Source organism: Tachyglossus aculeatus, chromosome X1, assembly GCF_015852505.1.
Source record: "Tachyglossus aculeatus isolate mTacAcu1 chromosome X1, mTacAcu1.pri, whole genome shotgun sequence".
NCBI classification, from domain to species: Eukaryota; Metazoa; Chordata; class Mammalia; order Monotremata; family Tachyglossidae; genus Tachyglossus; species Tachyglossus aculeatus.
This window is the reverse complement of record NC_052101.1, coordinates 54,388,206-54,449,153: the sequence shown is the minus strand read 5'-3', so window position 1 is coordinate 54,449,153 and position 60,948 is coordinate 54,388,206. Positions and strand designations below refer to the sequence as shown.

The 60,948-nt window shown below is 46.5% G+C and overlaps 3 protein-coding genes across 4 annotated transcripts in view; 1 reads left to right on the top strand and 2 right to left on the bottom strand.

Annotated features, from left to right (window-relative positions):
* The first annotated feature begins 216 nt into the window (after positions 1 to 216).
* MRPS25 (mitochondrial ribosomal protein S25) lies at positions 217 to 7,131 on the top strand. The gene is made up of 4 exons (XM_038739881.1): positions 217 to 414; positions 1,919 to 2,025; positions 6,116 to 6,203; positions 6,706 to 7,131. The coding sequence occupies exons 1-4, from the start codon at positions 281 to 283 to the stop codon at positions 6,896 to 6,898; spliced, it is 522 nt and encodes a 173-aa protein (XP_038595809.1). The 5' UTR covers positions 217 to 280; the 3' UTR covers positions 6,899 to 7,131.
* Positions 7,132 to 10,327: 3,196 nt separating this feature from the next.
* On the bottom strand, positions 10,328 to 36,448 carry RBSN (rabenosyn, RAB effector). 2 transcript variants are annotated; one of them, XM_038772116.1, is made up of 12 exons: positions 36,300 to 36,448; positions 34,187 to 34,486; positions 26,585 to 26,725; positions 24,265 to 24,365; positions 23,480 to 23,525; positions 23,225 to 23,386; positions 22,368 to 22,609; positions 19,816 to 19,886; positions 15,960 to 16,046; positions 14,722 to 14,824; positions 14,098 to 14,202; positions 10,328 to 13,747 (listed from the first exon to the last, which is right to left on the bottom strand). In XM_038772116.1, exons 2-12 carry the CDS (start codon positions 34,332 to 34,334, stop codon positions 12,659 to 12,661), a joined length of 2,295 nt encoding a protein of 764 aa, XP_038628044.1. In that variant the 5' UTR covers positions 34,335 to 34,486; positions 36,300 to 36,448; the 3' UTR covers positions 10,328 to 12,658. The 2 variants fall into 2 exon arrangements, with proteins under 2 accessions (XP_038628044.1, XP_038628045.1); XM_038772117.1 differs by having other exon boundaries at positions 36,327 to 36,448.
* A 21,853-nt stretch (positions 36,449 to 58,301) lies between these two features.
* Positions 58,302 to 60,948, bottom strand: part of TRH (thyrotropin releasing hormone) — an 8,401-nt gene continuing 5,754 nt past the window's right edge. The window contains exon 3 of the mRNA XM_038772800.1: positions 58,302 to 60,695. Within this exon, the coding sequence (XP_038628728.1) occupies positions 60,001 to 60,695 (695 nt within the window). The 3' untranslated portion in view covers positions 58,302 to 60,000. The remainder of the gene's footprint in view (positions 60,696 to 60,948) is intronic.

The window sequence follows — 60,948 nt, the reverse complement described above, 5'->3', positions numbered from 1 at the left end:
ACCTCATCTGGAAAATGGGGATTTAGACCGTGAGCCCCACGTGGGACCCCCCCGAGGACCTTGTAGCTGCCCCAGCGCTTAGAACGGCGCTTGGCCCACGGCGCGCGCGCGCGGACGAATGCCATGGTGACGCAGGAGGGCGGCCCGGCGGCCGGACTCCGTTTCCCAAGCTGCTCTGCGGCGGGCCCGCACAGCCTTCTGGGAGCGGGAGGCTGGCTGGCGAGCCGCTCGCCCCGTGGCCAGTCCGGCGGCCCCGTGGCCTTGCCCGCTTGCCGCCGAGATGCCGATGAAAGGCCGGTTCCCCTTCCGGCGGACCCTGCAGTACTTGAGCCAGGGCGACATCGTCTTCAAGAACGCGGTCAAGGTCATGACGGTGAACTACAACACGCAAGGGGCGCTGAGCGACGGGGCCAGGTCAGCGCCGCGCTTCTCCCTCCTCCCACCCGGTGCCCGAGATGCCCCCGCGGGGCTTAGGCCGCCTCCCACTTCTTCTCACCCCCTTACGATGTTCCGACCTGGAGCGTGCCCGGCCGCCCCTGGGCTCCTACCGGCTCGTCACACCAGCCGCCCTCCCTCGTGGCCCCGGAGAAGGCCCATGAGGGCGGAAGGAAAATGGACAAGCTCCCCGGGATTCTTTTGGTCCCTCCTCCCGGAATAATAATAATAATAATAATTATGGTGGTATTTGTTAAGCGCTTACTATGTGCAAAGGGAGGCTACAAGGTGATCAGGTGATCAAGGCCCTACTGAGAGCTCATCTCCTCCAGGAGGCCTTCCCAGACTGAGCCCCTTCCTTCCTCTCCCCCTCGTCCCCCTCTCCATCCCCCCATCTTACCTCCTTCCCTTCCCCGCAGCACCTGTATCTATGTATATAGCTTTGTACATATTTATTACTCTATTTATTTTACTTGTACCTATCTATTCTATTTATTTTATTTTGTTAGTATGTTTGGTTTTGTTCTCTGTCTCCCCCTTCTAGACTGTGAGCCCACTGTTGGGTAGGGACTGTCTCTGTATGTTGCCAGCTTATACTTCCCAAGCGCTTAGTACAATGCTCTGCACACACTAAGCGCTCAATAAATACGATTGATTGATTGATCAGGTTGTCCCACGGGGGGCGCACAGTCTTCATCCCCATTTTACAGATGAGGTCACTGAGGCACAGAGAAGTGAAGTGACTTGCCCAAAGTCACACAGCTGACAAGCGGCAGAGCCGGGTCCCCAGGAAGGAAAGGGAAAGACGTGCTGTTTCCTCACAGCACCATCGAGGGGAAACGCGACGTGCTGTTTCCTCACAGCACCATCGAGGGGAAACGCCGAAATCTTGAGGCCCGGCATCCAAGCGAGCCAAGGTCAATGCTCTTTCCCGAGCTTGCACTGCAGCAGATTGGTAGTAGAGCCAAAAATAGAAGCCGGGGTTTCCTGACTGGTGGTCTAGGGTTCTGTCCACTAGGCTGACCGGCCTTATGAGGCTCCTGATGTTAGCTCCAGGGCTGATTAGGAACTCGGGCCTGGGAGTCAGGAGGACCAGGGTTCTAATCCCGGCTCCGTCATTTGTCCGCTGTTATTATTAATGGTATTTATTGAGCGCTCACTGTGCGCAAATCACCGTACCAAGCGCTCGGGAGAGTCCAGTATGCTGTGTGATCTCGGATGAGTCACTCAACTCCTCTGGGCCTCAGTTGCCTCGCCTGTGAAATGGGAATTAAGACTGTGAGCCCCTTGCGGGACACAGACTGTTTCCTTCCGGATCAGCTCGTATCTTCCCCAGCGCTTAATACAGGGCCTGGTACGTAGTAAGCGCCTAACAAATAGCTTAAGTTTTCAATTGCTCAGAAACCCGGCCTCCAGAGGTCTGCAGGATACGGCTTTTGTCATTACCGAGGTGACAACTTGTTGGATTTTAATTCTTTTGCAGGAAATTTGTGTTTTTCAACATTCCTCAGATTCAGTATAAAAACCCCTGGGTGCAAATCATGATGTTTAAGAACATGACCCCATCACCGTTCCTTCGTTTTTACTTAGGTGAGTAAGGATATTTGCCCATATGTGGGTTCCTGTACTGGACAATAATGAGTCACTCGATTAATCGGTGGTATCGATTGAGCACTTATTGTGTGCAGAATGCTGCACTGAGCGCTTGGGAATGTTCCATAGGGTCGGTAGATGCAGTGCCTACCCACGAGGAGCGTACAGCTCACAGGGGGAAGATAGGTATTAAAGTAATTTACACATAGGGGAAATAGTAGAGTGTAAGGAGACATAGGTCATTGCTGAGGGACTGGAGTGAATATCATAGTTGATCCGGAGGGAAGGATGGGTAGGGAAAACGAGAGCATCATCAGGGAAGCCTCTTGGAAGAAATGGGATTTTGGGAGGGTTTTGAAGGTGGAGAGGGAGTTCCCGGCCAGAGGGAGAACTGGGCAAGGGGTCGGCAGCGACTAGGTGGCATCAGAGGAGCCGAGGAGTGGGCTGGGTTGGAGTAGGAAATTGGCAAGGTGAGGTGGGAGGGAGAGAGCTGATTGAGCACCTTAAAGCCTGTGGTAAGAAGTTTCTGTTGGATGCGGAGGTGGATGGTCAGCCATTGGAAGTTTTTGAGTAGTGGGAAGATGTGGACTGAATGGTTTTTCAGGAAAATATCCTGGGCAGCAGAGCGAATTGTGGACTGGAGAGGGGAGTGGGAGGAGGATGGTGCAGGAGTCAAGAAGGGACAGGAGAAGTGCCTGGATCGGCTTGGTAGCAGTTTGAATGGAGAGGAAAGGGTGGATTCTAGAGATGTTTTGAAGGTAGAAACGTTAGGATTTTGTGGCAGATCGAATGTAGGGGTCAAGTGAGAGAGATGAGCCCAGCGTAATGCCAAGGTTACGAGATTGTGAGACAGGGAGGGTGGCGGTGGTATCTACAATGATGAGGAAGAAGAGGTTTGGGTGGGAAGATGAGCAGTTCTGTTTTGGACGTGTTTAGTTTGAGGTGTTGGCGGGACAATCAAGTAGAGATGTCCTGAAGGCAGGAGGAAATGTGAGACTGGAGAAGGAGAGAGGTCAGGCCTGCAGAGGGTAGACTGGGGAATCGTCTGTGTGGACGATTGGATGATTGGACTGTGTGGACGTCTGTAAGTGATCACTATGTGTGCCATGCACTGTCCTAAGCACTGGGGTAGATACAAGATAATCAGGGCAAACAGGGTTTCGGTCTCACACGGGCTTCACAGTCTAAGTAATGTGAGCTCTCTTGGGCCCTGCTGTGGTCTCCCTGGGTTTGGATGCGTCACATACAGAACCACACATATGGGCCCTTCTGCCTCTTTTGAGTTTACCTGGCACATTTGACTCCCTACCAAAGCCCCATCCCTGCTCAGTGGCAATTGAAATTGAGGGCATAGTGATATGTCTTTTTGCTTAATTCTAGCACCCTCCAAACAGCTGGTTGCTAGTTCATCAGATTGTTTAGGGGGTGGGTCCAGTCACTGGTCACAGTTCCTCCTTATTGAGAAATTTCCCAGATGAATTTCTTTCTGGCTCCTGTAACTTGCATCTCCGTAGCCCACTCTGAAAAGGGAAACAATATCAATACGTAGTATCTTTGGAGCTCTTATTGGGGGTAGGGCGCTGTACTAAGCACTTGGGAGCATTTAATATAATAGATTTGGTAGGCATGATCCCTGCCCGTACAAGTTTAGAGTCCGGAGGGGGAGACAGACATTATGATAAATTACAGATAGGGAAAATGGCAATGTATAAGGAATATGTACTCAAGTGGTAAGGGTGGGGTGATTATCAAGTGCTTAAAGGTACAGACCCACCTGCATAGGCGACACGTAAGGGAGAGGGAGTAGGGGAAATGAAGGCTTAGTCCAGTTTGGCTTCTTGGAGGAGAGACGATTTTTAATAAGGCTTGGAAGGTGGAAAGAAAGATGGTCTGTCCGATATGAAGGAGGAGTTCCAGGCCAGAGGGAGGATGTGGACAAGGGATTGATGGCAAGGTAGAGGAAATCGAGCTGTAGTGAGAAGGTTGTCATTAGAGGAGCAAAGTATGTGGGCTGGGTTGTAGGAAATCAGCAAGATGAGGAGAGAGAGAGAGAGAGAGAGAGCTTATTGAGCGGCCTAAGGCCAGTGTTAAGGATCTTCCGTTTGAGATGGAGGTGGATCCTTGCACTAGGATTTGCACCCTTTAATCACTCCTCCTTGAGCCCCAAAACACTTATGTACAGATCCTGAATTTTATTTATTTATATGAGCATCTGTCTCCCCCTCTAGACTAAGCTTATCGTGGGCAAGGAACAGGTCTACCAACTCTGTTATATTGTACTCTACCAAGTGCTTAATACAGCGCTCTGCACAGAGTAAACACCCAATAAATATGATTGATTGGATGGGCAACCTTGAAGGTTCTTGAGGACTGGAGAGATGTGGGCTGAACGTTTTTTTAGTGAAATGAACCGGACCCCGGAATGAAGTGTGGCCTGGAGTGGAGTGGAGCTACAGAAGGCTGGGAGGTCAGCGAGGAGGCAGATGCAGCTGTTAAGGTGGAAAATAAGTGCTCAGACCAGCATGATAGCAGTTTGGAGAGGAAGGGGTGGATTCCAGTGATGCTGCGGTGGTAGAACTGACGAGATTTGGTTACGGCTCTTGGCAAAGAGTTGCCCTCGGCCATTCTGCCAGTACTTTCCGGTCTCCACATCACCACATTCCACTGTGGGCACATATAGCATTCTGTTAGCCAGCACTATGTGGTGTTAGGTGTGTGTTCTTCAGAGTGTAATGCAGAATCCCGTCGGAAGCCTTAAACGAAGAGCCTTTCTCTGGGGGGTGGGGATGAGGCCCTGGCCCACCATGATTTCTCCCGAGCCATTTGAATTCCCCTCCCAGCTCCGTGTTAACACAAGTGCCGCTTGTGGTTTAAGCTCAGCACTTTCACGTTTTTAAGCGCTGCTGCCCTGTAATCGTTCACTTCTCCTTCCCCACCCCGCCCCCAACAATGCAGCCTCAATCTGTGACCTTTGGACACTTGACATTTTCCCCAACCCCACAGCACTTATGTGCATATCTTTAAATTATATCTTATGAATACTTATTTATTAATATGTCTGACACAACCCCCCCACCCCACCCCCGCCCCAGACGGTAAGCTCGTTATGGGCATGGAACACATCTGCTATTCTGTTGTTTATTGTACTCTCCCAAGTGCTTAGTACAGTGTTCTGCACATAGTAGGCACTCACTAAGTACCATTGACTGAACCAGAGGTCGTTGCTTACTTTCCATGCCACCTGAAGCTGGGCCTGCCTTTGAGGCAAAATATCAAGACGCATGTTCCCTTTATTTTAAAAAAATTTTTGACTTTCTTGCATTGGAAATTTTCTGTGTGGCCGCAGCTGATTTGCAAAGCTGGGGAGGGACAGAAAGCAATTCTCTAGCTGGCCAAGGCCTATTTTCCCTTCCTCTCCGTTCACCTCTTTCCCCATCACCTGTAATGTTCTGGGAAATGTTCAGGTCAGTCAATGGTATTTATTGAGCGTTTACTGTGTGCAGAGCACTGTACTAAGCGCCTGGGAGACAGACACGTTCCCTGCCCACAGCAAGCTTACAGTCTAGAGGAGGAGACAGACAGTAGTAGAAATAAAATTGCAGATGTGTACATAAGCGCTGTGGGGCTGGGAGGGGGGGATGAATAAAGGGAGCTAGTCAGGGTGATGCAGAAGGGAGTGGAAGAAAAGAAAAAGAGGGCTTAGGGGAAGGCCTCTTGGAGGAGTAAAGCTTTGAAGGCGGGTGAGAGTCATTGTCTGTCAGGAAGAGGGAGGGCGTTCCAGGCCACAGGCAGGACATGGGCGAGAGGTCAGTGACGAGATTGAGGTACAGGGAGAAGGTAAGCATTAGAGGAGCCAAGTGTGTGGGCTGGATTGTAGTCAGAGAGTAGCAGGGTGAGGAGGTAGGAGGGGGTAAGGTGCTGGGTGGGTCTGTGTCTTAGTGTTTCTCTTTGTGGGCAGGGAATGTTTCTGCCAGTTCTGCCGTATTGTACTCTCCCAAGCGCTTAATACAGTGTTCTGCATATAGTTAAGTGCTCAGTAAATACCGTAAGGCACCTAACCCCATGATCTTTGCTTCCTGTTCTTCAGACACTGGCGAGCAGGTCCTGGTGGATGTGGAGAACAAGAGCAACAAGGAGATCATGGAGCATATCAAGAAGATCTTGGGGAAAAGCGAGTGAGTCAGTGGGCATCCACCCCAGCCGAAAGTTCTGCTCTTCTTGGAAATGGCAGCTTGGCCCTAGTGGGTGCCTCTGTGTAGGGTCGAGAGAGGGAGATTTGAGGTAAAGGTAGACCTGTGCCTATCCAACTTGGAAATCTCTGGGGAGGAATCCCTCTCTCCTCTGCCCTTCCCTCCCCAGAGCGATTCAGCGCCGCTGCCTTAGCTTTTGGCAGGGTAAGGCGAAAGGTGTCAGGAATTGAGTCAGTCCCAGGGTCACAAGGAAATTTGAAGGCAGCACCAGAAGTAGAACTCAGGTCTCTTGTCTCCCAAGCCAGGACCTTTCTCATTAGCTTCTGGCCCTCCCTTTCCTTGGAGAAGTGGAGCCCGTGAGGTTCCGGCAAGTTAAAGCGACTTCCCAGTCTCAAGCTTCAGTAACCCTTCCATTGGTCCCTTCCAGTGCAAAATCGTCGTCTTTTCTCCCTTATAACTGGGTCTGATGGGCCTTATTCTCTACCAGGTTAACGCTCAAGAAAGAAGAGGAAGAAAAAATGAAGCTCTTTCACCCGGCAAATTTTGGACCCAAAAAGTACTGTCTGCGGGAGTGCATCTGTGAGGTGGAAGGGCAGGTGCCCTGCCCTGCTGTTGTGCCACTGCCCAAGGAGATGACGGGGAAGTACAAAGCTGCTCTCAAAGCCAATGCCCAGGAATGAGCCTGCCGTTGCTCAGCCTGGAACTTGTGCAGCCAGGTTAGCAAGTCTGTGACCTGTGGAGCGGTGGCTGTTCGCTGCACCCAGGACCCATTTAAAGCCACCTTGTGTAAGAGCCATCTTTTGCATAGAGACTTCAGAGGTAGTTTGGTTGGTTGGGTTTTAGTTTTTTTTATGAAAACTCCTTATTGTATCAATAAATTTTCAGAGGTTTGACTCCTCGAACTTGTTTCTGATCTGCAAGGAAATGAGGTTTTTCTTAAACTAAGTCCTTTGGAAGGCCATTTATGCCTCCTTATTGATGTTGCTGCTCCCTGCCTTCATCTTGACCCACCTCCCCATACTCTCAAGCCAGTTTAGCTCCTCTTCCAACCCTCCTTTGTGTCCCTCCCCTAGAAGCGCATCTTTCCATCCCAACTCATTTCTTATTTCTTCCTTCACTGCCCTTCCCTGTCAACCCTCTTCCTCCTGCCACCTCTCTCCCTTCCCCCAACACACACTTACACAATGTAATTCCCCTCAGAAGCCAGGGGAGCAGCTGTATCCCCCCTTAAGGCTTAGAGACTGGAGCTAGCAGAAGTGTTCGGGTATGTGACTGGTCTGTTGTAGTTCTTTCCCCTATGCCTCCTGACTCCCAACATGGGAAGGGTTTAACTCATTTCAGGTAGGTGAACTCAAGGATAGCAGCAGTCATTTATGTATACCTAGGCAGAAGAAACCTAATCAATCAATCAGTCGTATTTATTGAGCGCTTACTGTGTGCAGAGCACTGTACTAAGTGCTTGGGAAGTACAAGCTGACAACATATAAAGACAGTCCCTACCCAACAGTGGGCTCACAGTCTAGAAGGGGGAGACAGAGAACAAAACCAAACATACTAACAAAATAGAATAGATATGTACAAGTAAAATAGAGTAATAAATATGTACAAACATATACATATATACAGGTGCTGTGGGGAAGGGAAGGAGGTAAGATGGGGATGCAGAGGGGGACAAGGGGGAGAGGAAGGAAGGGGCTCAGTCTGGGAAGGCCTCCTGGAGGAGGTAAGCTCTCAGTAGGGCCTTGAAGGGAGGAAGAGAGCTAGCTTGGCGGATGGGCAGAGGGAGGGCATTCCAGGCACGGGGGAGGACGTGGGCTGGGGGTCGATGGCGGGACAGGCGAGAATGAGGCACGGTGAGGAGATTAGCGGCAGAGGAGCGGAGGGTGCGGGGTGGGCTGTAGAAGGATAGAAGGGAGGTGAGGTAGGAGGGGGTGGGGTGATGGAGAGCCTTGAAGCCAAGGGTGAGGAGTTTCTGCCTGATGCGCAGATTGATTGGTAGTCACTGGAGATTTTTGAGGTGGGGAGTAACATGCCCAGAGCGTTTCTGGACAAAGACAATCCGGGCAGCGGCATGAAGTATGGATTGAAGTGGGGAGAGACATGAGGATGGGAGATCAGAGAGAAGGCTGATGCAGTAGTCCAGACGGGGTAGGATGAGAGCTTGAACGAGCAGGGTAGCAGTTTGGATGGAAAGGAAAGGGCGGATCTTGGCAATGTTGCAGAGCTGAGACCGGCAGGTTTTGGTGACGGCTTGGATGTGAGGGGTGAATGAGAGCGGAGTCGAGGATGACACCAAGGTTGCGGGCTTGTGAGACGGGAAGGATGGTAGTGCCGTCAACAGTGATGGGAAAGTCAGGGAGAGGGCAGGGTTTGGGAGGGAAGACAAGGAGTTCAGTCTTGGACATGTTGAGTTTTAGGTGGCGGGCAGACATCCAGATGGAGATGTCCTGAAGGCAGGAGGAGATGCGAGACTGGAGAGGGGGAGAGAGCAGGGGCAGAGATGTAGATCTGGGTGTCATCAGCGTAGAGATGATGAAGCCGTGGGAGTGAATGAGGTCACCAAGGGAGTGAGTGTAGATCGAGAACAGAAGGGGACCAAGCACTGAACCTTGGGGAACCCCTACAGTAAAGGGATGGGAGGGGGAGGAGGAGCCTGCAAGAGACTGAGAATGAACGACCGGAGAGATAAGAGGAGAACCAGGAGAGGACGGAGTCTGTGAAGCCAAGGTCAGATAGCGTGTTGAGGAGAAGGGGGTGGTCCACAGTGTCGAAGGCAGCTGAGAGGTCGAGGAGGATTAGGATAGAGTATGAGCCGTTGGATTTGGCAAGCAGGAGGTCATTGGTGACCTTTGAGAGGGCAGTTTCTGTGGAATGTATGGGACGGAAGCCAGACTGGAGGGGGTCGAGGAGAGAGTTGGTGTTGAGGAATTCGAGGCAGCGCGTGTAGACAACCCGTTCAAGGAGTTTGGAAAGGAATGGTAGGAGGGAGATGGGGTGATAACTAGAAGGTGAGGTGGGGTCAAGAGAGGGTTTTTTTAGGATGGGAGAGACATGGGCATGTTTGAAGGCAAAGGGGAAGGAACCAGTGGAGAGTGAGCCGTTGAAGATGGAAGTTAAGGAGGGGAGAAGGGATGGAACAAGAGATTTCATGAGATGAGAGGGAATGGGGTCAGATGCACAGGTGGCCGGAGTAGCACTTGAGAGGAGGGAGGCGAGCTCCTCTGAGGATACTGCTGGGAAGGATGGGAGAGTAGCAGAGTGTTGAGAGCCAGGGGGTTGGAGAATGGGGGGGGGAGTGACTTTGGGGAGGTCGGGCATGATGAATTTAATTTTGTTAATGAAGTAGGAGGCCAGATCGTTGGGGGTGAGGGAAGGAGGAGGGGGAGGAACCGGGGGCCTGAGAAGGGAGTTGAATGTACGGAAGAGCTGATGGGGATGATGGGCATGGGTGTCAATAAGGGAGGAAAAATAGTTTTGTCTGGCAGAGGAGAGGGCTGAGTTAAGGCAGGAAAGGATAAACTTGAAGTGAACAAGGTTGGCATGGTGTTTAGACTTTCGCCAGCGGCATTCGGCAGCTCGAGCATAAGAGCGAAGGCAGTGATCCAGGGCTGAGGGTTAGTGGTACGAGAGCGGCAAAGGGAAAGGGGAGCGAGTGAGTCTAGCTGAGTAGAAAGGGTAGAGTTGAGAGCAGTAATCTGATCATCAAGACTGGGTAGAGAGGAGAGGGAAGCGAGGTGGGGTGTGAGGCACTCAGAAAGATGGATGGGGTCAAGAGAGCAGAGATCTCTGTGAGGGAGTAATATGGATTTACCGGGGAAAGGAGTGTGAGTGCCACCTCTCATGCTCAGGTTGGACCAGACAGCTTTCCCATATCCTTGTTGAATTAAAAATGAGCCTGGGACAAGACCAGCCAGGATATACAGCAGCCAGGATAAGTTTTTTTTTCCCCACAAGTGTATAGTTTGCCTCTTTTAGACCACGTTGTTTTCCTCAGTAAAATGGAGGCAGTGAAGAAATTGTAAACGCAGCATTCCTTTACACCTCCACTTTGTTTGCCAGATTTCCATTTTAAGGTGAGGTAAGGAAGTAGAATCTGTTTTTAAAAAATGTCAGCATTCATTACTTTATTTTTTTAAAAATGTCTTGGTACAGGGATGTCAGAAGTAGTACATGCAAATGAGCAGATTTTAACAAACACCACATTCAGTTTGGGATGAGATGCCCAGTTCTGTGTTTTAGTACACAGTTTGTGTTTCCATGCAGCTCCTTAATAAGGTGTGTGGTCTACACTGGACATGATGACTTTTACTCATGAAGTATAAACCTAGTATTTTGACAGCAGAAGTAACATTGTAACACATACAGTAAGTATGTTTAGTGTATTAAGCTGGAAAATACAAGTGAGATACAATTGATATAATGAGGTCTCCCCTCAGTCGATGACAAACTGAAATACCAATACATTTTTTTTCCATTTTTACATCAGACGTGAGAAAAAAAAAACCCACCCTCCCATTGCATCCAGTAACAACTCTGACTTAGGGGAATGAAACTGCTTTGCTTCAAACCTGTTAACAGACTTCCACGAAGAGAAATATTTCCACATTTTAAGACACTGCAGCTGGTCTGAAATAAGGGGGTTGTGGAAAAAGTTCAAGATACCTGCATGATTGATTTTCAGAGGTTCCAAATTTGAGGGTTAGATCAGTTCTTTGGAATCATAAATCCTGATTAAATTTTACTGTGCATTGGCCATTCACCGTAGGGTTCTTGAAGTACTCAGAATTTTACGTTTAGATGAGGGATTGAATTGGTTTTATTCTGTACATTTAATTAGCTTTTGCAGACTCCAAAATAGTCTTTGTACCCCTATCTCTTCCTAGAAGTTTAGAGACTACTAATTTAAAAGATAGTCAGTGAACTGATCTAATTGAAATTACAGGTTAAAAATCGTCCTCACAGGGACAATAAGATCTCATGAGTTCCTAAACAGATCCTTACCCACCCTGCTCCAGAGAAAAGTTCTCCTCCCCACACTTACCGTTTTCCCCGTGGCAGGGGTGGCTACAGTTAGGGAGTTGTTTTAGCAGCTTCGTTAGGTACAGATGTTGTGTTTTTTTTCGGGAGCGAAACCACTGGGAACACATGACTTCACAGCTCAAATGTCCATCAGAATCAGCAAAGTCGTAAATTAAGTTAGTCTAAACCCTTTCACCATCATTAATAAATTATCTGTGGTAGGAATTAAACTGCCACATTAACAGATCTGATGTAGGAAAGACTTCATCTGTGATTATGCAAAATGTAAAGTCCGTGCTATTTTAATAAGTTAGGATCCCCAGAGCCACATCACCAGAGGTAAAACTAAATGCTTCACTTTCTATCTGTGATCCTTCCATGCTGAGTAAAATATTCTAGTGTTATTGCAATGATCCCATGTTGAGTTAAAAACCAAAGGCATTTGATTCTCTTGCTACTAAAAACATACAGAAAAACATCTCATCCACATTATTAAAGTCAACACTTGTTTTAAAGAACCTTTTTCTTATACTTTAGGGAAGCATTGCACTGTCCTCCCCACCTCCCCAAAGCCACAGAGTGCACCTCCCCCACCCAACTCCTCCATGATCTGCACCTGAGCAAACGCTCTTTTTGTTCTTTTGTACTTTCTAGAGACATGATTAGGAATTGAATTTTCTTTCTCCAAAGATACTATTTTCTAAAACGCACTTTGGTTTGTACTAAATTTAGCTATCAATCCTACCTCACATGCGGCTCCCTGGCTGTGGGCTGTGCCGGAGTGTCCGCACCTCCTAAAATCCAGACGCTAGTTCAGAAGACATAACAGTGGGCAGAGCACTGGATACAGGCTAGGTGAGGGCTACACAATATCCCACATTGAGACAAAATCCTCAAATAATGATTTACAGAAGATACTATGAACTCCACCCATTTGTTATTCCCCTTCCAACAGCTTCAGACTCACACAGGTTTGAAGAATGCATAGCGGTCTTTGATTGGCGGAAGGCCATTTTTTTTTACAACTGACCTGTAATACTGCCCAGCAGAAGAGAAGTGGCTAGATTGATCCCTGCTCCCAACTACTTTCTACTGCTTTCCTACAAAGCTGCATTGCACTTCATTACATGTCTGTTTTCTGATGAAATGATAATCCTTTAAAGTAAAAATGACAAAAAAAAAAATCTGAGACCAGGAAGACAGCCATAGCATGTTTTTCATTGCTGTGCTCTTAACCTCTTCATTAAACTGTAGTGGAAAGACCGTAATCAAAGTGCAGGGCCCAAAATTCAAAATGGTGTCAACCTGTGCATCCTAATTCTTCCCCTTCGTTCATTAAAACCCCCATTTTCCATCATCACCCGCTGTAAGGGTGCCTTAGCACAGCCAATTCAGCTGGTACATGACTGCCCTTGCTTCCATCAGTTGTCTTTCTCCTTCTGCTTGGCTAGCGTGCGCTTGAGCTCCTTCAAGTTTTCGGTCAGAACCTCCACCTCATCTAGGCGGCCACTGTGCTTGGCATCGAAGATGTAGGCCTTGATGTTGTCGATTTGCTGGAGAAGCAGATCCTCTTCTATGAGCTCCTCGGTCTCCACCCCATTTTCGTCATCCACATCAAAAGGATTGGTAGAAGCCAATTTCTCAAATGGGTTGCCGGGACTCTGAGGGCCCGAAGGCTTCCGAGGTAAACATTCACCCTCCTCAAAGGGATTAGAAGCAGATACGATTCCATTATTTGCTGTTTCCTCATCCTCATCTTCGAAGGGATTATATTCTTTCTTCCCGCCAGGGAGGACTGGGCAGGGTGAGGAAGCCCTGGGAGACAGGTCTTCGGCAAATGGATTAAAGGGGTCTTTCTCTCCCTCCTTGGAGGCCTCCTCTTCCTCAAAGGGGTTCCAGGCAACCACCTCATTCTGTTGCAATCCAGTGCTCTGCTGGGGAACGTCAAAGATGGATTCCTGGATCGCACTTGGAGAAGGGAGCTGGGAAGGCTGAGGGGCATCCAGGTCCAAAGCTTGTTCTAGCTGACTCCAGCGATCTTTCCCAGCCTCTAGCTGAAACGGCTTGATCTCTCTGGCCTCGGAGCAAGTCTGTGAGTGCTGAAATTCTGCTTGCCGCCGTTCCCTTTCCCATTCCTTCTCCCTCAACACTTGGAGCTGCTCCCGCTGCATATCCTCTTCCTCGGCCTGTCTCTTGGACAGTTCAATGGCCTTCTCTGTTTGCTGCTGGTCATACTCATCTTGGAGCTGGCGCAGATTCTCTCGTAGCATGCGGACTTCATCCAGTCGATTAGCCGCCTTTGCCTGCTTAATGAAGGACGTTATGTTGTCGATCTGTTGGAGGAGGGGATCAGAAAGCTCGCTTTGGCGGGGCCCGCTGGATGTGGGGAGCCAGCCTTCTGACTTCCTTACGGTGTTTTCTCTGGTCTGGACCTCTTCACCATTGGCCGTAGCTCTAATCACCAAGTCTTTCTGCCTCTCATCCGCTCTTCTATGAGAATCCAGGGCGCCCTGTTGTGAATCCAAATCAAAACAGGAGAAACGTTGAACCCAATTCAACAAGGCCTCCAATATATCACCCACACAAGTAACACTGGCACCACAAAACTTTGGTGACCGTGAGTGCTCCAGTGGCTCTGGACCAAGGAGGCAAAAACTGTATCCCGGAGGGTTTGGAGTAGTGGGGTGATAAGCATCAACAGTAAAATTCACTTCAGAGCAGAGGCACCGTGGTCTCCATCTCTCCGATTTCTGATCGCCAGAAAACTCAAGAAGGCAACAAAATTCCCCAGATGAGTGATGAGAAAGTATCCAGTTACTTAAGAGGTAATAGAGTATTCATTCCAGAACCCAACCTTTACCTGTCTCTCCATTTGCATCCTTTTTTCCATGTCTTGTTTACTTTTCTCCTTCAATTCTTCATACTGCTTTTGAGTTGGTAGGGACATGAGACCAAGCAGCTTTTCCTGTGAGAGAATCACAAATGGATTTGAAATGTACTGCTTTTAAAGACCTGCTTCTTATGCTTAAGAACAACAAAACTCCACTAGCCCTAAAGAGAAGCCACCCCAAGCCAGAATTTCCTCAGCCTCAGCAATTGATTTCCTGTTAGTGACAACAAGAGCTGCTTGGATAAAAATAATCTAAGCTTTTAAAGCCAGTCAGAAATTCTGCTTGAGAATCAAACTTGACAATTCCTAAAAGGCACCCTGAAACTTTCGGTATAATTTATTTCAAAAGTGCCTTAAACATTCTGAAATATTTCTCTTGGAAATCAGAAGTGCAGGAACTTTTGTCAAGGAGTCAATTATGCTCCCTGAAGGCTGTTAAAATAGGGCTCTGAGAGCATACAGAGGAAGAAAACAAAAATCCAAGTTTACAGTCTGAAATTCTAATTCCATAATAAAAAAGCTGTTTGTCTTAACTGCTGCAGGAACGGTGGATGGGTAGAATTTTGGTCTTTTGCACCATACATAGGGTTTTACCTGTACAAAGAGTGTAGCTGAGTATCTTATCATTCTCTGAAGCTGCAAAGCTTTTGGATGTGGCTGAGGATTCTGGTTCAAGCCTAGAGTTAAAATCTTCTTACTGAAGGAAAACAAGCGCATCAGTGCACTGTTCTCTACTGGTAAAGTACACACAACGGTTAGTTTATCTCAGATTCAATGCTGCAGCTTTCACATAAGGAAATGGGGCCAAATGAAAGACTGGGGGAAAGATCAGAGAGTTTTCATCATCGGCCTCTCATTATAGATCCCTAACACCAGAGGGTCTTCACATCCTGATCTGTAAAAAGAACAAATATCAGCATGCAGCATGGATGTTTATGGATTATTTCAGAATGATAGAGCACTCTGAAAAGCCTTAAAAATCCTTATAATTTATTTTTTAATCTCATCAGTACTTACCTCCCCCACCCACCCACACACACATACATTTTGGACAGCACCTTTATACTCATCCACATGACTGCAAAACTATGGGCAGAGCAGTTAGCATTTCACCATTCCATTATCATAAAACTCTAAAGACATGGATCATGTCTCTTGTGCTCTGCCCCCAGTAAGTGCTCGGATGCTATTAATTGACCAATCACATGCAGGCTTAGGTGTCCACTCTGGTAACTATGCACCCAGAGTTGTTCAAACTGGAAGGGTAATAGAGCTACACCTGCCACTCTGCCACCTCTTGGCTCTCCCCTGGGGCTGAAGCCTCCATGGCACAAGCAGGGCAGACTCCAGTCCTCATGGTGTAAACTGAGTTGTGGCACAAGTGGCGTGAGGGGGGGTGGGGTTTGTAGTGCGAGCTGGGTTTCTCAGGACACGACTGAAGGCTGGGTGGAAGTGGAAGGCAGAACTCTGGAGCTGCAGCTAAACTGTGGCAACAAAACTTCGGGAGCAGTGCAGGGGAGTGTTGTGGGGGGGGAGCGGAGAGGTATTAGGGCAAGCAGGTGGACAGCTCTGGAGCAGGGACAAGGGAGCCGCTTGCATCCAACCCTGGTGCGGATTGGAGGGGGTAGAGAATGAGGTGGAGCTTTTCCTTTGGGGCCTTTTACTTCCTCTTCCTTCCCTTCTCTTCCTCCCCCTAAAATTCCCTCCCTTTTCTCCTCTCTCCTCCAAGCCCCACCCCCAAGTTCACACCAATACTTAAAATGAAAAGTGGCATCCTGGGATGGCCAATACATTGCCCATGTTTCAACTCTTTTCAAAACATCACTCCTTACCTTAAAGCATCTATTAACTCATATACTTTCTGCACTTCTACTCTGAGATTATTAGCATGTTCCAGGTTGTAGGACGTCTCTCCAGCACTAAGAAGAAAGCATACATTTATTTGCATTAAGTTATATCCCTCCAACTGTGGAACTTCACAAAAATCTACAGTGCCTACCAGGCCAGAGGTTGGTCCCAGTTTCCCTACAGCAAGCTTCAACCCCCTACTCCCCTTCCCCCTTTGTGAGGTAGCCTGTTTGCCATCTCACAGTAGCTTAATTGTGACTGCTAGGCAACCCATTCAGTGATGACTTCCAACTGCAGAGCCATCTGGTCATGCTGCTGGAAGCCACTGCAAAAAAAAAAAAAAGTCTTTCACCAAAGGCTCCTGACCTACCCACCAGAAATCATCATCGGAGAGAAAAAACAGGTAGCACCATAAAGCTATAGTAACTAATCAAATCATATAGTATACGAAATATTCCAGGATCACATGTATACAAGTTATAACACAATAATCGATTTGGAAACTAGCTATCCCATCCTATAACAGAATGAGAATGATACACTCACTCTCCCAAGCACTGAGTAGTGTTCTGCACATAGTAAGTGCTCAATCACTACCATTGATTGACTTGAGATCTGCACAAACTAGTACTTATCCTCTTCATGAAAACAAGTCTGTGTAATTGTATTTTCTCCAGCCCACTACATCTAATAAGGTTTGGGAGTAAATACTTCAAGTGCGTCAGCTAGAGCAAGCCACAAATCAGATTAGAAAGCCATTTGCTTTTTCCTCATAGGCTGCTTGTGATTTACTGGAGAAACGGACATCTCTTTTACTAAAGCGAAGAAAATAACCTGGAAGGTCTCAACCAAAAACAGTCTTGGAAATGGAAAGAGTGAGGAACAACGTGTGCTAAAGAGAAAATAATACAGGTTCTATTCTAGGAAAGTCAAATCTGGCTGGTTAAAATGTGTGGACTGGTTAATGTTTTGGATTTAATATTCGTGGGGTAGAGAGTCAATCTTACAAGCTACTTTTTTGGGTGGCTTTCTGTTGCCTCTCACACTGGGAAGTAACGTGGCCTAATAAAGGAGCATGGGCCTGGGGGTCAGAAAGACCTGGGTTCTAATTCTGGCATTGACAACTGTCTGCTGTGACCTTGGGCAAGTCACGTCAGTTCTCTGTGCCTCAGTTACCTCAGCCTGTGTTCTGAGGTAATGGCCTGTGTTCAATCTGGTTAGTTTGTATCTACCCCAGCACTTAGGATAGTGCCTGCCCTATAGTAGGCACTTAATATAGGGAAGAAAAAAAAAGTTCTCCAAAGTGTGACCCCAGCACTTAGGACAGTGCCTGCCCTATAGTAAGCACTTAATATAGGAAAAAAAAGTTCTCTGAAGTGTGATCAATCATATTTAATAGGCACTTACTGAATGCAGAGCACTGTACAAGTTATAAGACAATACTCTCACTGTACTCTCACTTGGGAGAGTACAATATAACAAAGTTAGCAGACACATTCCCTGCTCACAACTATCTTACTCCAGGGACTTTAGGGAAAGACCAGCAGTAAATGAGTTTTTAAATATACTGCACTTAGAAAATGCTTTTCTACCCATGGAAAAACTTAGGCTAAATGAACATTGGCTATCTTTTCACATCAGCATTTACATACAAATTTAGGTTTAGCTTGTGTCCTAAGTGGTGACTTAGATTAACTAGATGCAGATTTCAAACTAGCTGAAATGCCTGTTCTTTGCATGGCTTTTATAGGTGATGTTCTCCCCTGTTCTTTTTCTTCTTATCTTTTCTTTCTAATTTTGACTTCTTTGCAAGCATCTCTTGTCACCTCACACTTTTCTAATATTTTTGGCTCTAATCGTTCATATGGCTTTTTTTGGGAAACATATTGCTTGGATTTTCAGGTATCTAAATTTTCTTCCTTCCTGCATTAACTCCCCCTGTAAGTGTTCTTGTACTCCAGCTTTTTTTGTTTTACATATTTTTTTCCTGGTTTTATACTAAAAAAAAGTTCTGATTATATTCATCACTTCACTGGATGGGCAGGCTTCTCAGATGTAACAAAAACCTCTGTTATGTCTCCTCATGGAGACATAACTCATTCTTGGGGATGGGCTGCATTTGTGTTTATATATTTAAACTCATCATCCTCCTCATCAGTATTTATTGGACACTTAACTATGTGCAGAGCACTGTATTACAGCTAGGCTGGACTTTTTAAAAACTATAAATTGCAAATACATTTGAAATTTTAACCTAATACACTGAGCAAAACAAAAGGAAATGAAATCGTGTCTGCAAGAAATATTGCTTTTTTCACCAATGTTCATGAGACAGGGGCAGTGAATCCAGGATTAGGACGCAGGAAAGGAGTAAACAGAGAGAGACCAACGGAGAGGAAGGAAGTGTCTGTCTATCTCTCTTTCCTTCCCCAGATGATATTCCAGGTGGAGTACAGCTGGCTAATAGGGGGAAAAGGGAACCGAGACTGCCCCTCCTACTCCACGCTAGAAATGCTACTGCTACCATTACTGGGGACAACTCTCCAGGAGTCCGGGGGTGGGTGGACACTGCTTGCTCAGAGCCCCTTGCGAGTTCCAGAAAGTGTCCTTGGCAGTGTCAGCCCTTTCAACCTGGAGCTAGGCTGCTGGTTGTACAAACTTTACTTGTATGGTTGGTGCTTGAGAGGCTTCCCCCACTCCCATAATCCCTCTTTTCCTTTTGGCTTTCTTTTTCCTGTTTGTTTGTTGTTGTTGTTTTTTTAAAAAGGAGTTTCCTTCACTTGATTTTCTTTTAAGTTTAGCTACTTGCTTCCTCAGACCTCCGCTTACCATCTTGCTTTCCTTGTCTCCCTTTTCCCAGAGTCTTATGCCCCACAATGTTCTCTCTACTGGCTTCAGTTTAGCCAATCTCGAGTCCTTCAACTACTTCCTTTTTGGTTCCCCCATGACAATTTTCTCTACCTTCCCTCCCCCCTCCCAACCCCCACCATCCTATGCTTATCTCCTCCCTCTTTCCCTTCTGCCCTCCTCTACCTTTCCCCATTATCTTCCTCTGGGTCAGCACTGGATGGTAGCCAGTTGGATCTGGAGGCAAAGTGTAGGCCTGTTCCCTCCATGCCTAATCAGGGTAGGACATAAAATCCAGGCATCCTGGATTCATTCAAGGTTTGGCTAGAGTTTTCTATGCATACACTCTATAAAGGGTGACATAATGACCCTAAATTACTTTAATACACACATCCTACAGTTAAGTGTCCGTCACTGTGCTATTATATCCTGTTCTTGTTCATGCTTGGCCTAGACACATATAAGTGAAAGGCTTCTGGCTCTGGCAGAAAGTGGCATATTGAGAGAGGGAGACCTGAGAGCACTTTATGCATTACCAAGTTGTTGGCATACTTAGCTTGTTAGCATCAAACTAAGAGGATACAAACATTTCCATTCAGCAGTCACCCTCAGACCGCTTCCCAGAAAGCCACCCAAAGGACAAAAATTTTTCTCTGAAATCTGCTGCCTAATTTTCCCAGATCTGGACAACAATGGCACAAACACGGCTGTTAATGCCACTGAGAAAAAAAAACTCATAAACAATCCCAACTGACCCCTAAAGCATGAACAAGTTCAAAACCTCCCGGAGTTCACCCTTTAATTTCATATATCGTTCAGAAAACTGAAAGCTATCAATGACACTGAAAAAGATGAAAACAATAGAGACATTTTTCTGCTCAGCTATTGAGTTGTATCTAAGAGATGGCTGTTCTTTTAGACAAAAAATGGACATTCGGCATCTATCCCATATGGCTAAAACATGAACACACACACACACACACACACGCTTACTTTAAAGATGCTGCCATCCTAATATATTCAGGGGCTTTCTGTTCAACGGTTTCCATATAATACCGTAGTTTCTGAGAAAGAATAAAAAACATGTTAAAGTAGCCTTACTCATTAAAATGTCCCAAACAATATTAATATCCCCTATGAAGAAATGCAAAAAGTTATCCTTTCAAAATAATTTTCAAGTCTCCTTTATAAATACTAATCCTTTTGTATTAGGGAAAAGGAAATCAGGAAGCACTTTGGAATTACTGTTCCTGAGGGAAGCAGGGTTAAATCAGGGTACTAAACCAGTCTGCCCACCAGTGAGTTTAAAGGAGATTAAAAACACAAAACAAAAAACCCCAAACAAAAACAAGCTGTTTACAGTTGGGGTGAGGAGGGGGAAGAGTCCTCAAAGAGAGCATAATAGAAAAAGTGCTAAGATCCATCCCCAAAGTGTTGGCCTTTGAGAAATCTGAAAAAGTCTTTAAGAAGTCCACACTCTTTCTTCTCATCCCACCCTGCCAATCAATATTTGCCTCTAGAAAAATAATTGTTGGTGCCATTTCATATTTCTACTATACTTTCATTCACTGCCCCAGATAAACCTGTCCCAGTACATGCTGTTTTGCTAACAATTTGTGTGTTCACTCTGGGCTGAGTGGGTTGCCTGCATGAATGTACAGTGCTCTGCTCACAGTAAGTACTCAATAAATACGATTGAATGAATGAAAGTAACTGGCATCGGAATGGGCGAGTTCTACAGTGTGTTTTCCTCAATGCAGGCTTTTGCAAGAGGACAACCCTCGTATTATAGGAGAACTTAGGGAAACTGTGCGGCCTACTGAAAAGAGCATGGGCCTGGGAATCAGAGGACCTGGGTTCTAACTCAGTGCTCAGAACAGTGCTTGGCACATAGTAAGTGCTTAACAAATGCCATAATTACTATTACTATTAACCCCGGCTCCGCCACCTGTCTGCTGTGTGACCTTGAGCAAGTCACTTAACTTCTCTGTGCTTCCGTTACCTCCTCTGTAAGATGGGGATTAAAAAACTGTGGGGCCCTATGTGGGACAAGGATTGTGTCCAACCTGATTATCTGGTATCTACCCCAGCACTCAGTACAGTGTCTGGCATATAGTAAGCGACTAACAAATACCATTTAAAAAAAAAAAGAACTGGGCATATAATGGTTTAAGATAGGTAATGAAAATAACCACCACATCCAACTGAAATTACCAGAGGGGGTGAAATGTCAGAAGAGAATTATTCAAAATAAAAACCTCAGCCAGACTCTACGGTTCATCCATTAGAGAAGCAGTGTGGCTCAGCAGAAAGAGTGTGGACTTGGGAGTCAGAGGTCATGGGTTCTAATCCCACCTCCTCCACTTGTCAGCTGTGTGACTTTGGGCAAGTCACTTGACTTCTCTGAGCCTCAGTTTCCTCATCAGTAAAATGGGGATGAAGAATGTGAGCCCCCCGTGGTACAACCTGATCACCTTGTATCTCCCCCAGCACTTAGAACAGTGCTTTGCACAGAGTAAGTGTTTAATAAATGCCATTATTATTATTATTATTCTTAAGGGCTCTAAGAATTGACGATGATGAGTTCGCCTTAAAGGTTAGGGTGGCAGCATGGCCTAATGGGAAGAGCAAGAGTCTGGAATTACAAGACCCAGGTTCTCTTCCCAGCTCTGCCTGGCCTGCTGTGTGATTTTGGGCAGGTCACTTAACTTTTCTGCATTTCCAGCTTCCTCACTTGTAAAGTGAAGATAGAATAGATCTTTGAGCCCCAGGTGGGACAGAGACCGTGGCCGACCTGATATTCAAATATACCTAACCTAGCACTTAGGACAGAGTAAGTACTTAACAAACACCATAATTATTAGGTGGCACCTTCCAAGACAACAGAGCTCTCTGATACAAAAGAGGACAAGACCGGAAATGACTCAAAGGGGGACATTCCCCTGATGGCTTACAGCCGGCAAAGGCAAATCCTGCAAAAAAAGGGCCGTACTCCAGATAATCCCACCAATCTGCTTTGTCCACTCTGCCTTCTCTTGGGCGGCAGGGACACCTTAGGCTAGAGTACTGCACAAGCACAGGCCTGGCTCAGGATTCCTGGAGCCAAGGGGGAAGAGGAGACAGTGGCCCTCCGGTATGCATGGCAGTTGTGACCCCACCTATTGTTGCACATGAATATAAGTCCCTCTCTCCCTGCACTCATGGCTCTGCCTCCGGCAGGTGAGGTTCAGCAGTCGGGGTATGGGCTTTGCACAGCTACAGGCCAGGGTAGGCTCTGCCAGGCCCCAGATTTTCCTGCCCATGAAGGACTCAACGGAGGGGAGCCAGACTGCAAAAGAGCAGCTTGAACCCAGAAGAGGTGGCAGCTTTGGCTTCCGATACCCTCTTCTCTCACTTCCCCAGGACCCCCTGAACATGGGCACAGTAACAAATTAAAAAGTGCTCATGCTCGGACTGAAGCATCCAGGGTAACATGAGGAATCTTCCCACCACATGCTGAAAGCCTACACCTGCTTAGCTTATTAGACATGACAGTATCACAGCACCTCATAAAATTTCACAATGTCAGGAATGTATTCCTTCTCATCAATCTGATGCTCTCTCTTAAGCAGGGTTTCTTTACAGTGTCCACAGCAGCGAATTCGGTCATCATCCTTCTCATCCAATACAGAGCTCACACTGCTCACACTACTGATGCTGCCCCGCCGGGAGCCATGGACACTGTTAGGGGATTGGTTGGGACTGGTATGAGAGGTCAAGGCCTCTTTGCTAGCACTGGTGAGCTTGCCTGTAAATATACAAATACACACAACTCAGTGATGATCACAAGGCAGCCAACAGCAGAATTTTCCCCTCCCATTACTAGAAAAGCGCCAAACCGGGGCCTGGCATTCCGCAAGGGTTTGGAAAGAGAGGTGCCACTGTTCTCCTGAGAAGATCCCATTCCAAGAGGCCCCGGGATATTGTTCACGGTCTCCTGCATGATGCCCAACCTCTGTTTCAAGGGTCAGTTAAGTAAGTAGCAGCTTGTGAATTTGGGGATAAGACGGGCACTCTGCCTCTGTGTACCTGTATGTGCTGTGGGGGGAGGGAAATGATAGAAGGGTACGCCTGGCTATTTGTGGGTAAAATGGTGGGGGGCAGAGTACCCAGCCGATTGAAAAATTCAAAAGCCACTCCCCTTGTGCTCACATACACCGAAGCCTACCCTACCTCCTCCCGGCCTCACCCCATGGGAATAATGAGCAGTATTTCTGCCAGTCGGGTGAAACTAATCCCCAAAACTTTAAATGACAGTGCTGTTTTTCCTGCCGAGAATGCTCCAAATGACAATTAACACCCTGGGCCCAATGCCTGGAATCAATGAGATGTGGGCAGGCCCATGGCATCTTCTGATACCTACTTGCCAAGGGAAGACTGACGAGCTCCATACACCTCTTGCACATGATTGATCCACAAAGGCGGCAGTGGTGACGGCGATTGCGAATGCTGAACTTATTTCCACAGTCTGGACAGAAGGGAACATCCTGATCGCTGACCCAAGGCACAACAGACTTTTCTATTGCTTTTAAGGAAAACCAAGAAAACTTTTAAATGAGCTTTGTCAGACACAAAGATGCTCTTAACAAAATGAGTTTGACAGAAGAGCTGAACACACCTCTTATTTTAGCAGCCTCAGTATTTGTTCTGTCAAATGCCGTAAGCTGACGAGGAGAAAGTGAACTGTGATTATGCAGGTTTGGCACTTTTTTTTGTAAAACAAGAGTTATTACGCGGGAATCCAAACAACTTCATTTCCAAACCCTTGAAGTGGTACCTGTACTACACAACTAGTCAAAAAATAATTCCACAAAACCAAATGAGTGGTTTTAAGCAGATGAGTAAAACAAGGCAACCCTGGAACTGGAACAGTTTCTTCGCAATTAGAATGGAATCGCCAGTCTGGAGTGCTCCCTGCACTGTAAACTTGCCCCAGGGTATACATTGCTCACAGAAGTACCTAGCAATTCTAGAATGACCCTCCCGCACCGCCCCCCCCCCACCCCGCCATTTGCTCCATCGTCATTAGCACGGTATCTAGAAGACATAACAAACTATGTCCAATTGGGGGGTTTCAATGGGACATGCAGAAGAAGAGCCTGTGATTCTCACTAAAAGCCCAAAGGCCTTTCAGGGTCAGGATTCTAGTTACAGTCAGACAGTGGAGAAAAGACGGTAAAAATAGGAGTGTCAACCCTCTGGTAAAACAGAAATCAAGAGACTCAGTGACTTCTTTGAGCTTCCACGTCCTCTCGATCTTGGTGTGAAGCATGGAATATTGATACCATAGCATCAGGCATTTAGAAACATTTCAAATAAAAACCTGCAGGCCTTGACCTTGCTAACAAATCTATACTGGATTTGGTAAATCAAAACAAAACAAAAAACCCCCCACAAATTTACCTTCTCTAACCTGATTATTAATTTATTGACTTCAACAACATAGTGGTCGATTCTGGCAGCTCGGTGTTTTTTAAAGTCGGAAAGATGGCTTCTCACAGCACCTGGGGGAGGGGTGTAGGAAAAGAAACAACTTAAGTCTACTGATTTAGCCTTATGGCCTTGAATGGTCCAAATTCAAAGAAATCTTTCATCTCTTTCACTGGCTACCCGTTTCCTGAGTCCAAACGTAATTTGACTAAGGGCCCTGTCAAATGTCGGAAAGCAAGTGGAGGGAGGAATCTGGAGGAGGTAGAGGATGGTGGTAGATACCACAGAGCAATGGTGAGGGGAATTTCGGAAAGGGGAGGTAATGAGAGGTAGCCAGCTGTGGAGAAACCAGTCTCTCCTTTTCTCTCCCAGACCTCCATAGGTAGGGTCTCTCTCCAGCCCTACTGCCACTTCTCAGGGAGGGCAGCCGTTTGGGGTTCGATTGGTCAGACACCAAAGGCTCTGCTGTGATAATACAGTCCATTTGACAAGCCGACAGGAATTCTAGGGTTTTAGGGCACTCCTCTGACCTGAAACTCTGCCTTGAGGTCTGGGCCCTCCCCCAGCTGCCAAGACGCCTAAAATGCTGGATCCCAACTTCTCGAATGTTTTAAAAGGCAAAGAAAAAGCTATAGCTGTGCTAGAAAAACCCCTCAGCAGCAAACTCTTTTGCAAATGTTCAATCTGCCTTGGTCAGTGCTTAATTTGTAACGAAAGAGGAACCGGGGCCCAAGCAATGAAGCCATTTTCCATTTATAATCAACAGCAGAGGGTGGAAGTTGTGCTGCCCACCTAGCATACAGTGCAGTTCCCCGTCCCCTCCCCTCCTCTCTTCCCTCCCACAGTGCCACAGGAGCCAAGCCTGCCTTCCAGGTTTTTCGTTTGTCACTGAGAACTGTTTACCTGGATGTGGTGAGGTACTGGAAGACTGCCCTCTCTCCAAGTACTTTTATTGACGCTTCTTAGTGCTATTTTTATGGTTGAATTTTGATAGTCTCTTATTCTATGTTTTTGTCCTCTGCCACTTAGACTGTGAGCCTGAGACTGGATCTCAATCGGATTGGGTAATTACTCCAGCGTTTAGTACAGTGCTCTGCATACAGTAAGTACTTAATGTTAAGTGGTGATAGTGTCAAGCACAATTACATTTTGTGCCAAGTACTGCGGTAGATAAGATATGATCAGGTCAGACCCAGTCCCTCTCCCACATGGGGCTCTCTAATGGGGAGGGAAGACAGGTAGTCAATCCCCATTTGAGGGAACTGAAGCACAGAGAAGCTATGTGATTGGTACAAGGTCACACAGCAGGCTGGCAGCAGAGGTGGGATTAGGACCCAGGTCCCCTAACTCCCAGGTCTGTGCTCTTTCCACTAGACCACCCTGCTTCTCATTCAGTCAAAAGTATATGTGGAAGAGCAAGTCTACTAGGAAAGTGCCACACAATGATAGGTACTTACAAAGTCTAAATTATTACATTGTATTTTTATAACCCAAATGGTGATGCCAGAGCTGACAATTTCAGAAACGCCAAGGATAAGGCGCCGATATGCGAACTGGTATTCCAAACAACCGGCAAGAACTGATGTAGCTCCAATTTCTCATCTGCCTGGTTTTTAGGCTTTTAAATCAAAATACCACATTCATTCAAACAGAACTGTAAACAAATACATCAAAAAGACACTCAATTGTCTACTGTTGCTTTGCATTTTGTTCAAGGACTTTACGGCCTCAAATAATTCATCTTCCAGGAGCACGGTAGGAGTGTGGCTCAGTGGAAAGAGCACGGGCTTTGGAGGCAGAGGTCATGGGTTCAAATCCCGGCTCCGCCCATTATCAGCTGTGTGACTCTGGGCAAGTCACTTCACTTCTCTGAGCCTCAGTTACCTCATCTGTAAAATGGGGATTAAGACTGTGAGCCCCCCCGTGGGACAACCTGATCACCTTGTAACCTCCCCAGTGCTTAGAACAGTGCTTTGCACATCGTAAGCGCTGAATAAATGCCATCATCATTATTATTATTAAATATTAGCATTAAAGGGCAAATCAATGAGTGGTATTTACTGAGCACTTTGTGTGCAGATTGCTGTCCTAAGCGCTTGGGAGAGTACAATGAAACAGAGTTGGTAGACAAGTTCCCTGTCCACAACGAGCTTACAGCCTAGGGGGAAATCGATTAGTTCAATTCAGGGTAATGTTCACTGGCCAACTTACAGAATACAGGCATTTCAGTAAAAACAGACAGGCAACATACCAACTCCGTGTACAGAATCTTTGGCATTCCCCAGGTTCTTACCAAGTTCCTGAGGTTCCCACATGTACGGATCCACCCCTCCATAGCTGAAAGACTCGTATCCCTGGGTCCCAGATTCCGTTCGGTCATCTCCATCCCGTTTCAGCAATTTATTCTTTGCTTTCTTAGCCTTCTGGACCAGACCTTGAAAAACGGATCACCTACTGAATCGCTGAACCCAGTCATAACATTCAAGTGCATTATTGGTGTGTCTTTAAGCAACAGTATTCCTTTCAAACACCTTGAGATATCACAAAGTCTCCCATAGGACAAGCAAGGCCTAGAGAGATGACATAGCCCACCACTTGGTTATTTTCTTAGCACCTTTTGTTTTGCAGTCTATCAAGGGAAATGAGTTTAATCTGTCATATTAAGAGATTTTTCAAATTAAGTTTTAAACTCTAGGAGCAAGCAAATGCAATGAATACTACACATTTGTGAATAAAAAGTACCACGCTTTTTTGCATCTGTGTCAGTGATGCTGGTCAATCAATCAATCGTATTTATTGATCGCTTGTGTGCAGAGCACTGTACTAAGCGCTTGGGAAGTACAAGTTGGCAACATATAGAGACAGTCCCTACCCAACAGTGGGCTCACAGTCTAAGAGGGGGATACAGAGAACAAAACCAAACATATTAACAAAATAAAATAAATAGAATAGATATGTACAAGTAAAATAAATAGAGTAATAAATATGTACAAACATATATACATATATACAGGTGCTGTGGGGAAGGGAAGGAGGTAAGATGAGAGGGATGGAGAGGGGGACGAGGGGGAGAGGAAGGAAGGGGCTCAGTCTGGGAAGGCCTCCTGGAGGAGGTGAGCTCTCAGTAGGGCCTTGAAGGGAGGAAGAGAACTAGCTTGGCGGATGGGCAGAGGGAGGGCATTCCAGGCCCAGGGGATGACGTGGGCCGGGGGTCGACGGCGGGACAGGTGAGAACGAGGCACAGTGAGGAGATTAGCGGCAGAGGAGCAGAGGGTGCGGGCTGGGCTGTAGAAGGAGAGAAGGGAGGTGTGGTAGGAAGGGGCGAAGTGATGGAGAGCCTTGAAGCCGAGGGTGAGGAGTTTCTGCCTGATGTGCAGATTGACTGGTAGCCACTGGAGATTTTTGAGGAGGGGAGTAAAATGCCCAGAGCGTTTCTGGACAGACAATCCAGGCAGCAGCATGAAGTATGGATTGAAGTGGAGAGAGACATGGTCATCACAGTAAAACCCTTGCTTCTTGTTACAAGAACACGGTCCCAGTCTATACACCCCTACTAAACAGAAGAGATGCTCCTGCTCTCAAAATGATTACATTCTGATCATCTTTTGTGCTCTGTTTGTTCTTACTACTGTAAAAAGTGATCAGTGTATATTCCAAACCTTAAGAATGAAAAAAAATCCAAAAGGAAAGTCATTGGTGAGAGCAAAGAGCAGTCCAGTAGAGAGCCCAAATCATTTCTAACATTTCACCTCTCTCCATCTTAACTATTTGTTGAAAATGACTTTCTTTTGTTGCATAAGTAGCATTACTTTAAACACTAGTTTTAAAGGAAAACTCTAACAGTGAGCTGTCATTTATTTTAAAAAGATAACCCTACAGGGTGGTGTTTATCTGGGTGTGCAGATGTGACTGAAAAGACTAACATGTGAAATATCTTTGCCACTCTTTGTGCCTATAGACTTGCCCTTTGGTTGTGGCTGAATCAACTATCTGTAGCACCTGGTGATGTTTCTGACTGCCTCAGGCTCATGATCTGCCAGAGACCTCATTTAGAGAGTGTAGGCTAATAGCAGCAACAGTAGCAAGCAACAGTTAGCAAAAAACCTTGTCAATCAATCCCCTGGGTTCTAGTTGCTGCTTGAGACAGCGTTCTCAGCAGAGTGAGGGCACCTCAGAAGCCTGGATAACAGGATGACTAAGTTGTGACTGACAAAATAATAGAAAACACATTTAATGAGACATGCCAAGTAATAATGATGGTATTTGTTAAGCACTTACTATGTGCCAAGCACTTTTCGAAGCACTGGGGTAGATACAAGGTAATCAGGTTGTCCCACTTGGGGCTCACAGTCTTAATCCCCATTTTCCAGATGAGGTTACTGAGGCACAAAGAAGTTAAGTGGCTTGCCCAAGGCCACACAGCAGACAAGTGGCCAAGTGAGCAATCACCCTGTCTATAGAGCCCTTCAGTCAATCAATGGTATCTGTTGAGTGTTTATTGTGTGCAGAGCGCCTGGGAGAGAACCACACAAGGGAGTTGGCAGACACGATCCCTACCCACAAGCAGAAGTTTACAGCCTTCAGCGGAATATGTTTCATTCTGCATTTTTTCAACTGATTTGGGAAAATGAAACTGAGAACTCTTGGACAAAAACAAAAAAACAAAACGTTTAAAAGTCAAGTAAATAACAAAGGGAGGGAAGCAAGTGGACCTGAACAAAGGGTTACAAGACAGGAAATTGGTGTTAGTAGACACCAGTGTACTTTAGCAGACAATATTTAGCTGGGCCATTGTAAATAGACTGAGCAAGCCATTTAACCATTATTCAGTGTCACTGCAAAGCTTCCTGGCAATCTGCCCTTTTTTCCCTTGCCATTACACTAGAGTAATATTAATCTGTTCACAATTAACCTGATTCAGAACACAAAACCAAACCAAAAAAGCCTCCAGGAGAAATGACTCAAATCTTCATTAGCAACTCAGGTGTGGACACCATAGCTATTTGCCAATATTTGTTAATTTTCTTGATTCTCTATCTTGTTTAATCAGTAGTATTTGTTGAGTGCTTCCTGTGTGTGGAGCAATGTACTAAGCACTTGGGAGAGTGGGTGGGCACATTCTCTGCCCACAAGGAGCTTACAACAGCTGAAAAAAAGTCCTAAAGAACCTGAGTAAATCCTGCTTGACTGTACCAGTAATTATGGTGAAAACTCACCCCACCGCAGGCCCACAGCATTTATGTACATATCCTTTTACTCTACTATTTCCCCTCCCTGTAATTTCTTTTAACATCTGTCTCTCCCTGTAGATTGAAACCAGCTCCTTGTGGTCAGGGATCATGTCTATCAACTCTATTGTATTGAACTTCTCCAAGTGTTTAGTCCAGGGCTCTGTACACTGTAAGCACTCAAAAAATACCTCAGGGCAGAGGTGTGTTGGGGAAACCAAGGCAGAAGAGAGGAAATCTGAAACAGATGTAGCTGCACGCGCATAAGCCGAATATCATGAATATGAGCTGGCATGGGGAGGCAGGGGAACAGTGGAAACATGGCTAAAACAGAAGTTTTCTCTAAAAATTCAAAAGCAGAGAGTAACTGTACAGACCTGGTATAAATCATGGCCTAGTGGATAGATCATGAGCCTGGGAGTCAAAAGAACCTGGGTTCTAATCCTGGCTCCACCACTTGTCTGCTGTGTGAATTTGGGCAAGTCACTTCACTTCTCTGTGCTTCAATTACCTCAGATGTAAAATGGGGATTAAGATTGTTAGCCTCAGTTACAAAAGTTCTTGGGTTATATTTTTTCTTTTTTATGGTATTTGTTAAACACTATGCATCAAGCACTGGGGTAGATACTTTGGGATCAACAGCTGCTGGGGTTTTTTTTCCCCCCTTTCTTAAACAAGTAACTATGAAGGGAGTGGGGCAGGGAAAGAAAAGCAGTTCATTTTGACAAAGCTTCATACAAACCTTTTATGTTGACTATTAAAATTGACAAATGATACATTTTGGAAGCTAAAAAGAGTGTTTTAAATTCTCATTTATTGCTCAGTCTCTTTTGCAGGCTCCTCCTCCCCCTCCCATCCCCGTACTGTGGGGGTTCCCCAAGGTTCAGTGTTTGGTCCCCTTCTGTTCTCGATCTACACTCACTCCCTGGGTGACCTCATTTGCTCCCACGGCTTCAACTATCATCTCCGCTGATGACACCCAGATCACATCTCTGCCCCTGCTCTCTCCCCCTCTCTCCAGGCTCGCATCTCCTCTTGCCTTCAGGACATCTCCATCTGGATGTCTGCCCGCCACCTTAAACTCAACATGTCCAAGACTGAACTCCTTGTCTTCCCTCCCACACCCTGCCCTCTCCCTGACTTTCCCATCTCTGTTGGCGGCACTACCATCCTTCCCGTCTCACAAGCCTGCAACCTTGGTGTCATCCTCGACTCCGCTCTCTCATTCACCCCTCACATCCAAGCCGTCACCAAAACCTGCTGGTCTCAGCTCCGCAACATTGCCAAGATCCGCCCTTTCCTCTCTATCCAAACCGCTACCCTGCTCATTCAAGCTCTCATCCTATCCTGTCTGGACTACTGCACCAGCCTTCTCTCTGATCTCCCATCCTCGTGTCTCTCCCCACTTCAATCCATACTTCATGCTGCTGCCCGGATTGTCTTTGTCCAGAAACGCTCTGGGCATGTTACTCCCCTCCTCAAAAATCTCCAGTGGCTACCAATCAATCTGCGCATCAGGCAGAAACTCCTCACCCTCGGCTTCAAGGCTCTCCATCACCTCGCCCCCTCCTACCTCACCTCCCTTCTCTCCTTCTACAGCCCAGCCCACACCCTCTGCTCCTCTGCCGCTAATCCCTCACCGTGCCTCGTTCTCGCCTGTCCCGCCATCGACCCCCAGCCCACGTCATCCCCCGGGCCTGGAATGCCCTCCCTCTGCCCATCCGCCAAGCTAGCTCTCTTCCGCCCTTCAAGGCCCTACTGAGAGCTCACCTCCTCCAGGAGGCCTTCCCAGACTGAGCCCCTTCCTTCCTCTCCCCCTGACCCCCCTCTCCATCCCTCTCATCTTACCTCCTTCCCTTCCCCACAGCACCTGTATATACGTATATATGTTTGTACATATTTATTACTCTATTTATTTATTTTGCTTGTACATATCTATTCTATTTATTTTATTGTGTTAGTATGCTTGGTTTTGTTCTCTGTCTCCCCCTTTTAGACTGTGAGCCCACTGTTGGGTAGGGACTGTCTCTATATGTTGCCAACTTGTACTTCCCAAGCGCTTAGTACAGTGCTCTGCACACAGTAAGCACTCAATAAATACGACTGATTGATTTTAAAGCTAAAAGTTCCAGTAGCACTATGAGGTGTTACATCAATTTCCTAACTCTGATGAATTTAACCCAAAAGGAAAGTGGGGGGGGAGAGAGAATTTGGATTTCCTGGGGGCACTTAAGGAAGCTTTAAGTACACCCTTAAAGAAAAGGAATCTAGTCACATCATTTCTCCTATTTCAAGTAAAAAAAAATCTGAAATATTTTAGAAATGTAAACTAATAAAAAAAACTCTCACTCAGGAATGCCTAAACTTAAAAAATATCTCCTAAAAAGGTTAAAAACAAGTAGAACCTGGATCGATATCATCTCTTGGAACATCAGTCCTGGTACAGCTTCCAACACAGCATGGTCTAGGTGAGATACTCAAACGATGCAACTAATGGAGTATTATTCCTTTTTGAACCACCACTGGAGCCATTTTTTTTGGTTTTGTTTTTTTTTTGGGGGGGTGTGCCCTCAAATGTCATTATAGCCAAGTTCTACCTGTATATCAGAAAATAAAAGTTTGACATGACCTCACAACCTACAGTGTCATAGTTATTCAGCAGCATCTCACTTATTCAAGGTAGGCCCAACTGAAAATATCTTGGATAATCAAAAGTCTAATAATGTCCATAATATAGTATGGATCCTAATCCAACATACTACGCATGTTGTAAATTGGAGTTCAATCTGCTCTTCCTCTAAATCCCGCTGGTTCTTCCCCTACAGCATTTTATGGATTTACCCCTCCCTGTTCACCCTGGTATAACTCCTCACCACTTCCAGAGGGGCCTACTAATAGCAGCCTCCTTATTAACCTTGTATCAATTAATCAATCATATTTATTGAGCGCTTACTGTGTGCAGAGTACTAAGCGCTTGGGAAGCACAAGTTGGCAACACATAGAGACGGTCCCTACCCAACAGTGGGCTCACAGTCTAGAAGGGGGAGACAGAGAACAAAACCAAACATATTAACAAAATAAAATAAATAGTATAGATATGTTCAAGTAAAATAGAGTAATAAATATGTACAAACATATATACATATATACAGGTGCTGTGGGGAAGGGAAGGAGGTAAGGCGGGGGGATGGAGAGGGGGAGGAGGGGGAGAGGAAGGAGGGGGCTCAGTCTGGGAAGGCCTCCTGAAGGAGGTGAGCTCTCAGTAGGGCCTTGAAGGGAGGAAGAGAGCTAGCTTGGCGGATGGGCAGAGGGAGGGCATTCCAGGCCAGGGGGATGACGTGGGCCGGGGGTCGACGGTGGGACAGGCGAGAATGAGGCACGGTGAGGAGATTAGCAATAGAATAACAGCAGAGGAGCGGAGGGTGCGGGCTGGGCTGTAGAAGGAGAGAAGGGAGGTGAGGTAGGAGGGGGCGAGGTGATGGAGAGCCTTGAAGCCGAGGGTGAGGAGTTTCTGCCTGATCCGTAGGTTGATTGGTAGCCACTGGATGTATGTATGTGCTAATAATATGTCAGTCTGACATATAGCTGCATGAATCATACTCCCACAAACACCGGAACAAGTTACCCAATGCTTCTTGTATAAAATCGAGAACTCCAGACTGTCAGCTTCTAAACTGTCCATCAGCTGGCCACCTCTTACTCACCTGCTTTTCTGCTACAACCCAACTCGTGTTCTTCAACTGTCCCAGTCAAGCCTCTTTAACCATTAGTAGCTCTCAACTCTCCTGCCTCTGAACCACTGTTTTCCCCCACTACCTGGAACACCCCTACACAGCTTCAAACAGCATCCCTCTCCTTCTTACTCTGAAGTCAACTTCTCCTCTAGACTATCAGCTCCTTGTGGGCAAGAAAAATATCTACCGACTCTACTGTAGTATACTCCCCCAAGAGCTAGATAAGCACTCAAACAGACCCTCCTTGATAGCCGACCTTAATAACTTTTCCCTCCGATCATTCCATCAACCACCTCGGCACTCTTCTGCCCCCTTTCTTTTTTAAATCCATTTGTGCTTACTATTTCTATCTATTCCAGTTTGTCATCTCCATTAGACTGTAAAGCTCCAAAAGTAGAGATCGTGTCTTCTACTGCTTCCACGTGCCCCTCTATAACGGTGTCCAAATAAAACTGCTAATCCACAGATTCTAAAGAGAAATTTACCAAGTGCTACTGTTTCACCATTTACCTGTCCTTAAAACTCTACCAAGCCATGGTTTTGAGACTGAAAGCTGTAATTACCTACGCTATTTTGTAGTTAAAATCCACCTGGGGCGAGAGGGAAGTTGGCTTCTCTTCCCCTTCCACCCTCTTCAGACTACCAGAGTCAATCCCTTCAGTGAGAGAGCTAAAAGCAGGAGAAGCAAAGTCTGTGAGTTACTGAGGAAGTGAGAAAATGGTATATGAAGAAACAGGAAATCCATTCCTTGGCAGCTCTCACAGAGGTTGGTGGCTCAATAAAAACGGGGAGGAAATGGTAGCTAGTGAGTACAAAGTGTGCTTTTTCTGCAAATGAGGACTTTAAGGGAGTGAGAGATGTTACAGCATTTTTCCATCGCAGGGTACACTATGTGACAAAAGGAATGGAGGAAAAGCAATCTTCATGCCTTACTTTTTATCTGCCCTTTGACATCTCTGTCCTCAGTGGAATGCTCCTCTTCATAGTGAGAGTGAAGCTGATAAAAAGACTGCAGATCCTTCAGGCACAGGGGGCAGAGGAAGCCCTCCCTCACTTCCCCAGGGTCATCAATCGATGCCATGATGGTGGTTTTATCGCCTCTAGAAGGTAAAAATCTCAGCAATAGAATAACAGCATGTTGTCCAAGAACATTAGCTTAATGAAACAATGCATTAGTAGTGGGGAGGTGACATTATCCCACGGTGGTTTCTTCTCTGCAGTGCAAGAGAAGCCCTGAAAAAGGGAGAGAAAAAGGCCAATTCAGCAAGATTAGCTCAACTTCTTGGTAATGCAACAAGGATACACATCATTTAAGCAAGCCTGTCCCAGAGGCACTTTTACAGCACCGGCCTCAAATTGTTTGCAACACGTCAACTTCAAAAGTCTGGGGTCCAATCAGATGTAGATGCTCCTTCTCTGCAGTGCTTTCTGACTCAGAGAGACCTTAAACATTCACACACAGTGAGGTGGAAACTAAGACTTCCCCAGTCAAGTTCAAACAGGACCTTAAATGCGGGAGAGACAATCAGGAATTAAACTCCGTTGATGCAATTCACGCAACCTTCCGTGCCCATACTGACATGCCACCAAAGCCTGTGTGTCTTATATCATCGATACCTTACACACACTCCACAAGGCAGAGTTAGCCAAGTCTCCTAATAGTGGAATTTCTCTGAATAGTAACCTGGAGCGCAAATATCTCACTGCTAGAATATGCTTCATCTACAGAGCAGTTTCTCCTTGAGAAGCTCACCGAGCCTATGTTCTCCCATCTCTTTCTTTCTGAATCCCACCACAAATTTGCAGCAAAGAACGAGATGTTGACCACAATCACTATGTAACTACAAGGATAAAGTCCATCGTGCTGTGGTGGGCACGTGCAAGGAATACTTATGGATTTTAAAAAGCGATAAAGCGATAAGCACCCACAGGCGTACACAAATTCATTTAAGAGGATCTCCTGATTAACAAAAGAAGGCCTGGCAGAAAGCTCACAGGGACAGTGGGAGTCAGGAGACCCGGGTCCTGATCCCAGCTCTGCCACTGGCCTGCTGTCTGACTGTCGACAAGTCACTTAACCTCTCTGTGCCTCAGTTTTATCCGTAAAGGGGGGAAACAAGATACCTGCTCTCCCAACCATAATAATAAACACTTAACAGATCCCACAAATCATCTTCTACCTCCACGCTTAGCTCGATACTTTTGGCCAGCACCAAACACTTAAAGGGCAGAATTATTACTCGGCTTTGCCAACTTGGCGTTGGGAATTGCCGCTTTGGGGGTGAAAAAACAAAACCAAAACGCCCACATTAGCGGCACGTCTCGCAAGTGGTATTTTCACTTCTAAGGCCCTTCCCTAACTAGCTGTATAACACATCACCTTTCTACCGAGACAGATGGCCGAGGCAGGAAGGCCTCCACCCCCGCCCGTAGTTCTGTCTGGAATCCAGGCCTTTATCTTGAAGCTCAGGCATCTGAAGGGCGAATGAGGGAGGACTGGCCGAAGCCCTTGAGGCCGGGGCTAGTCTCAATCGCTTCCAAGAAGCAGCGCTGGCCTAGTGGCTAGAACCCGGGCCTGGGAGTCGGAAGGTCGTGAGATCTCCGCAACTTGTAGGCTGTGGGACCTTGGGCAAATCACTTCACTTCTCTGGGCCTCAGTTACCTCATCGGGAAAATGGGGGTGGAGACCGCGAGCCCCACGTGGGACAAGGATCCGATTTACTTGGATCCCTCCCAACGCTTAGTACAGTGCCTGGCACATAGTAAGCGTTTACCAGATACCATCATTATTATTATTATTAAGGGTCCAAGGCCCAATGCCTCCCTTTCCGCCTTTGCCGAGGATCCCGGCTGGCACTTGGTCACCATTTCGCAGTTCCCCTTTTCAGGGGTCATCCCTAAACGCCCCATTCCTAATCCCCCCGGAGCCGCTGGGCTTCCCCTGGCCTTCTCGCTGGCCCCCACACCCTTTTTCCCCGGCAGCCCGCCGAGAGGCCCCTCCTCGGTGAAGCCCTCCCCCAGTCCCGGCGCCAGGGGATTCCCCTACCGGCACCGCCTCGGCGGGTGATACTACCCTGCGGCGGGTGGCCCTCTCCTCATTCTCCTCATTCTCCTCCCCCTCCTCCGCCTCACGGGCCCCGGGAAGCCATCACGTAGCCATCGTCTCGGCCCTTGACAGGAAGGCTGGCGGCGCCCAGCCGAGCGCCGAATCCTCGAACCGGCCCGGCCGAGCGCCGAATCATCGAGGGGGCGGGCACTCGTGCGTGCGCGCGCCTGCGTGGGGTGGGGCGGGCAACGCAGCGGGCCGGAGAGCGAGCTGCGGGGGACTCCGCGGGCCCTGAACTGCATCCCCGGAGCCCGCCGGCTTGGGGGGCTTTCCGGGGGAGGTGGGGGCCTAGGTCAGACGCGTCCTGGCTGAGCGGGGCTGGGGGCTCCAAAGCCCGAAATTCATCCGTTCATTCATTCATATGTATTGAGCGCTTACTGTGTGCAGAGCACGGTACTAAGCGCTTGGGAAGTACAATCCGGTAATAAAGAGAGACAATCCCTGCCCACAGCAGGCTCATAGTCTAGATGGCTGCAGCGGGTTGCCAGAGACGAGCAGAGGATAGAGCAACTTTCTTCCGAGTGGAGACTGAACAACTCAATCGGTAGTGTTTATTGCGTACCTGCACTGGGTAATTATAATTCATTCAGTCGTATTTATTGAGCGCTTACTGTGTGCAGCGCACTGTATTAAGTAAGGGACTGTCTCTATATGTTGCCAACTTGTACTTCCCAAGCGCTTAGTACAGTGCTCTGCACACAGTAAGCGCTCAATAAATACGATTGATGATGATGGTGATTAAGCGGTTGGGAAGTACAAGTCGGCAACATATAGAGATGGTCCCTACCCAACAACGGGCTCACAGGCGTTTGGTATGCGCTTGCTATGTGCCAAGCACTGGAGTAGAGAGAGACAGGCTCATCAGGTTGACCCCCCGAGGGGCTCATAGTCTTTATCCCCATTTTGCAGATGCGGTAACTGAGGCACAGAGAAGTGAAGCGGCTCGTCCAAGGTCACACAGCAGACAGGTGGCAGAGTCGGGATTAGAACACACGTCCTCCGACTCCCAAGCCCGGGCTCTTGCCGCTAAGCCACGCTGCGTACTTGGGAAGTGCAATAGAAGACGATAAACCCATTCAGTCGTATTTATTAAGTGCTTACTGTGTGCAGAGCACTATACTAAGCGCTTGAGAAAGTACAATTCAACAGTAAACAGACACATTCTGTGCCCACAACGAGCTCACAGTCTAGAGGGGGGGAACAGACATCAATACAAATAAAAGTAGAGCAAAGATCCCTGCCCTCAAGGAATTTACAGTCCAATAATAATTATGGTATGTGTTAAGTGTGTCAAGCACTGTTCTAAGTGCATGGGGGGGACGATAACAGGATAATCAGGTTGTCCCATGTGGGGCTCACAGTCTTAATCCCCATTTTACAGATGAGGTCAATGAGGCCCAGAGAAGTTGTGACTTGCCCAAAGTCACACAGCTGACAAGCAGTGGAGCCGGGAAGCAGCGTGGCTCAGTGGAAAGAGCCCAGACTTGGGAGCCAGAGGATGTGGGTCCTAATCCCAGCTCCACCACTTGTCTGCTGTGTCCTTGGGCAAACCACTTAATGTCTCTGTGCCTCAGTTACCTCATCTGTAAAATGGAGATTAAAAGTGTGAGCCTCACATGGGACAACCAGATGACCTTGTATCTAGCTCAGCGCTTAGAACAGTGTTTGGCACATAGTAAGTGCTTAACAAATACCTACAGAAGCAGTGTGGCTCAATGGAATGAGCATGGACTTTGAAGTCAGAGGTCATGGGTTCTAATCCCAGCTCCGTCACTTGTCAGCTGTGTGACTTTGGGCAAGTCACTTAACTTCTCAGTGCCTCAGTTCCCTCATCTGTAAAATGGAGATTAAAAGTGTGAGCCTCACATGGGACAACCAGATGACCTTGTATCTAGCTCAGCGCTTAGAACAGTGTTTGGCACATAGTAAGTGCTTAACAAATACCTACAGAAGCAGTGTGGCTCAATGGAATGAGCATGGGCTTTGAAGTCAGAGGTCATCGGTTCTAATCCCAGCTCCATCACTTGTCAGCTGTGTGACTTTGGGCAAGTCACTTAACTTCTCAGTGCCTCAGTTCCCTCATCTGTAAAATGTAGATTAAAAGTGTGAGCCCCACATGGGACAACCTGATGACCTTGTATCTAGCTCAGTGCTTAGAACAGTGCTTGGCACATAGTAAGTGCTTAACAAATACCTACAGAAGCAGTGGCTCAATGGAATGAGCATGGGCTTTGAAGTCAGAGGTCATGGGTTCTAAGCTCCGTCACTTAGCTGTGTGACTTTGGGCAAGTCACTTAACTTCTCAGTGCCTCAGTTCCCTCATCTGTAAAATGGGGATTAAGACTGTGAGCCCCACATGGGACAATGTGATTACCTTATATCCCTCCCAGCGCTTAGAACAGTGCTTGGCACATAGTAAGCGCTTAACAAATACCATTATTATTATTATAACCCACGACCTCTGACTCCCAAGCCCGGGCTCTTTCCACTAAGCCATGCTGCTTCTCAGTCTAGCCTGGGGAAGACATAAAACATACCTACCAATTGTACATATTTACTATTCTATTTATTTTGTTAATGATGTGCATTTAGCTTTAATTCTATTTGTTCTGATGACTTGACACCTGTCCACATGTTTTGTTTTGTTGTCTGTCTCCCCCTTCTAGACTGTGAGCCCGTTGTTGGGTAGGGACCGTCTCTATATGTTGCCAACTTGCACTTCCTAAGCACTTAGTACAGTGAATCAATGAATGAAGAGGTGTTCAAATATAGTATGTAAAATGATATACAGAAGTGTAATGTGAAGGTAGTGAGTACAAGCTGCTAAAAACGGGCATATTTGCTGGTTGAGATGGTAAGCTCACGGGCAGAGGATGTATATCGTGCTTCCCCCAAGTGCTCAGTGCTCAGTGCTTCCCCCAAGTGCTCTGCACGCAGTAATGCCTCAATAAATGCCATTGATGGATAGCGAGGAGGATGTGGCATGGGGAAAAGAACAACTGATTGGGAAAGCCTCTTGGAGGAGCAGGATTTCAGAAAGGGTTTTTTTGTACATGGGAAAGGCCGTGGTCTGGTGGTTTGAAAGAGCAGGGAGTTCCAGGTGGGAAGAGGTGGAGAGTTGAGAATGAAGCACAGTGAGAAGGTGATTAATCAATCAATCAATGGTATTTATTGAGCACCTGCTGTGTGCAGAGCACTGTACTGAGTGCTTGGGAGAGTTCAGCACAGCAGAGTTGGAGGACATGTTCCCTGCCCATGACGAGGAGACAGACAGTAATATAAATGAATACATTATGGATCTTTAAATGCCATGAAGCCGAGGGTGGGGTGAATACCAAGGGCCCGAACCCCATGAGGATCATCTTGGAAAGAATGGAGAGTGCGACCTGGGCTGTAGTGGGAGAAGATTAGGACTCCTGAGGCCATAAAGACACGTGATTGCAATTCGTATAGTCTGGAAAGGTCCGAGCAGACAGAAAACAGGACTGTTGTTCACCCCATCTGATAATAGCGGGCTGAGTGGACACAGACTAAAGCCTGAAGGTGGCAGGTGCAAGCCAGACGAAAGGAACACTTCACACAGCAGATGGAAGGCCTGTAGGATTCCAGAGCAAAGGAAGTTATCCAGGCAAAAAGCATGTGTACGTTCCAAAAGTGTTTGGATGAATTCAGGGCAAGAGGATCATAATGGATAGTTGGAGGGAAAAGTTATTAAGGTGGACTATCAAGGAGGTCAACCATGACGCTAGACCACTAAGCATCCTTTGGCATCATTCTGACCCGATATGACAGGTGAGCCGCTCATTAACCACTCATGTCATTAATGTCTTACTATAGGGGAGCCTCCCTGCATGTTTATTGAACACTTACTGTGTACAGAGCACTGTGCTAATTGCTTTGGAGAATACCACAAAAGTAAAAGATATAATCCCTTTCCCTCAAGGAGCTTACAGTCTAATGCGAGAAGGACAAATTATCTCCGGATGGAGGGAGCAGGAGAGATATGGCAGGAAACATGTCTGATCAGTGACTAATCAGGCAGTCAATCGTATTTAACAAGCGCTTATTAAGCATTTACTATGCACAAAGCACTACCCTAAGGGCTTGGGAGAGTACAGTACAGCAGTATAACACATTCTTTCATTCAATCATATTTATTGAGTGCTTACTGTGTGCAGAGCACTGTACTAAGTGCTTGGGAGAGTGCATTATAACAGTAAACAGACACATTCCCTGCCCACAACAAACATATAGTATAGAGAGGGAGACAAACAATGAATATAAATAAATAAATACATTACAGATATGTACATAAGTGCTGTGGAGTGATGAATAAAGGGAGCAAGTCGGGGTGATGCAGAAAGGAGTGGAAGAGAAGGAAAAGACTGCTCAATCAGGGAAGGTCTCTTGGAGGAGATGTGCCTTTAATAAGGCTTGGACGCTGGGGAGAGTAATCGTCTGACGGATATGAAGAGGGAGGGCCTTCCAGGCCAGAGGCAGGATGTGGGCAAGAGGTTGGCAGTGAGATGGATGAGATCACACTATGGTGAGAATGTTGGCATTAGAGGAGCGAAGCGTGCGGGCTGGGTTGTAGTAGGAGAGTAGCGAGGTGAGGTAGTAGGGGGCAAGGTAATTTAGCACTTTAAAGCCGATGGTAAGGAGTTTCCGTTTAATGCAGAGGTGGGTGGGCAACCACTAGAGGTTCTTGAGGAGTGGGGAAACATGGCCTGGACATGTTTGAAGAAAAATGATCCAGGCAGCAGAGTGAAATATAGACTGGAGTGAGGAGAGACAGGAGGCTGGAAGGTCAGCAAGGAGGCTGATACAGTAAGGTGGGATAGGATAAGTGCTTAGATTAACGTGGTAGCAGGTTGGATGGAGAGGAAAGGGTGAATTTTATCTACGTCGTGAAGGTTGGACTGAAAGGATTTAGTGATGGATTGAGCATATGGGTTGAATGAGAGAGAGGAGGCAAAGATAGCGCCAAGGCTATGGGCTCGTGAGACAGGAAGGATGGTGGTGCTGTCTACAGTGATGGGAAAGTCAGGGGAAGGACAGGGTTTGAGTGGGAAGATAAGGAATTCTGTTTTAGATATGTTAAGTTTGAGGTGATGGCAGGAGGAGTTGCAAGACTGCAGAGAGGGAGAGAGATCAGGTCTGGAGATATAGATTTGAGAATCATTCATTCATTCAGTTCATTCAATCATATTTATTGAGCACTTACTGTGTGCAGAGCACTGTACTAAGTGCTTGGAAAGTACAATTCAGCAATAGAGACAATTCCTGCCCACAACGGGTTTACAGTATAGAAGGGGGGAGACAGACATCAAAATGAGTAAACAAGCATCAATAGCATCAATATAAATAGAATTAGAGATCTATGCACATCAAAACAAGTAAACAGGGATTAATATAAATAAATAGAATTATAGATATGTACATAATATACACAAGTGCTGTGGGTAGTCGAAGCCATGGGAGCGAATGAGTTCTCCAAGGGAGTGGGTGTAGATGGAGAATAGAAGGGGATCCAGAACTGAACCTTGAGGGACACCCACAGTTGGCTTACTGTGTGCAGAGCTCTATGCTAAATCCTTGGCAAAGTACAATACAATAGATTTTGTAGACGCAGTCCTTACCCACATAGAGCTTACAGTCTACAGGGAGAGTTTATAGAGTTCAAAGGGTAGGGAGAACGGGTAATGGATCAGATGGGGCACCTTCAGCTCTGGCACGAAAACTGCCACACCATTATGAGGCAGTGTCAGAATCTTAACCTACTGAAAGCACTTAATAGTGCTCTGCACACAGTAAGTGCTCAATAAATACAATTGAATGAACTTTCTACCCAACTCTGCTCCATATTCAAAACCATAGAAATATGACCTAATCCCAAGGGCCCTTTACTTTCCCCACTCTTTTTTTCATGGTATTTGTTAGTTGCTTACTATGTGCCAAGCGCAAGCTAATCGGGTTGGATACAGTCCGTGTCCCACCTGGGGCTCACAGTCTTAATCCTCATTTTACAGATGAGGTAACTGAGGCACAGAGAAATTGACTTGCCCAAGGGTCACGGCAGACAAGTGGAAGAGCCGGGAATAGAACCCAGGTCTTTCTGACTCCCAGGCCTTTGTTCTATTCACTAGGCCACACTGCTTCTTATGATAATCGTGGTATCCATTAAGTACTTTCTGTGTGCAGAGCGTTGTACTAAGTGCTGGAGTAGATGCAAGCCAATCAGTCAGGGTGGACACAGTCCTTGTCCACTTAGGGCTCACGGTCTTAATCCCCATTTTACCACTGAGGTAACTGAGGCACAGAGAAGTGAAGTGACTTGCCCAAGGTCACACAGCAGACAAGCGGTGGAGCCGGGATTAGAACTCAGGTCCTCTGACTCCCAAGCCTGTACTCTTTCCACTAGATCACACTGCTAGTCCTCTTTTCCTCTCATGCCCCCTCCAAGCCCCATCCCAAATGCCTCCCCTCCTAAATAAGTCACCTCAGGTTTGCCCCAGCACTCAATGTTGTGGCACAGGTTTCTAGAAGCCTCTTCTCCCATCTGAATCATGAGGCGCAGCAAGGCGGGTGCAGCGCTTGCAGCAGTTGTTTTGCCGCAACCAGTCTTTATCTCCAGGTCATCTGCATCACAGGGCCTTGACGACTGCCTGGTAATAATATCCCAGAGAAGCACACCTTTGGTCTTCTTGAATTACCCCATTCCCGAACCGAGCCCATGTAGGGGTTTGACCCCAGGACTGAAGCCTCCTGTGCTCTGAACTAAGAGTGGGTGTTATAAAGAGTAAGAATTACCGGAGGGATAGGTAGTTGTTAATAATAATGGTATTTGTTAAACACTTTGTGCCAGGCACTGTACTAAGCGCTAGGGTAGATACAAGCAAATTAGTTGGACAAAGCCCCCGTCCCACATGGGCTCACCATCTTAATCCCTATTTTACAGTTGAGGTAACTGAGGTCTAGAGAAGTGAAGTGACTCATACAACAGACAAGTGGCTGAGCCGGGATTGGAACCCAGGTCCTTCTGACTCCCAGGCCTGTGCTCTATCCACTAGACCATGCTGCTTCTCCATGACCCTGCTCCTTCCAGCCCAGCTATAGAATACTGGCTTGCTCGGGGCTAACTGCCCATTTCTGCCCTGGTTAACTGCTCTGGGGATCAATCAATCAATCAATCAATCGTATTTATTGAGCGCTTACTGTGTGCAGAGCACTGTACTAAGCGCTTGGGAAGTACAAGTTGGCGACAGATAGAGACAGTCCCTACCCAACAGTGGGCTCACAGTCTAGAAGGGGGATGTTCCATAAAAAGATCATGAGGATGAAGAATAATGGATAAATAATAATGGTTTGCTAGGTCTGAGATGGAAGCCATTCATGATAGTAATAATTGTGGTGATGATGATAGCATCTGTTAAGCGCTTACTGTGTGCCAAGCACTGTTCTAAGCACTGGGGTAGACACAGGGTAATCACATTGTCCTACATGGGGCTCACAGTCTTAATCCCCATTTTACAGATGAGGTAACTGAGGCACAGGGAAGAGAAATGACATGCCCAAAGTCACACAGCTGACAAGTGGCGGAGCCAGGCTTAGAATCCACAAACTTTGACTCGTGCCCGTGCTCTTTCCACTATTAAGCACTTTCTATTTGTCAAGCACTGTACTAAGCACTGGAGTAGATACAACACAATCATGGGACTCACAATCTAAGAGGGAAGGAGAGAGAACAGGTACTTTATCCCCATTTTAAGAATGAGATAATCGAGGCACAGTAAAGTGAGGAGACTTGCCTAAGAAATGTTAAATGTCCACCAGGTGGGGTAGTAAACCCGTTTACGACCAGACTGAAGCATTCCCTACATCTATGTTTGGATCGTGTCTTCCAGATACACAGAGTGCTTTATAGATGTTCTTCTCGCACCACTTTTGAGATAGAAACTGAGGCATAGTTCCCTTGTTAGTGCACTAATTTATCTTGCCTCTCCTCGTGGCCTTATTCATTTATAATAATGATAATGTTGGTATTTGTTAAGCGCTCACTATGTGCCAAGCACTGTTCTAAGCACTGGGATAGATACAAGGTAATCACGTTGTCCCACTTGGGGCTCACAGTCTTAATCCCCAGTTTACAGATGAGGTGACTGAGGTACAGAGAAGTTAAGTGATTTGCCTAAAGTCACACAGATGATAAGTGGCGAGCCTGGGATTAGAACCCACATCCTCTGACTCCCAAACCCGTGCTCTTGCCACTAAGCCATGCTGCTTCTCAAAATAATGGTATTTGTTAAATGCTTAATATGTGCCATGAACTGTTCTAAGTGCTGGGGTAGATACAAGGTAATCAGGTTGTCCCACATGGGACTCACAGTCATAATCCCCATTTTACAGATGAGGTAACTGAGGCACAGAAAAGTTAAGTAGCTTGCCCAAGGTCACACAGCAGACAGATGGTGGAGCTGGGGTTAGAATCCACATCCTCTGACTCCCAAGCCCTTGCTCTTTCCACTAAACCATGCTGCTTCTCACCAGGTGAGAGGCAATAATAGGTATTAACACTGTGGATTGGGGCGAGGGGCGGGGGGGCTGTCCCCCAAACAAAACGAACAGAAGCAGGCAGGTAGAGGGGTGGGGTGTGCAGGGAAACATACAGGAAGTCACAGGTTAATAATTAATTAATGATGGCATTTATTAAGCACTTACTATGTGCAAAGCACTGTTTTAAGCACTGGGGAGGTTACAAGGTGATCAGGTTGTCCCTCGTGGGGCTCACAGTCTTAATCCCCATTTTACAGATGAGGCAATTGAGGCACAGAGAAGTTAAGTGACTTGCCCAAAATCACACAGTTGACAATTGGCAGAGCAGGGATTTGAACCCATGACCTCTGACTCCAAAGCCCGTGCTCTTTCCACTGAGCTACGCTGCTTCTCTAATAGGGCAACAGCCTCTAGACTGTCAACTCACTGTGGTCAGGGAATGTGTCTTCCAATATTGTTCTTTTCCCAAGCACTTAGTACAGTACTCTACACACAGTCAGTGCTCAGTAAATATGATTTACTGGAGCAGAGTGTAGGGGCAGGGTTTTAGTAGATCAGTATAGTATACTAGGAGGGAGTAACTTGATTGGGTGCCTTAAATCAATCAATCGTATTAATTGAGTGCTTAATGTGTGCAGAGCACTGTACTAAGCACCTGGGAGAGTACAGCACAACAATATTCCCTGTCTGCAATGAGTTTAAAGCTGATGGTAAGGAGTTTTTCTTAGATGTTGAGGTGGATTGGCAACCAGTGGAGGTTTTTGAAAAGTGGGGAGCTATGGACTGAGCGTTTTTTTTAATTAAAAATCATCATCATAATAGTAATGTTACTTGTTAAGTGCCAAGCACTGGGATAGGTACAAAGTAATCAGGTTGGACACAGTCCCTGTCCCACATGGGGCTCAGAGTCTTAATCCCCATTTTACACGAGGGAACTGAGGCCCAGAGAAGTAACTCACCCAAGGTCACACAGCGGCTACGTAGCAGAGCCAGGATTAGAACGCAGGTCCTTCTGACTCCCAGGCCTGTGCTCTAGCCACTAAGCCACGCTGCTTCTCAGAAAAATTATCTGGGCAGTAGAGTGAAGTATGGATTGAAGTGGGGAGAGACAGGTGGCAGGAAGGTCAGCAACGAGGTTCTCAAGGTGGGATTGGATAAGTACTTGGGTTTGAATCCCAGCTCTACAACTTGTCTGCTGTGTGACCTTGGTCAAGTCACTTAACTTCTCGGTGCCTCAACTGTAAAATGGGGATGAAAACAGTGAGCCCCATGGGGAAAAGGGACTATGTCCAACCTGATTAACTTGTATCTACCCCAGCGCTTAGAACAGTTCTTGGCATATAGTAAGTGCTTAACAAGTACCATAATTATTATTATTAATGTGGTAACAGTTTGGATGGAGACAAAAGGGTGGATTCTAGAGATGCTGTGAATTTATAGACTTTAGAGAGATAATGTCTTCTGTGGTTTGGGTAGTGGATAGATGGAAACAGAATCCTCACAAGTAGTTTCAAAAGCACGAAAGAAGAAAGGAGCCATGGGAATAGACTAAAAAAAAAAAATTACGGGAGGAATAAAGACCCACATCTCCTCAACTGGAGCCCAACAAAGGACCGATGAAATCATAAAGATGATGAGAAAGGTGAGAGACAAAGGTGGCTGGGTCATGTGACTTCCAGCTTTACTCTGGGCTGTGATCAATACTGTAATCAAACAGGATCATTCCCACATTTCAGACATCTGTCAGGCAGCCCTAGTTAAACCAAAGCCACTACAGTGAAGTGACCTATTGGGGTTGGGATCTCGGAGTGGGTCGGTGGAGTTTAAGGAGACTTAAACCTATTTCTCTGAGAGGAAAGCAGGCCTAAATAAGGACCCAGCCCAGACATTCAGCCCAGCTGACGTATTGAAATCATGCAGCTTTGCTCCTTCTAAAGCCAAATCACAGGGTTCAGGGTGAGTTCAGTTTTTGCTGCAGTGGAAAACATTTTGAATATGTTAAAGACGTCCTGTTCCACAGAGACTGGCAAACCAGAACAGCCAATTTGTCTCTTTTTATTCTTGTTTCTCAAGGCCAAATGGCTCTTTACAGGCCATCTTACAAAGCATCCTTGTATAAAGAAGCTGCAGAGCTTAACCAGTCTTTTGGGACAGACTGGCTAGTGGCATCCAGCCATTTAATTTACCGACACTTATTTACCTTGCTATTGAATGGGTACTTCTGATCCTTCAGAGGAGGCAGAGCTCTTGATTAGCACGCTTCCTCTGTGCACTGCCTCATCTGCAAGATATAATAGCAAGTAAGTCCTGAAAGCAAGCACTGACTAGGTCCCATCTCACTCCATTGCCCCCTCTGCCTCCCCTATCCTTCTCCATTCCCCTTTTCCATCCCCCTACTCTGTCTTCTAATTCTCTCCTCTCTCAATTTTTCCTACTCTTCTCCCCATGTGCTCCTCTTTTCCTGTTTCAACCTCATGTGTTCTTTCATTTTCTCTTCTGTCGGTCCATGGTGTTTATTGAGCACTTAGTATGTGCAGAGAACCGTATTTAAGCACTTGGGAAAGAACAGTACAACAGTTAGCAGACACGGCCCCTGCTTATAATGAGCTTAGTATGGAGATTGTACTTCTACACTTCTCATTCCACCCTCTTGTCTCTTCTTAACTCCTGCTCGCTCCTTTTCCATTCTCTTTCTTTCCTCTCTCCTCCTTGATCTTTATGTGGGTGTGAGTGGGTAAAAGATGGCTATCAGGAGGAGCTGTTCAGGCAGTGAACTGAGCAGAGCTCTGGGTGTTATAACTGGGCTCTAGCCCTATTTAAAAGGTTAACCACACAGTCAATGCTGTTTATTGAGTGCTTACTGTATGCGGACCAGAACGCTAAGCACTTGGGAGAGTAGGGTACAACGGAGTTGGTAAACATGATCCCTGCCCACAAGGAGCTTACTGTCCAATAAAAGGCAAAGGCCTTTTGAGCTAATTTTTAATAAAGGGAAAAAAAGCACTAGCCCATTAACCGTCTTATGACTCTCCTCCCTCCTGTCTCTTTGTCGTCAGGAAGGAAAGGACCGCGTTATATTTGTGACCAAAGAAGACCGTGAGACTCCAAGCAATGCTGAATTGGTAGCGGATGATCCCAACCACCCTTATGAAGACCACGGTCAGTAAACTATAACAGCAACATGAAAAGGCAAAGGAATCACATCCATAGGCTCTATCTGGTAAAAGCTGTTAGCAAGTCCCTTGTGTGTTATTAAATAATCTTCTAAACATGATCATAGTTTTCAGGGGGTAGTTCCTTGATTCTGGACATTTCTCTTGGTAGTTGTACATGCTTCAAAGTTGAGGCTTCCCCAGATTCTGAAAATCCACAGCTTCTATTTTAGTTTCCATATTGAAAAGGCACTTGGCAGGAGTAAACCAAGAAGGAAGCTGCTTCCGTAACCAAGTTTTTGAGCTGGTGTTTGTTTCAGGATGTCATCTTTAACTCCCTTCTCCCCACAAGGCTGGGAAAAGATGGTTATTCCTATCGAGCAAATAGTTGCCAATTTATGGTAGGCTTGTGAAAACTCTCTGTTTGTGAATTTGGTCAAAAGAGAATGAGAATTTTTTTTGGAGATTTTGCCACTTCGGTTGGAAACCCTTCAGTGAGCTATTTGGGGTGCACAGGGTCTGCAGAAAGGATGATAGCTGGGTCTGGTGTCAGTAGAGTTGGTTTCTAGTCCTGGCTCAACCTCTGACTAACTCAGGAGACTTTAGGCAACTTAACCTCCTCACATCTCGGTTTCTGCATGTGTACACCAGGGATAGTCCCCGTCCATCTCTTCCTCATTGGAATGTTGGAAAAACAAAGTGAAACAGTGTCTGTGAAAACACTTCGAGTTCTTAGAAAGATAAGTCCAAGATATAATTCTATTTTTGCTTCGCAACTTGATGCGACATTACTTCTAACACTTTGCATGCCCATAGTCTTCTTTGGAGAACCAAAATCACATTATGCAGAAGTGAATGGCTGGCTGAACTGATGTGACTTGGGAGTTGTGAATTAATCGGAGATACCTCCTGGAGGGAGTAGTTGAGCAAGTAGTTATCTTCCTTTTGACTTTTCTCCCACCTTACTGAGAGTAATGGCTTCATACCAGCCAATTTCTCCCAGGACCCTCACTTTGGGAATGGCCATCTCAATTTGATCAATAGAGATGCCAACCCCACATATTTATTCATGGTCAGTGTGCAGACCATGTACAAAGCATGGAATTGACCTTTAGAAACATTAAGTGCTGAAAGGAATTTATAGCGCTTCTGATGCCAGAGTTCTCCACTTTTCTCCACTAATAGCAAACCCAAACTTCAATCAAGCAAACATATTCATTGAGAGCTTACTGTGTGCAGGACACCATACTAAGCGCTTGGGAGAGTACAGAATAACAGAGTTGGTCGAAACGGTCCCTTGCCCACAATGAACTTACAGTCTAGAGGGAAAAATTCTTCTGCCTCCCCATCGGCGAATCGAACCCCAGTCTCCTTCATGACAGATGGGGATACTCACCACTCTACTCACCAGGAACGCAAATACAAACTTGCAATATTTTGAAAACTTATGCACACCCCCTGCTTCCTATCCTCTGTCTGCCCCATGCCAATCTTGCAGGGGTCTAGCCATCATGTATATATAGAGCTACTACATCAGAGCAGCCTGTGCCTGGAGTATTTAGGTGCCCTGAGCAAAGCTTCTTTTAGACCTGACTTAAATCCATCCCTAGGAGGGACTGAGGTTAGGTAATGGAAGAACTTTCTACCCGATAGGACTGGTAGGCTGTTAGACACTGGAACGGGTGTCTAAAATTGCACAATTCTCTTTTTTGGCTCTCTTTAGGAATAATGAGACGGACCCTGTGAGACAGTTGATGAACTATCTTGCCTAGGGGCAACCCTTGGAGGTCCTTTCCAATGTGAGGTCCTGGGGATCCTGAGACTTGAACAAGTCCCAGCTAGAAAGGTCCAGGATGACTTTCCCTAGGATGACCTTGAATAATTTCTCCAAATACATTTTTTCTGGTGTGTGTGTGTGTGTGTGCGCGCGCACACACACACACACACACACGAAGCTGTATAATTAGCCCCTTGGTATATTTAACATCCCACTTCCAAACCCAGCTTCTCCCCAACGGTCACTGATCACTGTGACACAACATCGTTACAATGTTCTCTGCTTCCACACACCAACGTTATCATTAGCATCTACTGAATGTTCGTTGGCACTGAGAAAACCTTTCATTATCATTTTTCCTTGATGAATCTTTGGGAGCAAGATGAAGGAAACAAAGACAATTAAAAAAACCAAAAAACAAAAACAAAACACTCTCCTTTGTTCAGTGTGGATGACTCAGTGAGCACGAAACTTCTAGGGGCACTAGGGTAAACTCCTCTGTTTCTTTTAATACCTGTGTCTTCTTTCTCAAGAGCAGTGTCAGAGGCCAGGCAGACAAATCCAAAGGACTGGGAAGCATTGCTTTGAATAACTTAGTGATTAAATGAAGAATAATTTCAGAGTGTCTTTCATTTGAAAATCTGAGCGGAACTTGGGAACTTGAAAGGAATTCAGCCTTCTCAACAATTTGACTAATTCCTTCAGGTTTGGAGCATCTTCAGAATGAAGGAAGAAGTGATCTGGCAGACAAGCTGTGGGATGGGGATTGAAACCCCGGTCCTCTGACTCCTAGGCCGGTGCTCTTCCCACTGAGCCACACTGCTTGGATTGGGCCTGGGAAGTCCTAGGGATTTAGCTGCTCCAGAGGGACAGGTTACTCTCTGGGCCAAGATTTATGTATTATATGTTACAATCTGTTCCAGAACCTCAGGAAAAATAATATGAAATTCCTTTATGTGCTCCATTTTGTAATGTTACACGTCACTAAAATACTGTCAAGGCTTTCTTAAAGTAATTCGAAGCATACGATAAAAATTTTAAATGCATGAGGAGTTGTAATAGGATTATAAATCTCTACAGGAGGTCACAGAAGTAGAAGCTCGTTCTGCTGTCTGTGGTAGAGGCTTTTCAACTTTATGAAAAGTTTTTTAGACTCTCCTTGAGCAGGCTATCTCCTAGACACCCATGAACCTCTGAACTCCTTTTTAAATTATTATTATTATTACATTTGTTAAGTGCTTACTGTGTGTCAAGCACTGCGCTAAGCACTGATTGTACTTCCCAAGCACTTAGTACAGTGCTCTGAATGAATGAATGAACACTCAGGTCAGAAATTGTCCCTGTGCCATACGGGGGTCACAATCTAAGTTGGAGGGAGAACAGAACAGTACCCCAAGTGACCACCACCACTACTGCTGCTGTGGCAAAACAATTTTGTTACTGTCCTGGAACATTTTCTTTGGCCTGTTCCTAATTACTTCCAGTACTGGGTTTAATAAATGCTGCTTCTGACCTGGTCCTAGTTCCCTCAAGGGATAGAATCTTCAGCAGGTTTCTAAAGGGCACCTAATCCGTCTCCGTGCTTCCACACAGGGCTGAATCCCTTGCACTATTTTCAAATTAGCTAGAGATAAAATATTTAAAGCTCAAGTTGCCAGAGCACCCAAGCAGGCTTAAATCTGTGGTTTGTGCTTGCCTAGTTAAACCTGCTCTCAGATATTTCTCCAGTTCTAATGATAATATGGTTGGAACTAAGGGGAATTTTATCTGACAAATACATTTTTCCAAGGTTCCAGGCCTCGAATTTACAATTTAGAGGGGAAACTGATTTTCCTGTGTAGAAGAAAAGGGCCTCCAAGTTAATTTTCCTCAGTTTGTTCAATTTTATTCCTCCTATTGGTTAAAAAAAATTGGATAGCATCCTATCAGTGCATTGTACATGGAAAAAATCCATTGTTTTGTCCAGCACATGAATGTTGATGGCATCATTACGGATGAGGTCCACAGCACCCCCGGAGGAGTGAAACTCATTTCTCACCACAGACGTCATAGGAAGAGGAGGAGTGAGAAGGGAGGAAGCATGAGGAAAGACAGTGGCAGCTGGAAGCCCCCCAACTCTGAGACCTAGCTCTATAAGAAGTGACTGTGGAAATCTGAGGAAGGCAACTATGTTGTGAAACCCAGACATCAAGTCCATCGCTAAGGTCAAGGCTCTAATCTTTGACTTAAGGATCCCAGAAGCTGAAGTGTGTATACACAGTGCTCTGCACACAGTAAGGGCTCAATAAATACGATTGAATGAATGGGTCAGCCTAGAGTCACCTAGCTCATTTCATCTACTGTGGGTCAGTCTTCATAGAGAGCGACAATCCAGGGGTCATCAGCAAGTCCTCTACATAGGACAAAAACACCTGAATTGTGAAATACCACTAAAGTTGGTGGACCCACTCAAATTCGGTACAGCAGTAGATTTGTGCATTCCGTCATATTTATCGAGTGCTTACTGTGTGCAGGGTACTGTACTAAGCACTTGTGAGAGTACAGTACAACAATAAACAGACACATTCCCTGTCCACAGTGAGCTTACAGTCAAGAGGGAGAGACAGACATTAATATAAATAAATAAATTACAGATATGTACATAAGAGCTGTGGGGCTGGGAGCGGAGATGAACAAAAGGAGCCAGTTGGGGCAATGCAGAAGGGAATGGGAGAAGAGGGGTGGGGGGGCTTAGGGAAGGCTCCTTGGAGGATATGTGCTTTCAATAAGGCTTTGAAGTCTGGGAGAGTAATTGTTGGATTTGAGGAGGGAGGGCATTCCAGGTCTGAGGGAGGATGTGGGGGAGGGGTCTGCAGTGAGGTAGAAGAGATTGAGGTACAGTGAGAAGGTTAGCATTAGAGGAGTGAAGTGTGTGGGCTGGGTTGTAGTAGGAGATTAGCAAGGTGGTATTTGTTTAGGTCACAGCTGGGATTAGGACCCACGACCTCTGACTCCCAAGCCCGTGCTCTTTCCACTAAGCCACGCTGCTTCTCTAAACCAAGTGAATACCAAGGTCACACAGCAGGTTTCTGTATTCCCAGTCCTGTGCTTTTTCCACTGGGCTATCCTGCCCTTCTGTTTTTGCTGTTCACAGTCACTTTTTGGATCAGGAAATAGAAACACAGAAGTGAGGGGACTTGGCAAAATAGAGGGCCGGGGTTTCCCTCTTTGTACTTAAAAATAAAAAAAGAAATTGCTGTTCCCCCACCCACTCTCCCAGACTCCTATTCTGGAAAGTTTAATGCCCTGCCACCACCATGGAGTCAATCTGTGCCATTATTTGCCCATCAGGATCTGCAGCCTGTAAATAATGGACCATTAGTGTCTTGGGAGGGAGTTAATTACAAATTAAACAAAATTGAATTATTGAGTCTGCTTTTTGATCTCCCAGATAGAAGCACAGCATGCTGCTCTGCAGCACAGAGTCTGGATGCTCAGTGAGTCCTACACTTTACATATTGGTAGAAGATGAGCCCCTTCAGGAGATCCTGGAAGACAGTCAATTCCCTCTCTGTCCTCTCCTCCCTTCCCCCTGCTCCAACCCTGCTCTCTTCTATTTCCCACGGCTTCTCAGCCCACCTCCACCCCACACTTCCTATTTGCTGAACTGTACTCTGTGATACAGTTGTTTTGTTCCTTCTTTAACTTTTCACCTTTAAGTCTAATCTCAGCGGCAACTACGGCAGCTGTCACATTCCTTTCCAAACCTCCCTTCTACTACCCATTTGCCGGCTTGCTTTCCCACTCTGCCATGGGCCGGGGGACGGAGAGGGCAATGGACTGGGGAGGGGTGGGTGAGTGGGAAGGGCAGCAGCCCTCTTTCAAGTTATCATCACACCTGTCCCCATCTGTCTTGCTTTTGGTGAAATCATCAAAAACCTTGCCCCCTAGTTCTGCTACTGACAGAAGGCCAGCTAGAAGGCTGATACACAGTAGTCTAACCATAAAAATGATAATAATGATAATAATAATAATAGTATGTGTTAAGCATTTACTCTGTGTCAAGCACTGTGCTAAATGCTAGGGTCAAGACAGCACAAGCAGATCAGATACACTCTCTGACCCACATGAGGCTCATAGTGTAGGGGAAGGTAGTATGACTGGAGCTTGGATCAGGGTCATGGCTGTTTGAGTGGTGAAGGAGGGGTGGAGAACAAAGATGCTATAGAGGAAAACTTGGCAAGATTTAGACATCGACTCAGTGAGAGGGCTGAAAAACAGTGAGGAGTCAAAGATGACACCCAGATTGTCAGCTTTCGGGACAGGGAGAACAATGGTGATATCGACAGAGAAAGGAAATTTCAGAGGAAGATTGGTTTGGGAAGGGAATGTAAGAAGTTCAGTTTGGGACAGGTTTAGTTTTAAGAGTCAGTAGGGTAGCCTCCTAGGCTCGTCCTGGAGATAAGAAGAAATGTGGGGTTGTGGAATGGGTCAGAGGTCAGGGCTGGAGAGGTAGATTTGGAAATCATCTGCTTAGCAGTGGCAGGAATAGTTCTTGCGGTGTTGCCGACCATCAGTGGGTGCATCAATAAAGGGGTCATATGTTAACTCTAAGGGGTAGGCCTACTCCACTGGAATGGGAGTCAGAACACCTGGGTCCTAAATCTTACCCCTTCCAGATTCTTACTATGTGCCAAGCACTGTTCTGAGTGCTGGGGTAGATACAATCAGTCAATCAATCAATCGTATTTATTGAGCGCTTACTATGTGCAGAGCACTGTACTAAGCGCTTGGGAAGTACAAATTGGCAACACATAGAGACAGTCCCTACCCAACAGTGGGCTCACAGTCTAAAAGGGGGAGACAGAGAACAGAACCAAACATACCAACAAAATAAAATAAATAGGATAGAAATGTACAAGTAAAATAAATAAATAAATAAATAAACAGAGTAATAAATATGTACAACTGTATATACATATATACAGGTGCTGTGGGGAAGGGAAGGAGGTAAGATGGGGGGATGGAGGGGGGACGAGGGGGAGAGGAGGGAAGGGGCTCAGTCTGGGAAGGCCTCCTGGAGGAGGTGAGCTCTCAGCAGGGCCTTGAAGGGAGAAAGAGAGCTAGCTTGGCGGAGGGGCAGAGGGAGGGCATTCCAGGCCCGGGGGATGACGTGGGCCGGGGGTCGACGGCGGGACAGGCGAGAACGAAGTACAGTGAGGAGATTAGCGGTGGAGGAGCGGAGGTTGCGGGCTGGGCAGTAGAAGGAGAGAAGGGAGGTGAGGTAGGAGGGGGCGAGGTGATGGAGAGCCTTGAAGCCCAGGGTGAGGAGTTTCTGCCTGATGCACAGATTGATTGGTAGCCACTGGAGATTTTTGAGGAGGGGAGTAATATGCCCAGAGCGTTTCTGGACAAAGATAATCCGGGCAGCAGCATGAAGTATGGATTGAAGTGGAGAGAGACACGAGGATGGGAGATCAGAGAGAAGGCTGGTACAGTAGTCCAGACGGGATAGGATGAGAGCTTGAATGAGCAGGGTAGCAGTTTGGATGGAGAGGAAAGGGCGGATCTTGGCAATGTTGCGGAGCTGAGACCGGCAGGTTTTGGTGACGGCTTGGATGTGAGGGGTGAATGAGAGAGTGGAGTCGAGGATGACACCAAGGTTGCGGGCTTGTGAGACGGGAAGGATGGTAGTGCCATCAACAGAGATGGGAAAGTCAGGGAGAGGACAAGGTTTGGGAGGGAAGACAAGGAGCTCAGTCTTCGACATGTTGAGCTTTAGGTGGCGGGCGGACATCCAGGTGGAGATGTCCTGAAGGCAGGAGGAGATGCGAGCCCGGAGGGAGGGGGAGAGAGCAGGGGCAGAGATGTAGATCTGGGTGTCATCAGCGTAGAGATGATAGTTGAAGCCGTGGGAGCGAATGGGGTCACCAAGGGAGTGAGTGTAGATTGAGAACAGAAGGGGACCAAGCACTGAACCTTGGGGAACCCCCACAGTAAGAGGATGGGTAATACAAGGTAATCAGGTTGTCCCATGTGGGGCTTACAGTCTTAATCCCCATTTTACAGATGAGGTAACTGAGGCACAGAGAAGTTAAGTGACTTGCCCGAAGTCACACAGCTGATAAGTGGCGGAGTCAGGATTAGAACCCACATCCTCTGACTCCCAAGCCCATGCTCTTGCCACTAAGCCAAGCTGCTTCTCCCATAGACCCAAGTCTGGAAGGCAGGAAGCGTGACCCAATAAAGGTTCCAAAAATGTTACTTTCCCACTAGTTCTAATACCTTTGACCTGGAACTCCAACTCCAAGTCTCACTGCCCAAGCAAAATGGGGAGTGAAGCATTAGCCAGAGAACTGAGGCTGAGCCATTTGAGATATTCAAGATGGGGATGCCCTGGATTGGCAGTTTACCCAATTTGAGGATTGCTCCTCTTTCTATTTCACTCCAGCTTTGACACCCCACCCCGCCCCCCGGCCCCCGAGTGCTTTACCAGCACCTCAGAGTCAAATTCAAAAAACCATCCTCCATCCTTTGCCCTCACTTTGGTCCCCCCACGAGGTTGGGAGGATCAGGGATTGTTGTTCCTCCTTTGCAGATGAGGAAATCAAGAGACAGAGAGGCCCACAGTCCCACCCTGAGCTGTATCAGAACTGCTGTATTTCCCAAGAGCCCTGACGTCTTGAAGGACATGGTCCTTCTCATCGTGTCAGGAATACCTCTGGCTGTTTATGGGGGAGCTGCTAGGTCAAAGAGAATCACTATCATTGGGATGGAAGTCAAGGAAAGAAACCATCACCACTTGATTCCTCCAAGCAACTGTTGCCACGGTTGGAGACAGAATACTGAGTTAAGATGGACTCCTGGTCTGTCTCAGTAACAACATTGCTTCTGTCCTTAATCTTCTATATCTGGAATATTAGTTCTTTTGCTGCATTCCTTAGGTATTGCAGCTTTTCACTGGCTCATTGGCTAGGAGAGGACCGGATAGACTCAGCCGGTTCCTAGCCGTCAAATCTTCACCCGTCGCTAAAACCGAATGCCCCTCCCTCTTCCCTTCTCAGCCTGCTGGTTGGCATCCGCTTGGACCTGGAATGGCATCAGATGGCATCAACACCATCAAATTCTTTCCAAAGCTCTAAGTGTGGTGAGAAGGCAGTTAGCCATGGAGGTGGTATGACCCAGCCCTGCGATTAGAGCACATTTCTTCCCTTCAGTTCCTAAGCCTGAATGCAAATCTGCCTGAAGATTTCAAGTGCACAGAATGTACCTGTGTAGAGGTCAAATACATTCTTCTGCTGGAAGTGAGAAAGTTACTACCTAATTGATGCAGGGCTAATCACGGCACCAACAATTACCCATGAAGAACATGGCAATTATTCATGAAAGATTATCCCTGTAGACAAAACCCATTAAATCATGGCATTGATTACAGGTCACCCTGGTTACCTCTAACTTTCAGTCCAATTTGGGAAGGGAGTTAATTGTACTTCTCCAAGGAAATCAATCTGTAGAAGGTCAATCTTGGAGTGGTCTAATGTGGCTAAACCCAGTTGCTGTTTTGAGTAAGAAAGGCCCATATGTTGGGGCTGGTGTGGGAAATGTGATGGACTATGAAATATTTCAATGGGATTAATGAATAGAAACAAGATTTGCTGAAAGAATTAAATCAAAACCATAATCAGGGGGCAGGATGACACATAGACACCCTATGGCATCCAAGCTCTGCTTTGCTTTATTCGGGTTTCTTAACCACCAAAGAATTGCTGTCTAGGGATTAGAGCACAAAACCTGAACACAGACCTCCTAGATTCTCTCTCTAGCTTGCCCACAAGCCTGCCTTTCATGAGTAATGCCATTCCTGGGTCAGAACAATGATCTATCCAGCCCAGTATTCTGTCTTGGCCTTTCAAACATCCTGTTGCCACTCTTAAAGACCTCCCTCATGAATAGCCACCTTCATGTCTAGGGATGTGCCTCATAGGGTAAATGGTCTTGACCATTTTGTGTCAGAGGAGTTATTCTAGTTGTGTAGCCTTAACCTGTGCTCATTCTAGCTGGTGTGGGATACAACTCCTCTGGTTCAACCATTTCATTCTCTCTAGCTTTTTTCTGCCTTGCAGTTGGAAACCGCACCCACCAGTGGTCTCTGGGGAATATAACCTGTAAATTCCGAATCATCTGTTTTAAAACTCCACATCTTTAGGTCTTTTGTCTTTGAAGTTAGATGACACCCTCCTGCCTTTGGTGCTCTTCATATCTTCCTGGTGTGCCTGCTTCAGGGATCAGAAATTCTTATGTCTAACCTAAATCTCTCCTGCTGTCGAGTAAACTCATTTCTATTTTATCCTTGGCTCACTGAGGATGAGTATGTCACTATCCTCTCTTTAGCTAACCCTCCCAGCCTTGAACATCCTGGACTGAAAGAAACCAAGTTGGCTTGAGTAGAGGTATAACAACAACGCTGTGGGATTCATCCAGATGCTGCTTTATTACGATACACGAGTAGAAGGTTCCCAAAGGGACTGTTATGTGTGTACAAGTCACTCGTCCACTTTGATGTTAAAATATTCATACATACAAGCATTTATCTACTGCCACCTTTGCCACACCACAAAAGATCTTCATCTAGAAAAATAATGCATCCACATCAATTTATATTTTCTCTTCTTAAATGAAGGGCTTTGCCCCCACAGTAATAGGACACCTAGACTGGGGAAGAAGACAATTACTGATTCGTTGAAGTGAAATCAACACTTTAAGGAATCTGCAGACCACAAAACACAAGGGATGAGGAAACCTAAAGGACAATTGGAAGCCATCAATTCTGTTATGGGGCATCATTAGGACTTGAAAGCCCAAATCGCTGAGACTCTAAGCTGTTTACTGGGGAACCTTCCTGGGAATTCCCCCCTGGAGCTTTTCTTTCCCAATGATCCCATGGAGACTTCTGTGATATAAGCTGCTTTTCATCCCACTTATTCCACTGGTATAAGGATGATGGAAGTGCTTGTTCACAAGTTCAATCCTTCCACCTGCCAACCTTGCTTGCTGCCTTTCTTTACCCACTTAGGAGTGTCCTGCCTGGGGACAAGAACATGAGAGCTTCATTTTCTGCTGCCACTCGAAGGGAGGAGGACAGAAAGGAGAAGGGAGAGAGAGAGAGAGTTGGGGTGCAGGAGGGAAGGCGAGAGAGAAGGAGGGAGAGAGAAAGGAAAGAAAAGAATCTTGAGTTTGAAGAAAGTGTAGGATAGAATCCTCTCTAATGACAAGTTTGATACTAGTAAGGAAATGGCAAACAGGCCCTGCTGTACTCTGGGAAAATCAATGTGGGAGGGAAAGGAGAGGCCTGTCTTCTAGACCCCCTTGGTGTAGGCTCCCTAGAGACCTTCCTGGAGCTGCCAGTTTAGGAAGTGGTTTCTGAGAAAGGGGAATCTGTCCTTGTGGAATGGGATTGAGCCCACTAAGTCCTTTGTCACTAGCTATCAGGGACCCACAGTGGTCTGGAAGGAGGAAACTGGTGGAAGAGGAGAGAAACTTGCTAGGGTCAGAGACTGACTTCCATTATTGGAATATTCGATTTTTGTGTCTAAATAACTTTGAATGGCATGTTCCTTTCCCTCCCTATGAAATCTGTCTGTGCTTTCCCTTTTCCCTTCTGCTTTCCTCATCTATTGACTAGTCAGAAAAAGGACTGCTCCTCATGGACTCATTTACTTTCTAGCAAGCTTTGCCTGGTGGGGTTCTGGAAGCACCTCGTTGGCCGTGAAATGTGGGAAAAGTAGAATTGTTGCCGGGAGGATGAAGGAGTGGGGCAAAAGCAAGAAACATGCTAATGTGGCCACCTCAAATGCTGCCCTTCCCTCGACCCTCAGCTCCTTGTATCCATAATTAATTATGGTATTTATTAAGCCCTTACTCTGTGCTAAGCACTAAACTAAGAGCTGGGGTAGAGACATGTTAATCAGGTCGGACACTATCCCCGTCCCATATGGGACTCACTATCTAAGCAGGAGGCCCTCATCCCACTAAAAATGTGTTGGAGCTTCCCAAACTGGGTTGACAATACCATGAATCTCTAGCAAGGGAGTGAAGGAGAGGGGGCAAAATAGAACTTCAGGTGGTCTCACAGCACACTCTAAAACAAAAAGAAAACAGTGCACAATCGCAGGATCCACCCTTACTCCTCAGCTGCCATCTCTTCTTCCCCTGGGAGGCTCCTCCCGGGATGCTGGCGCTTCTCCTCGTCTCTCTCGCCTTTGCCGATGTCATCTAAGAACTCCAAAAGCAGGCTGGCTCTGCTGCAGTTGGGGCCATCTTGAGGTCCACAGGGACTTGATGGGTCTGGGCTCCCGGAATCCGGAATCCACCTCTTGCCTGGGTGCTGCCGCTTTTCCACATCTGCCTGGCTGTTAAAAGCTAGCTCTCCCTCCCAGCTCCTCTTCCCTGGGTGCTGACGCTTGCTGTACACTTGGTGCCCCATCCCTGGGAGCTGGCTTTTGGAGAATTCGACTAGGGACATAAACTGGGGGCTGGGACCTTCCGTGTACCTGTCCCAGGGAGATCTCCGACCAGGGTGTTGTCTCTTCTGCTGTTCCCTGAAGGCTTCGGAATCGTACTCATCTCGTCTTCCTGGATGCTGGCGCTTCTGGGCCTCTAGAAGCTGCTCTTCCCCACTCTCACTCCGTTTTCCAGGGTGCTGCCTTTTTTGGGCCTCCATGAAAAGCTCCCCATTTCCTGCTTCCCCCTCCTCTTCTTCCTCCTCTTCCTCCCCCTCCCTCTTTCCAGGATGCTGCCTCTTCACCAGGTCATCCATGTATCTCTTCCCAGGGTGTTGCCTTTTGTCTAGCCAGTCCTGCTGTAGAAACTGTGGTTCTAGAAAAGAAAATCATTCGGGTGAATGCCCCAAAATTGTGATGATGCAAGTGCTGATGATGATCATGTCTGATGGAACTAGTACTATCACCTTTCTGAACAATTGGAGGCTCCTAAAGCTGGAAGAAACCTCTGGAGAGCATCTAGTCCAACTCTTCCTAACCCCTCGAACCCTTCCAGGGAGAGAAACACGCCTCTTGGGAAGCAGCATAGCCTAGTGGCAAGCTCACGGCTCTGGAAGTCGGGAGATTGG

Excerpts from the sequence above, each read along its gene's own strand:
- MRPS25 (XM_038739881.1), top strand. The coding sequence starts at position 281 with ATGCCGATGAAAGGCCGGTTCCCCTTCCGGCGGACCCTGCAGTACTTG. Across the intron at positions 415-1,918 it reads GCGCTGAGCGACGGGGCCAG|GAAATTTGTGTTTTTCAACA; the intron begins GTCAGCGCCGCG and ends ATTCTTTTGCAG. Across the intron at positions 6,204-6,705 it reads AAGATCTTGGGGAAAAGCGA|GTTAACGCTCAAGAAAGAAG; the intron begins GTGAGTCAGTGG and ends ATTCTCTACCAG.
- RBSN (XM_038772116.1), bottom strand. The coding sequence starts at position 34,334 with ATGGCATCGATTGATGACCCTGGGGAAGTGAGGGAGGGCTTCCTCTGC. Across the intron at positions 24,366-26,584 it reads GTGGGAACCTCAGGAACTTG|GTGCTGTGAGAAGCCATCTT; the intron begins GTAAGAACCTGG and ends CCCCTCCCCCAG. Across the intron at positions 14,825-15,959 it reads GAGTTAATAGATGCTTTAAG|TAAGAAGATTTTAACTCTAG; the intron begins GTAAGGAGTGAT and ends GTTTTCCTTCAG.